Raw genomic sequence first — 61529 nt, 5'->3', positions numbered from 1 at the left:
TTCTGGAATCCTAAAACTTCACTGGAGTGAACAGCAAAGGATATAGCACCATGTAGGAAGTCTATGTCCCAATCTCTTTGAAGAGGAATGGAAGTGAACTCCATCTCAGCTGTCATTATCCAGACTTTACCATTTCTCTTTGTTGATATATGCTCATATGCTGAAGCCTTAGAAAATATCCTCAGGATGAGCATGGTTTCTATTTCACCATGAATGACTAATGCAATGACAGTGCTCTTCATAATGATTTCAGTCTTCTCAATTACATCTCCCACCATATCATTAATAGTACTGGAAAAAGACACTTTGAGAAGTCTTACTATGAAATCAAAGCAGATACCTTTCTGGGCAAACATGGGGATAATATTCTGTTCAAACCTCTGTCCATTGTCATTGTGCTGAGAAATTACCCCAATCCATGTCCACTTGAAATATAACAGTACGTAGAGAATTGTCTCATATTGAAGCTTCAAATTTGGGAACATTTGGAGATAGAAAGCAGCTTGGGTTTTCTTATCTATCACCACAGGAGAGCCATATATGATCTAATGGAAATTTAAAAAGTTGAGAAGTGAGGAGACCAGTAGTGGCCAGCAGGATAGGGCAAGTGTGCTCAGAGATTCCGTGATGTTCTGGAAAGGTGAGTAGGGGGGTGAAGCAGCAGTAAGATTTGTGCAGTGCAGCTACACTGATGAAGTCAATATGACACTCCCACCTGCCTCCCCACCTGAAACATTGCAATGACTCAAGTTCAGGGAGGTTAGGTGAGCACTCTGCTGATTGTTACTGGTTGTTACTTCAGCAGCCCACAGAGTGTGGACCTAGAGTTTAGCAAATACTTCAATATTTTCATTTTTTATATTATCACTTACCATCCAGCTAGTTAATATCTATTTTAATGTGTGCATGGCGGGTGAGTTCAGGTGGGAAGTGGAGCCAGGTCCCAATGAGAATTGAGAGTATCTTTGAATTGGAGTCTATGTCAGATGTAAAAACAGAAGTTGCAAATTTAAGCAGTGCCTTTTGCAAATGAGGGAAGAGTTTGCCCTGTGCTTTGTCCCTATCAGATGACAAAATTTCCCCCTATGCTCTCTTTGGGACATGGGTGGCACTGTGGTCTAAAGCACTGAGCCTAGGGCTGGCCGATCGGAAGGTCAGAGGTTCGAATCTCCGCAACTGGGTAAGCTCCTGTTGCTCAGTCCCAGGGCCTGCCAACCTAGCAGTTTGAAAGCAGGTCAAAGCAGCTTAGTCATGCTGGCCACATGACCTGGAAGAACTGTCTGCAGACAAATGTCAGCTCCCTCAGCCAGTAAAGCGAGATGAGCACCGCAACCCCAGAGTCGTTTGTGACTGGACTTAACTGTCAGGGGTCCTTTACCTTTTCTTTTTTAATGCTTTCTTTATGGAATTAGTTTTGCCATGATTTAAATCCTCTTCTATATTCTGAGCTCTTGAATGGTGCATATTAATGTACAACAAACTGTCTGAGGGAAAGAGTTTATTCTCCTTTGCTCTCCTCCTTAATTTAAATCTAGTACATCTAGCCTTTGGCTAAGCGGCTCTGACCCCTGTTTTTATAACTGATTTCATCCATTTAAATGGAATTGTTCATCTTCTTAAGGATTTATTTGTTCTTGCATACAAATGCATCAAACTTCATAACTATGAGTCTCCTATTCCTATAATCTTCCTATAATCTTATATGGAGAATTGAGGTAGGAACAATGTACACAAACTGGCCAAGAAGGGGCAGAAGCCTGAACACAGAGAGATCACTTCTGCAACAGTGATGGTGGAAGCAGTTAATGACAAAGAACAAAGTCCCCACGCCTCTTTATTTACAGAGTGGGAGAAAGCCTTTAATGCTGTTAAAAATCATCTACAAAAATAAGTCAGAAAACACACACAAAAAATAGAAATAACTCCAAATGAAGCTACAGAACTGAGTGTGGGGGAAAATCTAATCTTTCTAAAATGTAAGAGGAGAATTTAAATTTAGAAAAAGGAACACGTCAGGGCTGCCCTATCTCTCCATTATTATTTATTTCGGTCCTGGAGGTGCTGCTGAACATGATCAGAAGGGACCGGTCCATTAAAGGAATACAGGTCGGAGCTAAACAATATAAATTGAAAGCCTTTGCAGATGATTTAGTTTTGACTGTACAGGAGCCGGAATCTAGTATGAAAAGAGCTTTGGAATTGATCAAAGAATTTGGTCATGTGGCAGGATTTAGATTAAATAAGTCAAAAACTAAAGTATTAGAGAAGAATTTAACACCAATAGAGAAGGACAGGTTTCAGAATGAAACAGGTTTAACTGTTGTTAAGAAAGTGAAATACCTAGGGATTAATATGACTGCAAAAAATTTGAACTTATTTAAAGATAATTATGAAAAATGTTGGTCAGAAGTAAAAAAGGATTTAGAAATTTGGTCTAATTTGAAGCTTTCCTTGTTGGGTCGAATTGCAGCTATAAAGATGAATGTTTTGCCAAAAATGTTATTTTTGTTTCAATCTTTGCAAATTTTGGACAAGATGGATTGTTTCAAGAAGTGGCAGAGAGATATTTCTAAATTTGTCTGGCAGGGCAAGAAACCCAGAATTAAGTTTAAAATTTTAACTGATGTAAAAGAAAGAGGTGGATTTGCCCTGCCAGACCTTAAATTGTACTATGAATCAGCAGCATTTTGCTGGTTAAAAGACTGGCTGCTTCTTGAGAACACGGACATTCTGGATTTAGAAGGTTTTAATAATGTTTTTGGGTGGCATGCATATCTGTGGTACGACAAGGTTAAAGCACATAAGGCATTTAAAAACCATATTGTCAGGAAAGCTTTGTTTAATGTCTGGACAAGATATAAAGATCTGCTGGAAAGTAAAACCCCAAGGTGGTTGTCACCTATGGAAGCTAAGTCTTAGAAAAAACTTAATATGGAGGCCAAATGGCCAAAATATTGGGAAATTTTGGAGCAAGAAGGTGATAGACTGAAACTGCAGAGTTTTGAGAAATTAAAAGACAAAGTGCGAGATTGGCTTCATTATTATCAAATAAGAGAGGCCTACAATTTGGACAAGAAAATTGGTTTCCAGGTGGAAAAATCAAAATTGGAAACAGAACTGTTAGAACCAAAAACTAAGATTTTGTCAAAGATGTATAACTTGCTGTTAAAATGGAACACTCAGGATGAAACGGTTAAATCAGCGATGATTAAATGGGCGCAGGACATAGGTCATAACATTATGTTTGCTGACTGGGAGCAGTTGTGGACCACCGGTATGAAATTCACGGCATGTAATGCCTTAAGAGAGAATATTATGAAAATGATTTACAGGTGGTACATGACCCCAGTTAAGCTTGCAAAAATTTATCACCTGCCTGACAATAAGTGCTGGAAATGTAAAGAAGCTGAGGGAACATTCTTTCACCTTTGGTGGACATGCCCAAAGGTTAAGGCTTACTGGGAAATGATATATAATGAACTGAAGAAGGTATTTAAATTTACCTTTCCTAAGAAACCAGAGGCCTTCCTTTTGGGCATAGTTGGCCAACGGGTGCCAAAGAAAGACAGAACATTTTTTATGTATGCAACAACAGCAGCAAGAATACTTCTCGCCAAGTATTGGAAGACACAAGATTTACCCACCGTGGAAGAGTGGCAGATGCAAGTGATTGACTACATGGAGATGGCTGAAATGACTGGCAGAATTCGGGACCAGGGAGAAGAACTGATGGAACAGGACTGGAAAAAGTTTAAGGACTATTTACAAAAACATTGCAAAATGTCTGAGTGTTAACATGATGTGGGAAGTGAAGGTAACAGGGCATGTGGGATTTGGTTAAATGTGAATGAAAAGAAGAATTTTTTAAAAAAGGAGAAGGGGTTATGAACAGAATAAAATTATGTCTTTATAAGATGAGGAATGGGCTAAGACAACGAAAACTTGGGACATAATAATTAGAAAAATATAATTGTAAGTATGGTTTGAATAAGGGTTTGAACTTGCTGAATTAGATTGGAATAAAGAGGAACACAAAAAAGGGAGATGTGAGGAGGTCAGGACAGAGGGATATGGAATTCTATAAATTTAAAAGGTGGATTTTTCTTTTTTCTATTTTTCTTTTTTGCTATATATTTTTGTTTTCTGTTTTTTCTGTGGGCTTTATTTAATGGAATGATCTATGTGAAATGTTGAACTTTTTGATTTGTAAAACCTTAATAAACATTTATTTAAAAAAAAGAGGAGAATTTAAATTTAATATTCTGAGACACTACAGAAGATACAGCAGGAATTAATTTTTTTAAAAAAATAAATCTTACTAACATGATGGGCAAGAAAAATGCCAGAAGTCCTCATAACAGTCAGACATAGAGATTGTTCATTGCAAGCAAAAAATGCAGTATTTCCCCATCATATTTGTCAGGGAACTGACATCAGAGATCAACGGAGAGGGAAGACGCTCCGAGGATGCAGGGGAGGGAACCAGCAAGGAGAGAGGGAGAGCTTCCGCTGGGGAAGGAAACCAAGGTGACACCAGGAAGAAAGGGGAGGCTGAGAGTACTTCGGAGGGAAGGCTCCGAGACTCTTCCAGTGAGATCAGTGGGGAGAGCGCAGGACCTCCGCTTGGCACGCCTACTCTGCGCAGAAGACTTCCGCGCAGAGAAGCTAGGCGGAGACTGGCTGTCAAGGAATTTTTATGTTGGAAGAAGTTAAGGAAACGCCCACTGACGGATTCTGGCAGTGATTAAGACAGTCGTGTTGCAAGGCGCTGTCAAACCAGGGAAAGTTGGAGCTATATAACCTGCTTGGAGCAGTTTGGAGTTTTACGCATGAGCAACACCATTTCCCATTACAATATTATTATTTGCTGTGAGAAATTTCTCATTAAGGACAAATTCATGAAAACAGTGGCCAATAGGTAATCAAACAGGGATGCTGCTGCAAGAGAGAGAGAGAGAGGCAGGCCCTGAACTTTGCTACAGAGAAATTACAGACACCTCAAATACATTATTATTGGGGCAAATATTATTGGGGTTTCCCATGGCATCTCTGTGTAGGGGGAGGAGGAGGAGGAGGAGGAAGAAGAAGAAGAAGAAGAAGAAGAAGAAGAAGAAGCAGCAGCAGCAGCAGCAGCAGCAGCAGCAGCAACAAAAACTTGTGAAGTCACTCAGTGTTGTATGTTGGAAGTCACCCTCTTCTAAGAAATGTAAACCTCACATCTGGAAAGTGAGAGAAGAGCCCAGAAACATCGGTCCATTGCATTAAAATTCTTTTTCCTTATATCTCATCAATCTAAATATTAGCTTTCTTAAATTCCAAAACCAAAAAAGTAAATGCTCTTCCTCACTGCTCTTATTCAATTAGCAACTTTTGGTTGATAGGTTAGTTATAATAAAAAGTTATTTATATAATACAGTTAATTCCTCATGCAATCCATAGAAATAATATGATTTACTTCCAATATGCAGAGGAAGTGTAGTTCATAATTTTTCATATATTATTCACTTTCTCCTCTTCAAGTTAGTGTTATACCTTTGCTGGCTAAAACACAATTTAATTGTCGTGTTGCAGGATTCCAGGACTCTGCTTAAGGTCCTTTGCATATTGTTCATTGTTAATGTTCTCTTTTATTTTTTGCATGCTTGGAACCCTGACTGGGCACAACTTTACTGAAAGCAATATATCTGCTGATCATCTGGATAATCCTTTTTTACTATATGTTGGGATTTGCATGAAAGATCTCATTTTCAGTTATATATTTTATATGTCTGAGTTTTTCCAAGGTAATATCTTGAAATGTTAAAGGTTTTGGCAATCAAATTGAATACATCTTAACTGTGGGAGCTTATGTACAGTGATACCTCGGGTTACATATGCTTCAGGTTACATACACTGCAGGTTCAGACTCCGCTAACCCAGAAATAGTACCTCGGGTTAAGAACTTTGCTTCAGGATGAGATTAGCTAAAGTGGTGCTTCAGGTTAAGAACAGTTTCAGGTTAAGATCAGACCTCCAGAATGAATTAAGTTCCTAACCCGAGGTACCACTGTACAAGCATACAGCATCTCGAATTAGATACTGAATGCCAATTGCTGGGTATGGCAAATGTGGACAGTGATGTTACACTCATGTCCTGCTTGTGGACTTCCTCCAGGTATTTTGTTGGCCTCTTTGAAAAAAGAATTCAGGGCTAGGTAGGTTCCTGGCCTGATTCAGTAGGACTTTTCATATAGTCGTACTTCTGGACGCCTCACTTGCAAATACAACTGTTAAAAGGAAAACCTTTACAAGTAAACAGATGAGCAAATGGTTTGTTTATCTTTCCTACTGTCTGCATACCTGAGGAATTTTATAGATGCACAGGGTATCTGCCATGTAGAGACAGACTTCAGAGACAGGTCCCCCAATGACTGCTCCTGGATTGTTCTGACTATCACATTTGTAGTTGGGGGTGAATCTGTCCAGTGTAGAGAAAAGTTCCAATGATGCTTGATAGGTCCATCTTGTGTCAAAGTAGCTATTATAGATATGAAACCCCAAGGTGACGTTAGGTAAAATCTGGGGATTTTCATTGATCTCTTTTAAAGCAAATATCAAGGCCAGGCTATGCTGATAGATCTGGGTCATCATCCTGTAATTAGAGTTACTTGCACTGTGAGAGTGGATTTTTTTCAGAATGTGACATATGCTTCTCTTCAGTTAAATACATTATTACTGAATACATTATAGTATAATGGTTCTGATCTAGATAAGCATTATGAAATATTGTCACATGCATCTGTACTTTTATATTTTGTTTTCACCTGCACAATGCTGATACAGTATTCTGGGTCTGGATCTTTGAAATTTCCAGGTGTTGGAGGACTTTAATTACATAAACTGAAAAAAGTAACACAATTTTCTTGATTTCAATTGCTTTAGTTGACTATGACCCGTAGAGTTGCTGTTCAAAATGGGATCAGATAGAAATCAAATGAAATGAAATACAACTTAGGAAACCAAGAAGCTGACATATTGTCTACATTGGCTGTCTGTGGATCTCTGACATTTCTATTAAAGAAACTTTCCCTGCCCTATCTCAAGATGCCAGGCATTGAAAAAGTGACCTCCTGTGTACCATGATGCTCTACCTTTGAATGACAGCAATTTCCACTTATCAATACTTTCTCATAAAATATGACCATATTAAAGTAACAATCCAGAGAAAGCAGTAAACATAGTTGCTCAAAAATAAAAAGGACCAAAATTTAAAAATGAATCCTCAACCCCAGTCACAGCTCTCTCACAGTTCCTTCACTACAACCTGGAAATTCTTAAATACTTAGCGCTCCTAAGCAGAAAACAGTAGGGTCATCAAAATGCTGAAGGGTAATGTGGCATAGTTAGGACATTATAAAGGAACTTTTTTAAAAAGAAAAACAGCAAAGCCTTACACAGTGCCTTCAAAGATGTCATTAGAAGGCAGTTCTCTGAAATTGATTGGAATCGAAAATCTATATATCTGACAATGCTGGCAATGATGAAGTCTCCTTGTTGATAAAACTTGTGAAGAATAGGAAGAGAGTTGCTGACACTGCATTTGATGTCAGGTGTCTTATATGCCACCAGAGGCAAAAAGAACAGGACTGCCAGTGGCAGTAGCTTCTGTGAAAGAATTCCTTCTCTACACCCATTCTGTTGCCTCCACATTATACCTAACTGGGTTCTGTGCTGAGTCCCACAGCCTGATTTGAATGGCCCCATACAGGATGATGTGTGGCTCAGACTATGCCTTCTAAAATGTCCATGATCTGATTTACAAAGCCCTCAGACCAAACTGGATGGGGGATAGTTATTGAATCCTTGTATCTTGTAGTTTTCGTCTTGGTTACTACAGCTGCCTTGAGACCGGAAGAAGTAGTAGCATGTAATCACAATTAATTAGATAATTATAAGTGAGATAATCACCTATTCAGAATTACAAGATTAAGATTAAGGCTTTCTGGGAGATGATCTATAATGAAATGAAAAAGGTATTTAAAGATACCTTTCTGAAGAAGCCAGAGGCCTTTCTCCTGGGCATAGTCGGCCAATTGGTGCCAAAGAAGGATAGAACGTTTTTTATGTATGCAACAACAGCAGCAAGAATACTTATTGCAAAGTATTGGAAGACACAAGATCTACCCACCCTGGAAGAGTGGCAGATGAAAGTGATGGACTTTATGGAATTGGCGGAAATGACTGGCAGAATCCGAGACCTGGGAGAAGAGTTGGTGGAAGAAGAATGGAAGAAATTTAAAGATTATTTGCAGAAACACTGTAAAATTAATGAATGTGAAAATGATGCTGAATTGGAAATAAGTGGTATTAGCAACAAAGTTAATAAGAATATGCAAAAATGAATTGATAATGGATGAAAATACAGAGTTATAAAATGTTAAGATATAGAGCTAAGATAAATGAAAGAGGGTAAGGATTTGCTGATTTGATTATTCAAATGGGAATACAAGAAGGGGAGGTGTGAGGAGATCAAAGAAACAAGCAAATGAGTTTTAAGTTATGAAAAATGGAATTGTTTTTAATTTTTCTTATTTTTTTCTGTGCTTTTATCTTTATTTTTCTTTTTTCCTTTATTATATGTTTTTGTAAAACTTTAATAAATATTTCTTTAAAAAAAACAGAATTACAATTTCTGTGAGACATTGCAGACATTTTGTCTCCCCGGATAGCAAGAGATATTGAGGCATCTACTGATTCACATAAAAAAGGCCTTCTGTATAATGAGATATTCATAAGAAAAGAGTACCACAGAAAAAGTTTGCATTTGTCTTAAAAGTGGACATGTTATTCATTCATATATATATATATATATATATATATATATATATATATATATATAAAATTGCGTGGTTAAGTTCTCTTGGGTGGCAAGAGATACCAAGGTTCCTGCTGACTAACATCAAGAATGAAGGGTTTCTGTATAATAAGATATTCAGAAAAGAGCATCACAAGAGAAGTCTGCATTTGACAGACATTTTATGCATTCATGTCTGTTCATTCATTTATATTATTGTCTTTTTAGCTGTTTTCAGAAAGAACAGGCAACAGGTGTGCATCATAGATCAGAACAGAGGAAGAAAATCTGAAAGCCCTGCTTTGATTTGCTATGGAACAGACACGTAATATTTTACATGTTGTTGTTGTTGTTAACGTTAAGTTACTGATTCTCATGGCTTTACTGGGTTCACAGAAGGACAACTTGGATATCAAAGACACTGGGATAAGAAATCAACAAAATCCAACAATCCAACAAGCAGCCACCAAGTCATAGCAGGCAACTAGGGACATTTTTGGGGTGGGGGCCCTTCCACATAGTTGGTACATATAAGTACATGTGGTGGGACTGCTCAAAGAAGGCTGAATGTATTCACTGAGAGCTCTTTGACAACCAAACAATTACCCAATAATTTCACCTGGCACTTTTGTATCTATATGCGGTAACAGAATGAGATTTGAAAAATAAAGAACATACTTATCATCTCTTAACAGCAGTCCGGGGCTCTATTGCCAAATCCTGGAAGACCTTTAATCTTAATCATTTGGATTGTTGGTATTCAAGGATTTGTCAAGTTGCCCTTCTTGAACTAAAAGTATCTAAAAGGCAGAGTTTGACTTAATTTGTGTGTGTGTGTGTGGCATGATTATATTTTTATACAAATACTGAGGCACATGGTCACTCAGTGCCATTAGTATATGCAAATGGCTGGTTCATTTAAGGCAATATAGAACATTTAGTCTTAAAAATAATAGAATTCACAGCTGGAGAAATCTTTATTATTTGAAAAGGAAATCTTTGTATGAATTAATTCTTTATCATCCCCTTGAAGCAATGTTGTATCTTTGTACTTTTGTCCTTCCAGCCTGTGATGCATGATGGTTTAAATATTGGATTATTTGTTTATTTTTGTTTTTTTGCTATGTTGCACTTTTTAAGTAACTAATCAATACAATTTTTGAAAAACAAAAAATAGAATATGAGTTTTATCTCTTTGGGTGACTGGTTGGGTCTTCCACTTCATTTTCTTCTTTCAACATCTTCACACCACCAGTGTTCTCCAGTTCACCACCATTTTTTCATTCTCTCGAACAACTTCCTTGCTGCCTCTTTCATCTGATCATTCCTCAGGCAGTAGACCAGGGGATTAAGGAAAGGTGTAATGGCAGTGTAGAAGAGTGCTGCTGCCTTTCTGACTTGGCTTTCTGAGTGGCTTTCTCCACCTAGATCAGCTAAGTATACCCCTGCTACAGAACCATAGAAAATAGTCACCACTACTAGGTGAAATGATACTGTGGAGAAAGCCTTCCTACAACTGCCTTGGTTAGCAGTTTTCATCAGAGTGAAAATCACAATGCTATAGGACAGCACGATGCAGGATAAGTTGATGAAAACCACCGTTTTCACAAAAATCTGATGGATGAAAGGAACATTTCCTAGTGGCGGGCAGGCCAGAGACAGAAGTGGCCCAGGATCACACAACAAATGGTCAATGACATTTGGTCCACAGAAGGACAACTTGGAGATCAAACTCACTGGTATAATAAACCACAGAAAGCCAACAATCCAACAAGCAGCCACAAGGGTATTGCAGGCACTTTGGGACATAATTTGTGGGTAACGTAGTGGGTAGCATATTGCCAAGTACCGATCGAAAGCCATAGTTGAGAGAAAGAAACCTTCCATTCCACCAAGAGAGAAAAAGATGTAGAACTGGAGAAAACAAGCCTGGAAGGAAATTTTCCCATGACGGGTCACCAGATCAAAGAGCATGCGGGGTACAGTGGTGGATACGTAGCACATCTCCAGCCAGGAGAAGTTGCTCAGAAAGAAATACATGGGAATTCGTGACAAGTGGGTGTCTAGAACCACCAGTGTGATAATGATTATGTTCTCAGCCAAGGTGACCACATAAAGAACAGTCAAAAAAAGGAGCAACGACAAATGTTTCTTTTGCCCTCCTGCAAATCCCAGCAAAATGAATTCTGTGACATCAGTTCCATTGGCCAACTCCATCTGGAATTACAGAACAAAAGCACGTTTGCATTTCAAGAGCAGGTATCATTTGCCTTTTTGACTATAGGCTAAGCAGGTTTGCCCTTTAAGGGAGCGGTGTTAACGGAATAATTCATTTTCCTCCCCCAATGTGTGTTTTGGATCCTAGTGTTGGATTCAGACTTACAGTAAGTCAGGTTTATGCATGCAGAGTTGTGTTCATAGGAAACGTCTTCAATTCACTGGTTATACTCTAAACAGAACAGAACCTATATATTATTACTCTTCAGAAACAGCCCCTTTCTGGATTCTTTATTACACAATAGTTATGTGCTTTAAATATGCATTGGATGTGTTTTAAAAGTGTGGTCTGCACCTTTTCTAAATGTGCTTAGGAGTCCAACTATGCATGTTCCTCTGCATTAAGTGGTGCTTACTTTGGAGCTGCAACGCTCTTAGTGAGACCTACTGAGCTAAAGGGCTCATCCACACTTCTGCTGGTCCTGTGCCTAGAAAGCACAGGTCTGAGTGGTTTTGTGCTTGTCTCGTGCTTTTGGGGCATGAGTCCTAGCAGTTTTGCCTTTGCCCAGGTTCTTTCCCTTGGAAAACCCACTCTTTAGCACTAAATCAGAGCAAACATCAATCCATAGAAATCCTGATTGACATTTGATCCCATTCAGTGGTAAACTGCTGGTTTTCCTGGGGGGAAATGGTAGACCAAGCAGAAGTGTGCATGAGTCCTAGATAGGGCTTCCTTCTGAGTAGACCTTTCTAAGACTCCAACCTATTGGATTGGGTGCAGTTGGAGGAAAAAAATGAGTGGTAACCACTCTACACTCATTGTTTTGTTTTATTTCAGATTCCCGCTCTGCAAAAAAGCAAACCTTCAGTGATTGCTCCTGGTTGCTTTTGTAGATGTCAGAAAACTGCTTTTTTTCTCTCTCTCCTGCCCCTCCACTTGCCTCTAAACCCCTTTTTGCCCCAACTGCTGCAACACTTTCTCCCCACCAGCTTTACCATGTGAAAAGCTCATCCATACAGTCATTTAATGTGAAAAGAAGAGGAGGAGGAGGAGTTTGGATTTGATATCCCGCTTTATCACTACCCTAAGGAGTCTCAAAGTGACTAACAATCTCATTTCCCTTCCTCCCCCACAACAAACACCCTGTGAGGTGCGTGAGGCTGAGAGACTTCAGAGACGTGTAACTAGTCCAAGATCACCCAGCAGCTGCATGTGGAGGAGCAGGGAATCGAGCCCAGTTCACCAGATTACGAGTCCACTGCTCTTAACCACTACACCACACTGGCTCTCAATAGTACTCTTCCTGTACTTCCATTAATTTTCCATAGTCCATGTCACTCTATTCCAAATTGGTGCTTTCCCACACGCTTCCCCTCCCTCAAACCAGATTTTCTTATACCAGAATACTCCAAACATAAGAAGGTATGAGAAAATCTGGATTAAGGGAGGGGAAGGGTTTGGGAAGGCAGCAATGTAGATGAGGACATCATATGGACAATGGAGAATTAATGGACATTCTTACTATCCATATTAAACAGTATGGATGAGCCAAGAGACATTCCTGTTTCTCCATCATATGATATGAAAACAACTACAAAGCTTTCTAAACCAGAAGGAAGAAGCAGCAAATTCATGAAATATGAACAACTGTGAACTGGTATCAGAGGAAGATCCCTGGAACAGCGAGTGAAGATGTTTATTATAGCAAATCGGATTCTTACCTTCATGCGACCCCCGCCCACCAATTCTGACACTGCACCCATGCAGACCCACCTCTCTTTCATTCTTACCTCAGTCTCCTTTGACTGATTCTTTGCCTCCATCGCATTCAAAACATTGAACCATCACCCTGAAGACATCTCATAAATGTTGTGTTTGTGTGCTCACTGTCCTATGTGTCTTATAGTGGAACATGGAGGGAAGATAAAGTGGGCCTGTTCACATATCACAGCTTTGATGCATCTGACACATATCTAATTAGTTCATGGGAATGAGTACCTCAATAACAATGTCATTAGTATCCGCTGAAACACTGATTGCCTCCCTCTGGCATACTGAAGCACTGGGGAACCTCTGCACATAATTGCTGTTTTTCTGGGCTCAGCCTCCTAAGCATGGACGTGTTGAAGCAAACCAAATGGATACAGTGTGTTATGGGAGAGGTTCCATGGTCATCTGGAATTGTGACAGAAGGGGTATTCTGATCCCAATCACGTCCCATAGAAAGAAATTGTCACAAGGGACTGAGGGAAAGAGCCTCCCTTTCTGGAGTCTCATGTGGATATAGAACCCTTGGTTCAACATCTTTGCTTTCCTTTTTGGGCTGCTGGTGGTAGGGATAAATAAGCAATGGTTTTAGAAAGAGGGACAACACAGTGGTAGGAAGGCTAGTCTTTATCTTTTCTTTCCCCCCTCCCCTTTGAAACATCTACATGTAAGAATGAACAAATCTACTGGGTCAATGATTTCATTCATATATATATATATATATATATATATATATATATATATATATATATATCTGTTTTACAATTTCAAATAAACATTTTACAGACTTCCAAATGACTTCCCTTCTTCTCTTTCCATGGTTCATTTTACATATCTTACATCCCTGCACATTTTATTATAACCATTCAAATCAGTTTTCCACTACAGTGGTACCTCGGGTTACATACGCTTAAAGTTACATACGCTTCAGGTTACAGACTCTGCTAACGCAGAAATATTACCTCGGGTTAAGAACTTTGCTTCAGGATGAGAACAGAAATCATGCAGTGACGGCGCAGTGGCAGCAGGAGGCCCCATTAGCTAAAGTGGTGCTTCAGTTTAAGAACAGTTTCAGGTTAAGAACAGACCTCCAGAACGAATTAAGTTCTTAACCCAAGGTACCACTGTATTATATCCCTCAAGAATTATTTAGATATTATAAAGATTGAATTTCATGCTTCCAGCATTTTCAGCTATACACACTTATTTTCCATATACTCAATAAACTTTTTCCAATCTTCCTTAAACATATATTCTTCTTGCGCTTTTATTCCATATGTTAAGTCTGCCAGTTGTGCATATTCTGTCAACTTAGTTTGCCAATCCTCTTTAGTTGAAACACCACTCACTTTCCATTTTTGGGGCTAACAAGACATGAGCTGCAGATGTTGAATACATCAATAATATTCCTGATAACTAGGAATTTCAGTCTGGGTTATCCCCACCAGAAAGGACTCTGGGTTTAGGGGGAAGGTAATATTAAACATTTTTTTTAGTTCATTATAAATCATTTCCCAATATTCTTTTACCTTTTTACATGCCCACCACATGTGAAATAATGTTCCCTCCACACCTTGACACTTCCAACACTTATTAGATTCTGTCTTGTAAATCTTAGCCAACCTGCCTCGAGTTAAATAACATCTATGAATCATTTTCAAATAGTTCTCTTTCAAAGAATAACATGCTGTAATTTTCAAGTCACTTTTCCAAAGTTTCTCCCAGAGGTTAAGATCTATATTGTGTCCTTTATCTATTGCCCAGTGCGTCATTGAAGCTTTAACAAGCTAATTTTTGTTTCCCATTTTAATAAAAGATTGTGTATTTTAGACAAAAGTTTATCTTTGTTTTATAAAAGTTCTGTTTTGAATTTTGAATTGTGAGCTATGGTCCAAAAACAGTTCTTTCTGTCTAATTTAAACATATCATGTAACTGATGATATTGCAACCAGTCTGCAACTTGACTACTTAGGTTTTTAATTGGTTTCAGATTGGGTTACACCCCACCCACCCTCATCCCGGTAAAATCCAGCAATTCCCTGTAAGTCACTTATTGTCTATCCATATTAACTCTTTAATTGTAATTGCCTTGATAGGAGAAAGCCATAAAGGTGATTTTCTTTCCAGCAGTTTTTATATTTCTCCCAAACTCTATACAGATTCTTCCTAAGAATGTGGTTCATAAAACTCTTATAGGGGCTGGTAGTTTTGCTTTTAATCTGCTGCGTTTTCTAAATGTTGTTGACTGCCTTGAAGAGTCGAGTAAAAAATGGGATATAAAATAAAAAGCTATGGAAGCCTCTTCCCCTACCACCACTGAACTCTAAACATATTCAGTAAACATATTCTTTGATTTTTTTTTCCAGACATGGATGATTGTTTTCAATATCCAGAAGATCAGTACCCAAACATTGGCCAGGATATATGTCTTCCAAAAGATATTAGCTTCCTGTCTTATGATGAACCTCTGGGAATCAGTTTGGTCACTTTTGCTCTTTTATTGACTTTCATTACAGCTTTGATGCTTAGGATCTTCATCAAGCACAAAGAAACTCCCATAGTCAAAGCCAACAATCGGACCCTCACCTATGTTCTCCTCATAGCCCTCATTCTCTCCTTTCTTTGCCCTTTCCTATTCCTTGGCCAGCCCACAAAAATAACCTGCCTACTTCGACAAACTGCTTTTGGAGTGATCTTCTCAGTAGCAGTATCTTGCATCTTAGCAAAAACAACTATAGTGGTTCTAGCTTTCATGGCTACCAAGCCAGGCTCCAGAATGAGGAGATGGGTGGGGAAACATCTGGCCATCTCCATTGTTCTTTTCAGTTTCCTCATTCAAATGATGATGTGTAGTGCCTGGCTGATAGTTGCTCCCCCACTCCCTGATTTAGACAAGCACTCAGGGACTAAAGAAATTACTGTATTTTTTGCTCTATAAGACTCACTTTTTCCCTCCTAAAAAGTAAGGGGAAATGTGCTTCTTATGGAGTGAATGCAGGCTGCGCAGCTATCCCAGAAGCCAGAACAGCAAGAGGGGTTGCTGCTTTCGCTGCACAGTGATCCCTCTTGCTGTTCTGGCTTCTGGGATTCAGAATATTTTTTTTCTTGTTTTCCTCCTCCAAAAACTAGGTGAGTCTTATGGTCTGGTGCGCCTTATAGAGCGAAAAATATGGTATACTGGAATGTAACGAAGGATCAGTCACCATGTTCTACTGTGTCCTAGGCTTCATGGGAATGCTGGCCCTTGTCAGTTTCACTGTGGCTTTCCTAGCTAGGAAGTTACCAGTTTTAATGAAGCCAAGTTCATCACCTTCAGCAAGTTGGTGTTTTGCAGTGTGTGGCTGTCCTTTGTTCCAACCTACCTGAGTACCAAGGGAAAGTACATGATGGCTGTGGAGATCTTTTCTATATTGGCCTCTAGTTTTGGGTTACTGGGCTGCATCTTCTTCCCCAAATGTTACTATATCATTTTGGTGAGGCCAGAGTTAAACAGCAGAGGACAGCTTATTATAAGAAAGCATTAAAGAATGAACAAGTCTATTTGACAAAACTGTTCCCCAAAGCCAATACAGCAGCCCATGTAGCTGGTCTCACTGGACTTTCCCCTGACAAAGTACTGTGATACCATCAAGGAACACAGACAGCTATGTGGGCTTGAAACATAGCAGAGCCACTCTTCCAAGTTCATTCTTCTCTGAATTTGATGTTCTTTCCCCCTCATACTAAAGTTTAAAAAGGAACACTTTTGTACAAATATTTTAAATTTTGAATTAAAAGCTAAAGGTTGCATTTCAGAGTACTAAAGATATTGTTGTAAAATTCACCATATTTTACAAGTGATTTTAAAAATCATGGAAGCTTAGTCCCAAGTAACTACTATGTGTAGGGTTGCAGTCATGCCACATGGCTGGTGTGAATCCAGGTCTGCTCATCCTGACTACACCATACTACATTTTGGGATCTCCATTGGTTACAAGGTCTTCTATTATGAACTTCTAACTTCTAACTTCACCAATACACCACTGGCCCCTTATTATCTAATGAAAGGAAATTAAAAATAACAGTCCTGAAAATGTGGCAAAGACATTTCCTTCAGCAATTCCACAGGGAATCCCTAAAACTGAATACATACATTCCTCCTTGGTTATTAAAAGGCTATAATTAAATCTGCTGCTCCTCAAAGATCCCTCTGGATTTTCTTTGGCAACTGGCAACATAACACAAGGGATGCTGCAACTTAACCAGAATTACTTAAAAAGAGTCTGGGATACTCCCAGATTGCATCCTCTCAGGAAACTTAACTACCATTCAAATGAGACACTTTTTATCTTGGAGAAGCTGATTATACTATTGCCAGAGAAATCATGGTTTCTGCATAGAACAAACAGTTGCCCTTGTATGAATGGTGGTTTTAGTGGTCTTGCTGCTGAAACTGATTTCTTACAATGCATGTCAGGCTCGCATAGTAAAATGCAGGCTCCAAAGTCCACACCGTCCACTTCAAATGTATCATCAGCCAGGAGAGTTCCTCATTGGTGGCATTGTTTTCCATGGTGGCTTCATCTCCTCTCCAGCAACATTCACTGAGGAACCCCCACCAGCGCTGCCTGAAGAGCTTGTGTAAGAACTAAGCCACTCATTCATTACAGCAGAGGAATGATCAAACCTAGAGTTGCAGCCTCAGCATAATGGCTGAGGCTGCAAACTTCTACCCATTGACCTAGGGATAAGCACTTTTTATTTCAGTGGGACATATGCTGATGTAAAAATACATAGGAATGTCTTCTGAATTAAGAGAATACTCTAGAAGCTCCCATTTCTTGATAGGGAAATGAATATAAATGTATTGAAATGTATATATATTTATGTGTCTGAGATAGCCCCTTTGAACAGTTGGTTTTGATAGACTTTATCTGAACAGGAGTGTTAGTGAAAATGAATTTAAAAAACTTTACAGAAGCTGAATGCTCTTATTGTTTCATTTCCTGATCTTAGGCTAAAGCTTGTTTCACAATGATGCCATATAATTCTGTGAATTACAACCACCAACTCTGCCTCATGAATGAGGAAGGGGTCATTGCAGGAGAGAGCTCAGACACTTTGTAAATGTCAGGAAAAGACTTCAGATGTTTCAGGGAAAGACCCCAGGGGTTCCAATGTTCCTATGGGCACCACATTAGTAACCCCTGGTCTAGATACCATTGGCCTTAACAGGTCTTTACTGGGACAAAACTAACAAAATGAATTTCAGTAGGGACAAATGTCAGGCGCTGCACTTAGGCAGAAAAAACCAGCTGCACAAATATAAGATGGGGAACACCTGGCTTGCCAGTAGTACATCTGAAAAGTCTGCATCAACAGAAGCATAGTGCCCCAATAAAAACACACACACAGAACAGATCTCTTCTGCGCTGCGCAGAACACACCTGGTGTATTGTGTTCAGTTGCGTTCAGCACAATTTAAGGATACTGACAAGCTACAACATGTGCAGAAGAGGTTGACACATATGATCAAGGGTCTGGAAGCCAAGCCTTATGACAAAAGGTTGAGGGGTTTGGTATGTTTAACTATGAAAATAGGAGACTGAGGGGATATAGCATAGCCATTTTCAAATATCTCAAGGGCTGTCACCAGGAAGATGGAGCAAGCTTATTTTTTCTTGCTCCAGAGGGTAGGACCCGAAGCAATGGATTCCAGTTGCAAGAAAGGAGATTCTGTGTAAACGTGAGGAAGAACTTGCTGATTATAAGAACTGTTCAGCAGTGGAATGGACAGGAAGTACTATTGTTAATCATATCTGTTCCTTCTGATACTGTTTGCAAATCTCATTCTAGGGTGGTGCCTAAGCTTTACCAGCACATCTTGGCCTTGGCATTTGCAGTCAAGGAGATCAATGAAGACCCTCACATCCTACCCAATATTACCTTGGGCTTTAACTTATATGACAGCTATAACAATGCAAGGAGCACGTATCTCGCCACACTGCTGCTTTTATCCATGGTGGAGAAATTTGTCCCAAACTATATATGTGATGTTGAAAATAATCTGGTTGCTGTCATTGGGGGACTTGATTCTGAAATTTCCTTTTATGTGGCAACAGTTTTGGATATCTATAAGATTCCACAGGTAAGACACCCATGTACAATACCTCTCTTAGCTTGCATAGAGAATGAGGCTGAATTCACAGCACCAGTTCAGGGCGAGGATGAAATTGGGGGCAGAACCATGCACACCACCCTCACCAGCCATTTTTGGATTTGCAGCATTTCCTGCTTAACGAGAAGGGTATCTGTATTGAGTTGCAGGGGAAGCTGGGGAATTGCTTCTAGGATAAAAATTCACAAGTATTTCCAAGTACAATAATTATTTGCCTTCACCACACCACACCCAATATGTGAATGTTTAGGGGGAAAGGGCTTTGAAATTAAACACACTCTGGAGCTTTGGCAAATTGCAGATACTGCCCAGTTGTGCAGGAGAACAGCAATAGTATTGAGAAGCTGGTTCCAAAGTGAAATAAATGTTCATAGATGAAGTCTAAGAAGTCTTGAAAAAGAAAAGGCAGAAATGGCAGTTCTGCTGTGTGTTGGGGTATGTGCTTTGTGAAGACAAAAGACGCTCCAGAGAAGAAATGTGCATCTGACCCAAGTTGCAATTCTGATGTGGTTGCAGTAAATAATGTCTAACGCAGTGTTAGGCAATCCTTTGTTTAGGACATCGTGTGTCCCTATGTTCAGTTTAACCCTGCCAAATTGGGAAACTTTTTTTAAAAAAAAGAATATAGTAGGGAAAATGCCCCCTCTCTGCTTAACAGAACAAATGTTTAACAAGCAGGAATGGGAGATGACCTCAGTTTTCAGCCCATCTGCATGTGTGTCTTTTGTATAAATGAGAAAGGGCATGCAACCCCTTGTGGGTGGCAAAGGGCATGTCTGACTGACAGGATTCACCACATAATAATGTATATGAATACAGTGGTACCTCAGGTTAAGAACTTAATTCGTTCCGGAGGTCCATTCTTAACCTGAAACTGTTCTTAACCTGAGGTACCACTTTAGCATGTCTGACTAACAGGATTCACCACAAAATGTATATTAATATTTTGAAAGAACTATGCAAATATTACTTTGCCTCTTCTCTTCCTCCATTGCCTCTTTAGCTCATTTATGGCTCTGCTCCAGTGATGAATGATAAAAGCCCAGGGCTTCCCTTCTACCAGATGGCAGCCTCAGAAGCCCTTCAGTATGAGGGAATTCTCTCTTTGCTTCTGCATTTCAGGTGGACGTGGATTGGAGTCATTGCAATGGACAATGAAAATGGAGAAAGATTTGTGCAAACCATTTCCCAAATGTTTACCAAGAGTGGTGTCTGCTTTGCATTCATAGAAATAATCCCCAATTTTAGTTTTATATCTGAAATGTATGGCTTGCTACAACAAGCGGCCAATATACAAGATCAAATTTTTAGCAGCAAAGCTAACGTAGTGGTTGCCTCTGGAGAATCTTTTTCCATGGCAACTTTTAGATGGCTTTCATACCTATCAGAACATGATGACATGGCCAAGAATGTAAAAAGTAAAGTATGGATAACAACTGCCCAGGTTGAGTTCGCTTCATTTGTCTTTCAAAGGAGCTGGGATTCAAGAGTATTCAATGGTGCTATAGCCTTTGAAATTCACTTTAGAAACCCACCAGGATTTTATCAGTATGTTCTGCACAGAAACCCTTCCAGCACAGATGGGGACGGTTTTATCAGGAACTTCTGGCAACAGGCCTTTGAATGTGTATTCCCAGATATCACTTCAGACAAGGTGGAGGGGAATATTTGCACTGGAGAAGAGAAGCTGGAGAACCTTCCTGGGTCTCTTTTTGAAATGAGCATGACAGGCCACAGTTACAGCATCCATAGTGCTGTCTACGCCATGGCCCATGCCTTACATGCCATGTCCACATCCAGACTCAGGCACAGAGGAATTGCATATGGAGGGAGAGGGAAGAATCCGAATCAAGAGTTTTGGCAGGTAAAGGCTGAACATCCTCAACTGTGAAAGCCCTGTTACTTCTTGGCACTGTATGGGTTCCCAAAATGCTATCAGCTTGCTCTTTCCTCTCAGAGTTCAAACACTGTGTGTGGAAGAAGAACCCAGAACTGAATTTATAATTCTGCAAACAGAGTAAGAGGTACACTGATATGATGGTATCCTAGATGATTTCCCCATATATTGTTCTGCTTGCAAATAGCTGTAGAATCTATAGGGAAGGGAAATGATGGTTGTGTCCTTCTTTGGGCAGTTATTGCCCCATGTCTGAGGAGAAAGCATTTGTTATGATGGAAGCTTTGTAACCCAATGAGATCCCATGCCATTCATAGATAGGAAGCAGTGGTAATGGTTGAAAGAGATGTTCAGCACTTCCTCTATCCCATATCAACCATATCCTTTCTTAGAGCTGGTGGTCACAAACCACTGCCATGTCTTCTGAGATGCTCAGGGAGGGAGGGAGGGAGAGAGAGAGAAAGATAGAGATTGCTGCTTAAACATATTTAATTTGTGGACAATCAGAGAAAGAAGGATTGTAAGGAAGATTGAGAGAGATGCATGTGTGTGGGAAAAAATTGGTTGACTCTCTCCATGCTTGGGCCTGAATCCGCTGACAATTGACTAAATCACCCCCACCATTTGCTGTAGGTTCTTCCCAGAGAAAAAAAATGCTCCTCCCTGCATTAGACTGCAGTCTTTTCTAAACCCCTTTCTTTTCTGCTTTCAATCTAGCTCCATCACTTTCTGAGAAGCATGTCATTTAACAATACAGCAGGAGATGTGGTCTTCATCAACCAGAATGGAGAGGCAGCATTTGCTTGGATATTATCAATTGCATTATATTCGCCAACCAAAGTTTACATCGAGTGAGAGTTGGGAGGATAGATCCACAAGCTTCTCCAGACCAATCATTACTCCTTGATGAAGATGCCATCACATGGCACAGTTGGTTTAATCAGGTAGGGTTGCATTGTTTTCTAATTCAAAAGAGATTCAGTATTGAATAAGCAATCATTATTCACCTGCAGGTCTACTCACTGTTTTTTGAGCCACAAGTTGAGGAGTGGTGTATGACGAAAGCACTGAAGTATCAAATTAAGAGCCAAAAGCTTACTGCTAGAAGCCACACATGGATTAAAAGCAAATATTTTATTAAGGAGGCTACAAAACAGAAGGACCCTTTTACTACAAAATACAGTTAAGCAAGGCTAACAGTGTAAATATGCCTTAGGAGATCCTAGTTCAAATTAAAATAACAAAAACTAAATTATCTCACCCTAATCCCACCCATTCACAGACCCCACTACAAGTGCATCCATGCAAATGTGGTTTTTGCATCACACAATTCATCATCTGAATGTGGGTCATTAGGTCCACATCAAATACCAGTTTTTCTTTGGAAGGGCGTGGATATAGAAGGGCAGATTTTCTTCCAGTCAAATGGAGCCTCTGGGTATATTTCCCCAGCACAAGAGGGTATACATGCTCAGAGACCATGAAGCTACAAAGTGGATTTGGAACACTTCCCCAGGAAGCATCTGATGGAACCATGAACAGATGTACCTACTGGCACCAAAATCAGTTCTAGAGCTGTCTACCTAGTGGGCTACAAACTCAAATCAGCAATTATAACAAAATTAACAGGGTAACCTTATGGACAGAGCAATTTTTGCAGAACAGATGCACACCCCAGAGCAATATAGAGGGAACATCACATAATTTCAAACATTACTACTAATAATAAGAAAATAATAAACCATTACAGATTACTGAAAAGCTGTGTCAGCTTAGTAACACAGAGAAAGGACCGAGAACATAAAGGGTTCCAAGTTCATTAGTGTCTTGATGAACCTTCTGCTGTTTCATTTATGGATTAGATTCAGCCTCTTTCTGTCTGTACTGAGAGATGTCTTCCAGGATTCAGCAAGAAAGTGAAGGAGGGACAGCCCCCTTGCTGCTATGATTGCATCCCATGTGCTGAGGGGAAGATTGCAAACCAGGATGGTAAGAGAAATAAATAGATTAGTATTTAGCATTGAAAGGTGCTGTAAGGATGACTGAGTTTGTTTCAAAAGAGATGATCTACTATGTGAAGAAGATGTTGTTGTTGTTGTTTAGTTGTTTAGTCGTGTACGACTCTTCGTGACCCCATGGACCAGAGCACGCCAGGCACTTCTGTCTTCCACTGCCTCCCGCAGTTTGGTCAAACTCATGCTTGTAGCTTCGAGAACACTATCCAACCATCTCGCTCTCTGTCGTCCCCTTCTCCTTGTGCCCTCCATCTTTCCCAACATCAGGGTCTTTTCCAGGGAGTCTTCTTTTCTCATGAGGTAGTCAAAGTATTGGAGCCTCAGCTTCAGGATTTGTCCTTCCAGTGAGCACTCAGGGCTGATTTCCTTAAGAATGGATGGGTTTGTTCTTCTTGCAGTCCATGGAACTCTCAAGAGTCTCCTCCAGCACCATAATTCAAAAGCATCAATTCTTCAGCGATCAGCCTTCTTTATGGTCCAGCTCTCACTTCCATACAACACTACTGGGAAAACCATAGCTTTTACTATAAGAAGAAGATAGATAAACTTTATTCGCATTAGCCACCAGCTATAGTAACATAAAACAAGCAATATATACAAATAAAAAGACAACAATGGGTAAAAAGGGCAATCAAATGACCAAGATTATCGTTCAGCAACCTTTGCTGTTGTCTGATCATTTTGATCTGATAAAAGAAAGAACGATGTGGCCGCAGATGGGCGGCCTGGGATGGTAAGTAAGAGTGGGGTGATGATCTCATTCCTCAGATCTTTATAAAGGGGACAGGACAGGAGAACATGAGCCACTGTTTCCAGATTGCCATCTCCACACGAGCAGAGTCATGTCTCAGTTGTTTGTGTGATCCTGCCTCTTTGTGATCATTGCCCTTCAGATAGTCTAAATATGTTAATCTAATGAGAATGACTCTGCATTGAGAGTAGCAAGGTGGTATGTGGTTCAAATCATATCTAGAAGGGGCTTTTCATTCCTTTTGACTTACACAGGCTACACCCAGGCTAGTGTAATGATATGTTCCAAAATCGTGAGGAGGAATGGCCCAGGCTCTGCAATTTACAGACCAATAGCTCTGAACCAATTAAATGCAACAATACCACATTACAGAGCATCAGACAGTATTAAACGTGTTTTAATTTGAGCAGAGCTCTTTTCTTCTCATACAGAAAGTCAGCATTTCAGGAAGCTGATGTGATATGAACTAAAGGTCATTTCCTTATTTTTTCCCCAGATATGAATGACTGTAATAAATGCCCAGACAAAGAATATCCAAGCAAGAACCGCGATGGATGTCTATCCAAGGATATCAGCTTCTTGTCTTATGAAGAACCTTTGGGCATCAGTTTAGCCTGTTTCTCTCTTTCCCTTTCCTTGATCACAGCTCTGGTACTAGGTACATTTATAAAACACCATGACACACCCATTGTCATTGCAAACAACCGAAACCTCACCTATGCTCTCCTCATCTCTCTCCTGCTCTGCTTCCTTTGTGCATTGCTCTTCATTGGCCGACCTGAGAAGGTGACGTGCCTCCTCCGACAAACAGCTTTTGGCATCATCTTCTCAACTGCTGTTTCATGCGTCCTGGCAAAAACCTGCATGGTGGTTTTGGCCTTCATGGCTACAAAACCAGAATCCAGGATGAGGAAATGGGTGGGGAAAGGACTTGGCCACTCCATTCTTCTTTCCTGCTCCATAGTCCAAGCAGGCATATGTACTGTGTGGCTGGCAACCTCTCCCCCCTACCCAGATGTGGACATGCACTCTGTGATAGAAGAAATTATACTAGAATGTAATGAGGGGAGTGTGGCCATGTTTTACTGTGTCCTCATCTACATGAGCTGCCTGGCAACTGTTAGTTTTGCTGTGGCTTTCCTTGCCAGGAAGTTACCAGACAGTTTCAACGAAGCCAAGTTTATCACTTTTAGCATGTTGGTCTTCTGCAGTGTTTGGCTGTCTTTTATTCCTTCCTACCTGAGCACCAAGGGCAAATATATGGTGGCTGTGGAGATCTTCTCCATCTTAGCCTCCGGTGGTGGGCTGCTGGGCTGCATCTTTTCCCCCAAATGTTACATAATCATTCTGAGGCCTGAGCTGAACAATAGAGAACAGCTAATAAGGAAGAGAAAGTAAACAAACAATAACCTGTACTTTGCTGTATCTTGTGCTTTTTTCTTTGTGTCCAGTTGAATATTTGCAAACACTTGTTCAGCAGCTGCCTTACATAATTTTTCCTAGATTTTTTCCTAGATGTTTTTTCCTAGATTTTTTTCCTAGATGTTTTTTCTAGATTTTCCTTGTGGTGATTGATGTTAGGCAATCATAGATATTGACTATTGAATTCACTCTGGAGACAAGCGTGAACAGGGGAACTACCCCTGATGCTCTGAAAAATGCCATTTTCTCTGTTGGGGAACCAGGAAGCTGTCAGCTCCCAGGAATCCTGACAGAGTTAAGAGAAAGTTAAGAGTAGAAGAACCATCATCCTGCCTCATTTTGGGATATATTGAATAATTCCTCAATGTTCAAAAAGTCACATTGTTTCCTGATTTTGAAGTGGATGTTAAAATGCTGAAGACAAATGTACAGAATTCAAGTGACACTGTCATTATTTCTGTTTTGTCTCTTCCTTTCTTAATGTGGGTGAAGGATTCCAGTTATAGGGAAGTACACCACATAAATACGATGTACACTCAAGAATTCATATTATTTCCATATGACAGTATCAATCCATTCCTTCACTGCAGAGAAATAATTATGAAATAAATGCTCCACAACTTGTGTTTGGGTTGTATAAAAACTACTTTATCACTTACTAACAGATATATCCCATTTCCATATGTAATGATCACTGCAGTTCAGGTTATAGAAGAGCTAAAAAAGAAGGGAAGGCATTTTGCTGCTATGGTTGCTTTCCATGTCCAGAAGTAAAGATTTCAAACCAAAAAGGTGAGGAATGTCATATGTAGATGTGTTCTATTTGACAGTTGCCACCTATTTAATAAATGGGTGTATTCTATTTTATAAATAGATTGACTACAATCTACCTGGCTCCCATCAGTGTTTTAAATGCTTAAACTAATATGTGAATTGCTCTAACATTCACATATGTAAAGGGTTAATGGAAAGAACAGTAGAACTCTGGGATGTCATACACTCTGTGGCAGTTATGGCAGTTAGTTGAACAGTCTTAACAGTTAGAGCAGCAAGTTTGTTGTGTTGTGCTGCAGTCTGCCTGAGAGTTAGTCAGTCTGTAACAGTTTAATCTATGTAAAACGTATTAGCAATTTAACTATCACCTACCTGCATTGAACATAATATTCTGCAACTGCAAATATACTAAGTCAAAGTTATTTGTTCTTTAAACTTTAATAATAATAATAATAATAATAATAATAATAATAATAATAATAATAATAATATTTATACCCCACCCTCCCCAGCCAAGACCAGGCTCAGAGTTGCTAACAACCAATAATAAAAACAAGTTGATTAAAATACTATTTAAAAGATTAAAATACAACATTAAAATATTAGGGTTCAATCTCTTCATAGGAGCAGAAAGGAAAAAGAAAGAGGGGGAGGAAATCAAACTGATTCCAAGCCAAAGGCCAGGTGGAACAACTCTGTCTTACAGGCCCTGCAGAAAGAAATCAGATTCCGTAGTGCCCTGGTCTCATGAGACAGAGCATTCCACCAGGCTGGAGCCAGTGTTGAGAAGGCCCTGGCTCTGGTTGAGGCTAATCTAATTTCCTTAGGGCCCGGGACCTCTAGGGTGTTGCTATATATGGACCTTAAGGTCCTCTGTGGGGCATATTTTTTAAATATTAATAGTACACTAAAAAGAAAAAGAAGAAGGGATCTAGCATATATCTCTCCCACTTAAGAAAAGGCTTTGGCTGAGATAGGATGAACATGTTTTCTTTCAAATATTTCACAGAAACTGTCATTCAAAGCAAGTGATTACCTCTCCTGTAATTATTCAGAATCACATCTTCTCCCCTTCCCTCTTCTGTGCCCACATGCAAATAATGAAACTAAGAATGGAGGGTCTTATTAATAACTATGAACTATACATGGTTGTGTCTATAGATATACAGAGACTCATGAGTCTGGCTTTGAATCAGCTGTGTGAGTGACCATTCAAGTTAGTCTCTACAGCTCACAGTCACTTGAATGACAGTAACAGAAGAGGTGAACTTGTGCCTACATGAATAATCCCTTGCAAGATGGTAGTGTTTAGGTTGCTGGTGCTCTTACTGCCACTGCAGGGGATGTGCAAGTTTCTTCCTCTTCCTCAGTGTTCCATCAGAGAACCTGTCCCTATTCTTCACAAATATTATCAGTCAGGAGATCTCATCATTGCTGGCATTATTTCACAGATCTATATATTTTCAGATACCCTATCCTTTGAAAAACACCCATCTCAGGAATTTTCAGATGACCATATGTAAGTAGGTGAATTTTCCCCCCTGGGAGGGGAACGGTAGTATTCTGTAAATAAATTTACAGCCATCCCAGCCAGTGTGTTTGAATAAAAGAAGGGGCCTAGCATCTATCTCTCCCACTTAAGAAAAGGCTTTGGCTGAGATGTGATGAACATATTTTTGTTGAATCATTACAGAGAATTTGTAACTCAAAGCAAGTGATTACTTCTGTAATTACAAGATTATTCAAAATTACATCTTCTTCCCTTCCCTAGGGACCTCCTCTGTCCGCCTGCAGAATGATAAAAATGAGACTGGGGTGTCTAATGAATAACTTATATACAGAGTTCAGTCTATAGACATACATATACTCATCAGTCTGGCTTTGAATCAGCTGAGTGAGTGACCATACGAGTTTTGCTGCTCAGGATCACTGGAACGGCAGTAACAGATGAGATGAACTTGTGCCTAAATGAATAATCCCTTTCAAGATGGTAGTGTTTCGGTTGCTGGTGCTCTTACTGTTGGTGCAGGGGATGTGCACGTTTCTGCATATTTCTCAGTGTTCCATCAGAGAACCTGTCCCTATTCTTCACAAATATTATCAATCAGGAGATCTCATCATTGCTGGCATTATTTCTCAGATCTACATATTTTCAGATACCCTATCCTTTGAAAAACACCCATCTCGGGAATTTTCAGATGACCATATGTAAGTAGCTGAATTTTGAAAACAAACAAATATAATATACCCAAAAGAAATTTATAACATACCCAGGCTGCCTGTTGGACTTCACTTGGATTTAGCTCCAGTGGTCTGACAATTAATTAGACCCTCATTTCCTTACATCCACCGCATTTGATCTTCCATTTAAACAGGCAGGAATCTGATATCTAAACCCATCCTCTGGAAGTTATGTAAACTCAATATGGCAATAAGCAGTGTATTAGGCAAGATAATATTTGTGTTCTCTCTCCATTTCACTTTGGGAGATTTGACAGAAATCCTGGAACTGATTTAAATTGGGGTATTGTAAACAGATCGTTAAGTTTTCCTACTCAATTTGGTAGGAAAAAGTGGAGGTATAATGCATCTTGAAAAATTTAATGTATTTCCTAGTACAGAGCAGCTAACACATAAGCCAAGTTCAACTATTATTTTCTTAGCCCTCCCCCTTCACTAAAGCCTAAGTAGTTGTAGCAGTGGATAAAAAGGCACATTCACTGTTGGGTACAGTAATCCTTTGAAGAATAGAGAAGGAGTCATTTTTCTGCTTATAGGAATTCTTGCTTGTACACATACTAACCTGATCAAGTCAGTGGAAATGTGGGGAGAAGGTCTGTGCACATCTGCTTGTGTGTGTATGGTGTGTATGGTTTGTGTGTGTGTGTGTGTGTGTGTGTGTGTGTGTGTGTGTTTATGCATATCAAAGAGAAAAATAACTACCAAACTTTTAGAAGACATCTGAAGGCAGCCCTGTTTAGGGAAGCTTTTAATGTTTAATAGGTTATTGTATTTTAGTGTTTTGTTGGAAGCCACCCAGTGTGGCTGGGGAAACCCAGCCAGATGGGCAGGGTATAAATAATAAATTATTATTATTATTATTATTATTATTATTATTATTATTATTATTATTATTATTAGATGACCACATATACTACTGATTCAGATACTGTTTCATAATCTATTATTTTACACACCTGGGAAATATGAGATTATAAACTATTTTTGAATTGGATACTGCACTGAAAAGAAGTCAGTGTTGTGATCTGAAGCAGATGAACTGTAATGTGGCATGTAACTCTCAATACAGGGTGCTGACTCACCTCTACCAGCACATCCTGGCCTTGGCATTTGCTGTAAAGGAGATCAATGAAACTCCCCAGATCTTGCCCAACGTCACCCTGGGCTTCCACATTTATAACAGCCATTTCAGTGCAAGCTGGACCTATGAAGCCTCAATGGAGCTTCTCTCAAGAAGGGCCAAGGTCATCCCTAACTATAAATGTGATGCTGAGAGCACTCCAATAGCAGTCATTGGGGGACCTAACTCTAATGTCTGTCTTCATATGGCACCCATCCTGTGTACCTACAAAATACCACAAGTAAGATGCAAATTCATTCACACCTGAATTTCACCGAATTCTCGCTTTCAGAAGCAATACACGAAATGAAATGCAGCCATTCTCCAAAATTCACGCTTCCTCGAATTGTGCAAAGAATGTATCCTGTCAAACAATGTGTCAAAAATGCATAGAGGAAGCTAAACTGTGCATAAAAATGCACGTTAGTAAAAATAACATTAAAATGCAATGTATTGGTGAAATTGCTTTGCAAAAATGTGCATGTAATGCAAAAATAGTATATAAGATTTGTATTTATGAATTTTCTTGAGGCTTTTTTTAAAAAGCTAATTGATGTGGTTGTGTGGAGAATTAAACATAAGATTTTAAAATACAAAACTGGGATTAAATATTGACAGATCTATCCATCGCTGACACATGAATACACAGAGAGAGCAGTAAAGGAAGAGTTGTAAGGATGGTGCATCAGATTCAGCCAAAGCCCAATTCCTGAACTTAATTTGGCCAATTTGAATGGAACGAAATGAGTTAGGTAGAGACAGTCCCAGACTCAGTCTGGCCCCCAGGAGTGCTCTCACGCCGTCGGGGGCAGGGTCTTGGTTAGGAAGATTTGTTAGTGCGTGACTGTACCAAGCAGTGGACTGAAACACACGGTCAGATGGAGCAGTAGAATCCCCTAGGCAGAGCATCTGGTGAGCTGAGGTTTCAATCCTGCTGCTTGCAAGGGTCTGCTTCCTCGGCGTGTTCTTTGCAGGGAATGCACAGGGAAAGTAGACCCCAGCAGGGAAGCAGAGAATTCAATCTTGCAATCTGTAGGATCTGCCTCACCAGTATAGTCCCTGCCAAAAATGAACAGTAGAAGGTGACCCTGGCAGGATTGTATCCTCCACTCATCATTGGAGAATTCACTCATGCAGTAGCTATTTCTGATTTTTTTTTAATCACTGTGAGTTTGCATTGTTATACCGATTGTAATATTTTTTTAAAAAATAATCATAATAATGCTGTCACTATTGTGAGCAGCTTCAAGATAAAATCTGTTGTTTGAACACAAAATGTAAAATGAGCTGCTCTCTGCAGTCTCATAGTAGTGGGTCATACATACCTTTGTGTGGCATTGCCTCCCACTGATAGAAGCAATTGGCTCTCATTCACATTAATCCCCCTTATATAAACATTGAAGGATGGATTGGGTTTCCATTGATGTTTGAATATAATCACCACAATATGGCAAGCCTCTCACTAAAAATTCACACACACAACGCAAATGCACAAAAGCAACTTTTTAAAATTGAAAATCACTTTCCCCCCTTACTTCTTTTTTTAAATCCTTAGCTTATATATGGTTCTTCCCCAGTCATGAATAAACAATCTCAAGGAGTTTTCTTCCACCAGATGTTTCCAAATGGAGACCATCAATATAGAGGAATGATCAAGATATTGCTGCATTTCCAGTGGACATGGATTGGAGTGGTTTCTCAAGATGGGGAAAATACAGAAGGGTTTATAGAGAATGTACTCCCAATGTTTTCCCAGAGTGGCATCTGCTTTGACTTCATAGAAAAATTCCCCAAACAAACAACATCAAGTGGTATCACTGACATGGTGGGGGAGGGCTTTCACAGTGTCAGTGTTATTATGGGAAGCACTGCGAATGTTGTGGTTGTACATGGAGAAATTCAGACCATGATGGCATTGAAAATGGTGCCCCAAGTTGTACAATTTGAACATATACCAATGAGGACCAAGGGCAAAGTCTGGTTCATGACAGCCCAGGTGGATATCACATCATTTCCATTTCAAAGATATTGGGACATAAGTTTCCTTCATGGTTCTCTTTCCCTTGCCATTCACTCAGTGAATCTCTTAGCTTTCCAGAAGTTCCTTCAGACCAAAAACCCAAGCACAGAAAAAGAAGATGGTTTTATCAAGGACTTCTGGGAAGAGTCATTTAACTGTTCATTCCCCAGTTCAGTGGCAGATAATATAGGTGGGCAAATCTGCACTGGGGAGGAGAAGATGGAGGCACTTCCCATGTCTGTTTTTGAAATTAAAATGACTGCTCATACCTATACCATTTACAATGCAGTCTATGCGGTGGCACATGCTTTGCACACCATGCATTCATCCCAATTCAAGCTCAGGGGAATGGCAGAGGGAGTAAGACGGGAGCTTCCAAATTCACAACCGTGGCAGGTAATGTCCTGAAGATGCCTCCATATATTTTGGTGGGGGGAAATGGGCAACCTTTTTCAAGCTTCCATGAGATTAACAAGAAAATTATTCTCAGAGAAAAACTTTACAATACATCTAGCCTATGGTTTTCTCCCAATTCAAGCTCAGGGGAATGGCTGATGGAGTAAGATGGGAACTTCCAAATCAACAACTGTGGTAGGTAATGTCCTGATCAGATGAAAGCTGAAGATACTTATGTATCTTTTGGTGAAACAATGATGGTCGAGCTTTATCAACCTTCCATGAGATTAACAAGAAAGTCAATCTCATACAAAACCTTTACCATACTTCAAGCCTTTTATTTTGCCTCTGCAGCGGAGATTAACAGAACTCCTCTTAGTTTGTAAAAGAATTTCTTTCCATCCCTTCACAATCAAGGTAGCAGGTTCAGCTGTGCATCTTTTTTGTGGAGGGAGTTCCAAATCATTGTGCTGCTCTGATATTTTGTCCAGTATGTAATTCAACCATTCCTTGCGGAGGATCGGAGAAGATGGTGGGATCATTTATTTGATTAAAACTTTGGTTAGTTTTAAGTTCATCTGTTCTTTGGTGGAGATGAACATGCCTGACATATTGGATCCATGTGACCTCTGTCGTTGATGTTTCGTTTAGGTTTGATTATGTATTGAACTTCACTCTAGGATTTCTAAGTGTAGAGTAGGCTTGAAATATGTTTTTACTATGTTGGAGCTAGGGTATCAAATATTTCTTTAGAGTGGCTACAATTGCATAGAAAGCTGCTTTCTACCAAGTGGAGACCACTGGTCCATGTAGATCAGTATTGTCTACACTGCCAGCAACGCCCAAGTTTTTGATGGAGATACCAGGGATTGAACCTGGAACCTTCTGCATTTAAAGCATGAGTCACCAGTGAGCCAAAGCCGTTCCCCAGCTGCCTTACTGGAGAAGCAGAAGAGGGTATCACTGCCCCTTTCCTTGCAGTTTTGAAAATACCAGAAGCAGCAACAGGGCTGCCAACCATATCGTTGGCAGTCGCAATATCTCACTCCACAATAGATACATCCATACCACAGACTTAAACCATGGGGATTGTGGTCTTTTAAAGATAGAAGAGGTCTCTTTATGGAAAAATCTTAACCTCTCTTGATAAGCCTACAATGAGGAAAGTTCTTTAGTGTAACACAAAACAGTGGAAGTTAAAGTAGTGGTGCAGATGTGGCCAATATTCCATGGTTTGGGATTTTAAGTGACCTTTTGCTGTTTCTAACATTAGCTTGCACAAAGATTTCATGGGATCATAATCCTGAGCCTTGGATGTATTTTCACTGTGTTGTATGATAATATAATAAGAGCATTTATATATTCTTTCTTATTTTTATTATTTAGCTCCATCACATTCTCAGAAGTATTTCGTTTAACAACAGTGCAGGAGAAAAGGTGCACTTTGACGAAAATGGCAAATTAATTGCTTACTTTGACATTATAAACTGGCTCATGTTTCCAAATCAGTCCTTTCTTAGAGTCAAAGCTGGGAAGGTAGACTCTCTGGGTGCCCAGGAAAAATCGTTCACCATTCATGAGGATGCCATTGTATGGCCCAAACAATTTAACCAGGTGGGTTGTCTGCACTTTTCAGGGTTCGTTCCATCACTTGCCCCATAGTCAGGAAGAAGATAATTACTCAAATGGTTGTTTCTCAGTATTCTGTAAATATAGTGAGCCTTGTTCAATCTGAACATTCATGTGCCACTTAATGTTCCTTCTCCACTTACAAGGAATCATTCATTCAGAGTGGTAGCAACAACACTCTAGAACACACTCCTGATTAATATTAGGGAGAATATTAATATCTTTCACTGTATTTTTTTATTTTTATTTTTGCTAAAACCCCTTTTCATTCATTAAGCATGTGATGGCAGGATAGGTAAGTACCAACATCTCTCCACATTGAACACTACTGCCAGCTGATTGAAGTGGGTGGTGCTGTGGGCTAAACCACTGAGCCTCTTGGGTGTGCAAATCAAAAGGTCAGCGGTTCAAATCTGTGCAACGGGGTGAGCTCCTGTTGTTCTGTCCCAGCTTCTGCCAACCTAGCAGTTCAAAAGCATTCCAGTGCAAGTAGATAAATAGCTACCACTGTGGCTGAAAGGTAAATGGTGTTTCCATGCGCTCTGGCTTCTATCACGGTGTTCTGTTGCGCCAGATGCAGTTTAGTCATGTGGTCAAAGCTGTCTGTGGATAAACACCGACACTTTTGGCCTGAAGCGAGATGAGCATTGCACCCCATAGTCCCCTTGACTGGACTTAACCATCCAGGAGTCATTTACCTTTACCTTTTTACCTGCACACACACACACACAGAGAGAGAGAGGGAGGGAGGGAGGGAGGGAGGGAGGGAGGGAGGGGGAGAGAGGAGAGAGAGAGATAGAACTCACTACTTACACACATCACACATTTAACTTGTGAGTATTCAGCTTTATGTGCCTGGCAAAAATAATAAATAAATAAATAAATAAATAAATAAATAAATAAATAAAGGGGGGTGGAAGTCGGGTGGGGGGGAGAGACTTTGGCCATCACACCCACCATTGAATCCAATGTGTCCTGATTATATGCAACTTTAGCTTTACAAACTATCCCTGGAATTTAAACCCCTAATAAGCTGAGTGTTGGCTGTAGAAGTATAAATGGAACAGGTGACGGCACACTTCTTACAATGGACATTTACTTTTGTTTTGAATTTGATTAAAATAATTGTTTTAAGTGTTTGTGTTGCGCAGTTGCTGTTTTGTATTGTTTACCATTTTTTGACCTTTTACTGAAAGGTGGTAAATAAATTTATCAATAAAGAAATTATTATTATTATTATTATTATTATTATTATTATTATTATTATTATTATTATTATTTATATCCCGCCCTCCCCAGCCAAAGCTAGGCTCAGGGCGGCTAACAACAATCAAAATAATCCAACATTCTAAAAACATTCATTATAAAATTAATTAAAATCAAATTAAAATCAAATTGATGGCAACCATTAAGCAAAATTCTGTGCAGATTGCCAGAGGAGGGGGTCAGGCTGCGCCCTGACCAAAGGCCTGGTGGAACAGCTCTGTCTTGCAGGCCCTGTGGAAAGATGTCAGGTCCCACAGGGCCCTAGTCTCTTGTGACAGAGCGTTCCACCAGATTGGAGCCGCGGCCGAGAAAGCCCTGGCTCTAGTTGAGGCCAGCCTAACCTCTCTGTGGCCTGGGATCTTCAGGATGTTTTTATTTGCAGACCATAAATTTCTCTGTGGGACATACCAGGAGAGGCGGTCCCATAGGTACAAGGGTCCTAGGCCGTATAGGGCTTTAAAGGTTAAAACCAGCACCTTAAACCTGATCCTGTACTCCACCGGGAGCCAGTGCAGCTGGTATAGTACCGGATGAATATGATTTCGCAGCGAAGACCCCATAAAGAGTCTCGCCGCGGCATTCTGCACCCGCTGGAGTTTCTGGGTCAGTCTCAAGGGCAGCCCCACGTAGAGCGAGTTACAATAATCCAGTCTGGAGGTGACCGTCGCATGGATCACAGTGGCTAGGTCAGGGCGAGAGAGATAAGGAGCCAACTGCTTAGCTTGGCGGAGATGAAAAAATGCCGCCTTTGTTAAAGCTGTAATCTGCGCCTCCATAGAGAGGGAGGTATCGAAGATTACACCCAAACTCTTAACGGACAGTGCTGGCACTAATTGCACCCCCGCAAGAGATGGGAGTTGCCCCCTCAATCCCATATCGCTCCGTCCCAGCCAGAGGATCTCTGTCTTCGAAGGATTTAACTTCAACCGGCTCCCACGTAACCATCCAGCCACAGCTTCCAGACATCTGGTCAGTGTGTCTGGGGCCGAGTCAGGATGGCCATCCATCAACAGATAGAGTTGGGTGTCTTCGGCATACTGATGGCAACCCAGCCCAAAACTCCGGACAAGCTGGGCGAGGGGGCGCATAAAGATGTAAAAAAGCATCGGGGAGAGAATCGCACCCTGAGGCACTCCACACACCAAGGAGTGGCGCGATGACAATTCCCCCCCAAGCGCCACCCTCTGTCCCCGACCAGAGAGAAACGAGCGCAGCCATTGAAGGACTGTGCCCTGGATCCCCACGTCGGCAAGACGGTGGTCCAGGAGTTCGTGATCGACCATGTCGAAGGCTGCTGACAGGTCTAGAAGAATCAGCAGCCCCGACCCGCCTCGATCCAGCTGCCTGCGGAGATCATCTGTTAGGGCGTCCAGAGCCATCTCGGTCCCATGACCAGCGCGGAAGCCGGACTGGAATGGATCGAGAGCCGATGTTTCATCCAGAAACCTACCAAGCTGTTCAGCAACCACTCTCTCAATCACCTTACCCAGGAATGGAAGATTCGAAACCGGGCGGTAATTGGATAGATCTAAGGGATCTAATGATGTTTTCTTTAAGAGCGGACGCACCACTGCCTCCTTCAGTTCCCCTGGGAATATCCCGGTGCCAAGGGACAAATTGATGATATCACCCAGGGGGGCCCGCACCTCGTCTGGACACGCTCTAATCAGCCAAGACAGGCACGGGTCAAGAAAACATGTGGTGGGCTTTCCAGCTTGGAGGAGTCTGTCCACATCGGCTGGGGATATCCGGTCAAAGTGGTCCAATACTGGACCCGAGGACAGTCGAGGGGCCTCCAGTTCCTTTATTGTATCCAAATTGGCAGGGAGGTCATGGCGGAGCAACAGGACCTTCTCCGCAAAAAAGCTCACAAATGCCTCACAGCTGTGTGTCATATTGTTATTTAAATTTGGCTTTCCTTCAAGGGACGTTAAAGACCTAATTATACTAAATAATTGCGCCGGGCGAGAGCTAGCGGAGGCAATGGGGGCCGAGAAGTAGGACTTCTTAGCGGCCTTCACTGCCATCTCGTAGGTTTTCATAAAAACCCTATAAGATGTTCTTGAGGCTCCATCACGGGCACCCCGCCATACTCGCTCTAGCCGTCTGAGGTCCCGCTTCATTTTCCGAAGCTCCTCGGTAAACCAGGGAGCCCAGTTTCTGCGGGGTCGCAGAGGGCGCCTAGGTGCGATCTCATCAATGGCTGCTAGGAGCTGGATATTCCAGCCCTCAACAAGCTCAGTCAATGAGTCGCCAGGGGGAGCAAGATCCCGCAAGGCCTGACGGAATCTATAATTTATGTCGGGCCTCAATAATCTAATAAATAAAAAAATAATGTATTTATTTATGAGGTTATTGAGGCCCTACATATCTGAAGGCCTGTCTCTTTCCATAAGTACTCTTTTGGGTATAAAGATAAGCAAAAGGTCCCTCTTGGTACTTCTGCCACCCTAAGAAACCTGGGGGATGGCACTCTGGGAATTGATGCTCTCTGTGACAGCTCCCAAAATATGTCCTCTTCCCCACAGGGGCATGTCAAACATCCTCATTTTATAGTTACTATTGATTGGTGAAGATGCAATTGATGACAATTAATACCACCACTTTTGTTTGATGTACATTCCTTTGGTTTGTTTTAAAATGTGTTATAGATTTTAATGACTATTTATTATTTGATTTAATGACATATATATGGCTGTATTTATGTTGCTCACTGGTTTGGTGGCCTTTGATCTAAAAAGTGTTTTATAAATAAACCATACCATAATGTGAGCCAAGGACTCAAGTCATGATGGAGGTTCTAAAAGTCCACTGCATTCACAATACTCTCTAATGTTCATGATATTACCTAAAACATTATGTTCTAATATTTATGGACAGACCTCGCCCATTTCTATATGTAATGATCATTGCGGATCAGGTTATAGTAGGACCAAGAAGGAAGGGAAACCATTTTGTTGCTATGATTGCATTCCATGTCCAGAAGGAAAGATCTCTAACCAGAAAGGTAAGAAAAGTTTTAAAATGTTATATAGAGATGTATGTATGCTACCTATTTCAAAAATTATTTTAACCCTCCCTAGGGTATACAAGCGTTCAAGAAGGTCACTCTGGGCTGCTAATGAGTCTTGTATTTTCTTTAATCTGTATATGCTCTCAGCTCAGCTAAAGCCTTACCAAACACTGGTCTGCTTAAACCATGAGCCAGTACTTTCTTGTCAAAAACTTTCCTCTATTCACCTTCATCATGCACAGAGATTCACCCTTAAAATAAGCTGCAGTTCAGAAAGGGTAGAACCACCAATTTTAGTCTCATACCCTCCAACATTTCTCTAATCAAAATAGGGATGTCCTATTCCATAATAGTAATAACAATAACTTTACTATTTATACCCCATCCATCTGACTCGGTTGCCACTCTGTGCAGCTTCCAATATATATAAAACATAATAAAATATTAGACATTAAAAAAAATCTTCCCTATTTAGGGCTGCCTTCAGAAGGCTCGGGTGTCGGATAACTCCATACCCTTCAACATTACTCTGAAGTAAAAAGGGACATCCCACCATACCCTCCAACATTTTTCCTATGAAAATAGGGACATCCTAAGGAAAAGTGGGACATTCAGAGATCAAATCAGAAACTGATACAGCTTCTGTAAAGTGGGGAAATCCCTGGAAAATACATACACTTGGAGGGTCAGTAGTCTGCTGAGATTTAATTGCATTCCACCAAAATATTGAAGTAGTTTATGAAGTGTGCAGCTATCTGCATTATTTCCACAAATATGACACTGAATGAGAGATTTGAGGGGGAAATGTGGACTAGTCTACATGAGCCAACAGATACTTGCCTTGTGCGAAGGAATAACAGAGCAAAAGAGACAAGCAAAGACCACATCAGGGCCTGGTTCAGTTGGCTAAAGACAGGGCTAACTGAAGAAAGAAATATCTGATGCCTGCTGCTGTTTCAAGGGGCTGGTAGTTTTGCTTTGTGATCTGCTGTGTTTTCTAAATGTTGTTGACTGCTTTGAAGAGTCGAGTAAAGAAGTGGGATATAAAACAAAGAAGCCTTTCCCCTTACCACCACTAGACTCTAAACATATTCAGTAAACATGTTTTTGTTTTATTTTCAGACATGGATGACTGTTTTCAGTGTCCGGAAGATCAGTACCCAAACATTGGCCAGGATATATGTCTTCCAAAAGATATTAGCTTCCTGTCTTATGATGAACCTCTGGGAATCAGTTTGGTCACTTTTGCTCTTTTATTGACTTTCATTACAGGTTTTGTGCTTAGGATCTTCATCAAGCACAAAGACACTCCCATAGTCAAAGCCAACAATCGGACCCTCACCTATGTTCTCCTCCTAGCCCTCATTCTCTCCTTCCTTTGTCCTTTGCTATTCATTGGCCAGCCCTCAAAAATAACCTGTCTCCTTCGACAAACTGCTTTTGCAGTGATCTTCTCAGTAGCAGTGTCTTGCATCTTAGCAAAAACAACTATAGTGGTTCTAGCTTTCATGGCTACCAAGCCAGGCTCCAGAATGAGGAGATGGATGGGGGGAAATCTGGCCATCTCCATTGTTCTTTTCAGTTTCCTCATTCAAATGATGATTTGTAGTGCCTGGCTGATAGTTGCTCCCCCACTCCCTGATTTAGACAAGCACTCAGTGACTAAAGAAATTGTACTGGAATGTAACGAAGGATCAGTCACCATGTTCTACTGTGTCCTAGGCTTCATGGGAATGCTGGCCATGGTCAGTTTCACTGTGGCTTTCCTAGCTAGGAAGTTACCAGACAGATTTAATGAAGCCAAGTTTATCACTTTCAGCATGTTGGTCTTTTGCAGTGTGTGGCTGTCCTTTGTTCCTACCTACCTGAGTACCAAGGGAAAGTACATGGTGGCTGTGGAGATCTTTTCTATTTTGGCCTCTAGTTTTGGATTACTGGGCTGCATCTTCTTCCCCAAATGTTATATTGTTTTGGTGAGGCCCGAGTTAAACAGCAGGGGAAAGCTTATTATAAGAAAGAATTAAAGCATGAACAAGTCGATTTCACAAAACTGTTCCCCAAAGCCAACAGCCCATGTAGCTGTTCTCCCTGGACTTTCCCCTGACAAAGTACTCTGATTAAGGGAAGCAGTGGTTCATGTATCCTAGACTCATAGAGCTGGAAGGGACCCTAATTCCAGGATGCTGACTACACATTTTGGAAACAACATTGATTACAAGGTCTTCTTTAATGAGGTTCTAACTTCTAACTTCATCAATACACCACTGATCCCTTATTAACTAATGAAAGGGAAATTAAAATTACATTTCTGAATATGTGACAAAAACATTTTTTTCAGCAATTCCAGCGGGATTCCTTAGCATTGAATGATTAACTACATATGATGATTAACAGGGCTATAATTTGAGCTTCTGTTTCTCAAAAACCCCTGTGGACTTACAGGTACAGTGGCCACTGGCAAACCTAATGCAACGTATACTAAAATTAATTAGAATTAAACAGACTTGTGATCCACAAGTCACATTTTAGATACTCCCAGATTGTGTCTTCTCAAGAAAATAAACTACATTTAAATGAGACCATATTTATCTTGGAGAAGATAAAACGTTTTTTCTGCGTAGAACAAACAGTTGCCTTTGTATTGAGAATGGCGGTTTTAGTGGTCTTGCTGCTGGAACTGTTTTCTTACAAAGTATGTCAGGCTCACCTAGCAAAATGCAGGCTCCAAGGTCCACACCGTCCACTTCACACGTATCATCAGCCAGGAGAGTTCCTCATTGGTGGCATTGTTTACCATGGTGGCATCATGTCCTCTCCAGCAACATTCACTGAGGAACCCCCACCAGCGCTGCCTGAAAAGCTTGTGTAAGAACTAAGCCACTCATTTATTACAGCACAGGAATGATCAAACCTAGAGTTGCAGTCTCAGAATAATGACTGAGGCTGCAAACCTCTACCCATTGACCTAGGGATAACCACTTTTGATTTCAGTGGGACATATGCTGATGTAAAAATACATAGGAATGTCTTCTGAATTAAGAGAATAGTCTAGAAGCTCCCATTTCTCGATAGGGAAATGGATACAACTGTATTGAAATGTATATATATTTGTATGTTTGGGATATCCCTTTTGAACAGCCTTGGTTTTGATAGACTTGGTTTGAACACACGTGTTAGTAAGAATGAATTTAAAAAAGCAGCAACACCTGTACGGAACCTGAATGCTCATATCGTTTCATTTTCTGACTCAGGCTAAAGTTTGTTTCACATTGAAGGTATATATTATGAAGAATAGAATTCTGTGAATTACAACCACCGTCACTTCCTCATGAATAAGAAAGGGGTCTAACAGGAGAGAGCTCAGGGGAAAGTCCTAGATGTGTCAGAGAAAGAGCTCAGGGGTTCTACGTTTCCTATGGGCACCACATTAGCAACCCCTGGTCTAGATATCATTGGCCTTAAGATTGGAGAACTGGGACAAAATGAGCAAAATGAATTTCAATAGGGACAAATGTCCGTTTCTGCACTTAGGCAGGAAATACCAGCTGCACAAATCTAAAATGGGGAACACCTGGCATGCCAGTATAACATGTGAAAAGGATCAAGGATAACATGTGAAAAGCATCAAGGAGTATGCATCAACAGAAGTATAGTGCCCCAGTCAAAAGAAATCATAGAGCAGCTCTCTTTTGCCTTGCTCAGACCTCACCTGGCGGATTGTGTTCAGTTGTGATAGCCATTTTCAAGTATCTCAAGGGCTGTCACCAAGAAGGTAGAGCAAGCTTGTTTTCTCTTGCTCCAGAGGGTAGAACCCAACCCAATGTATTCAAGTTGCAAGAAAAGAGATTCTGTGCAAACATCAAGAAAAACTAGCTTGTTATAAGAACTGTTCAGCAATACACTGGACTGGGAGTTAACTCCACTGAACTTGATATGATTAACTACTGTGTTGATATGTAAAAGGATATATCAGTTCCTTATGATACTGTTTGCAACTCTCATTCTAGGGTGGTGCCTAAGGTTTACCAGCACATCGTGTCCTTGGCATTTGCAGTCAAGGAGATCAACGAAGACCCTCACATCCTACCCAATATCACCTTGGGCTTTCACTTATATGACAGCTATTCCAATGCAAGGAGCACATATCTTGCCACACTGGTACTTTTATCCATGGAAAAGAAATTTGTTCCTAATTATATATGTGATGTTGAAAATAATCTGGCAGGGGTCATTGGGGGACTTGATTCTGAAATCTCCTTTTATGTGGCAACAGTTTTGGATATCTATAAGATTCCACAGGTAGGACACCTATGTACAATACCTCTATCAGCTTACATAAAGAAAGAGGCTGAATTCACAGCAACATTTCAGGGTGAGGAGAAAATGGGGAGCAGAACCATGTACACCAGCTTCAGATCATTGAAAAATAAAGGAGATACAGAGTTAAAATAAAATAAAGTAACCTAAATAAGAATGGCTGCAATACCAGAAAAAAATATGCCACACCCCCAATCTCTAACACACACCTCAAGGACATCCCAAAGGCCAATGATGGGAGAATGGGTTTCTTCATCACCAGCCATAACACCATATGTTAATGTTTAGGGGGAAAGGGCTTTCAAATTAAACATACTCTGGAGGTATGAAAATTGCAGATATAATCCAGTTATGCAGGAGAATAGTAATAGTACTGAGCAGCTGGCTCCAATGTGAAATAAATGTTCATATGATGTCTAAGAAGTTTAAAAAGAGGAGGCAGAAATGGCAGTTCTGCTTTGTGCTGGGATATGTGCATTGTGAAGATGACAGAAGCTACACAAAAGAAATGTTGCAATTCCGACCCAAGTTGCAATTCTGACGTGGCTGCAATAAATAATATCTAAAGCAGTGCTAGGCAATCCTCTCTTTAGGGCATGGTGTGTCCCTTCAATCAGTTTTATCCTTCGTAAAGCATGAATAAGCTTTATAAAAATAAAGATATAATAGGAGCATTGTTCCTTTCTGCTCAACAGAACAAATGCTTAACAAGCAGGAATTGGAGAAGATTCCAATTTTCACCCAATCTGCACCTGTGTCATTTGTATAAATGAGAGAGGGCATGCAACCCCTGGTGAGTGACAAAGGGCATGTCTGACTAACAGGATTCACCACAAAATGTATATTAATAGTTTGAAGGAAAAATGCAAATATTACAGTGTCTTATCTCTTCCTCCATTCCCTCTTTAGCTCATTTATGGCTCTGCTCCGGTGATGAATGATAAAAGCCCAGGGCTTCCCTTCTACCAGATGGCAGCCTCAGAAGCCCTTCAGTATGAGGGAATTCTCTCTTTGCTTCTGCATTTCAGGTGGACGTGGATTGGAGTCATTGCAACAGACAATGACAATGGAGAAAGATTTGTGCAAACCATTTCCCCAATGTTTACCAAGAGTGGTGTCTGCTTTGCATTCCTAGGAAGGATCCCCAATTTTAGTTTTATTTCTGAAGTTGATGACATGCTACGTCAGGGGGCAATAATAAGCCAGAAAATTTTTAGTAGCAAAGCTAATGTAGTGGTTGCCTCTGGAGAATCTTATTCCATGGCAACTTTTAGATGGCTTCCATACATTTCAGAACATGATGACATAAAAAATAATGTAAAAAGTAAAGTATGGATAATAACAGCCCAGGTTGAGTTCGCTTCATTTGTCTTTCAAAGGTACTGGGATTCGGGAATATTCAGTGGCGCTATAGCCTTTGAAATTCACTTTAGAAACCCACCAGGATTTTATCAGTATGTTCTGCACAGAAACCCTTCCAGCACAGATGGGGACGGTTTTATCAGGGACTTCTGGCAACAGACCTTTGAATGTGTATTCCCAGATATCACTGCAGACAAGGTGGAGGGGAATATTTGCACCGGAGAAGAGAAGCTGGAGAGCCTTCCTGGATCCCTTTTTGAAATGAGCATGACAGGCCACAGTTATAGCATCCATAGTGCTGTCTACGCCATGGCCCATGCCTTACATGCCATGTCCACATCCAGACTCAGGCACAGAGGAATGGTGTACAGAGGGAGAGGGAAGAATCCAAATCCACAGTTTTGGCAGGTAAAGGCTGAACATCCTCAACTGGCAAAACCCAAAATTTATAATTCTGCAGACAGAGTTGGTGATATTGTGCTGCTTGCAATTGGCAGTAGACCCTATAGGGAAGTGAAATGATGGTTGTGTCCTTCTTTGAGCAGGTACTGCCCTGTGTTTGAGCATAAAGCATTTGTATGAGAGAAGCTTTGCAGCTTAATGAAATCCCATGCCATTCATAGATAGGAAGCTGTGGTAACGGTTGAGAGAGATTTTCATCATCCCCTCTATCCCATATCAAACAAATCCTTCATTAGAGCTGGTGGTAGCACACCACTGCAGTGTCTTATGTGATGTTCAGGGAGAGGGATGGAGGGAGAGGGGGGGAACCTCGCTACCTACACCTATTTAACTTGTGGACACTCTGAGGATTGTAAGGAAGACTGAGAGAGATGCATGTGTGTGAAAGAAAATTGGTTGACTCTCTCCATGCTTGGACCTGAATCTACTGACAGTTGACAGAATCACCCCCACCATTTCCTGTAGGTTCTTCCAACAGGAAAAAAAATTTCTCCGCCCTGCATTAGACTGCAGTCTTTTCCAAACAATTGCCTTTTCTGCTTTCAATCTAGCTCCATCACTTTCTGAGAAGTAAATCGTTTAACAATACAGCAGGAGATGTGGTCTTCATCAACCAGAATGGAGAGGCAGCATCTAGCTTGGATATTGTCAATTGGATTATATTCGCCAACCAAAGTTTGCACAGAATGAGAGTTGGGAGGATAGATCCACAGGCTCCTCCAGACCAATCATTACTCCTTGATGAAGATGCCATCACATGGCACAGTTGGTTTAACCAGGTAGAGTTGCATTGTTTGCTAATTCAAAAGAGAGTCAGTTTTGAATAAGCAATCATTATCCACCAGCATGTTTTCTCACTCTTTTCTGAGCTGCTGTTGAGGAGTGGTGTATGACCAAAGCATCAAGGTACCAGATTAAGAGCCGAAAGCTTACTGCTAGAAGCCACACAAGGAATAAAGGCAAATATTTTATTAAGGGGGTTACAAAACAGAAGAACCATTTTACTACAAAATACAGTTAAGCAAGTCTAACAGTGTGAACAGACTTTAGGAGGATCCTAGTTCAGATGAAAATAAGAAAAGCTAGGTTTTCTCACCGTAATCCCAAGCATTCACAGACCCCACTGCAAGCGACATCCAAGCAAATGTGGTTTTTGCATCACACAATTCATCATCTGAATGTGGGTCATTAGGTCCAGGTCAAATTTTTCTATGAAAAGGCCTGGAGACAGGAGGGAAGGTTTTCTATCAGTCAAATAGAGCCTCTGGGTTCATTTCCTCATCACAAGTGGGTATACATGCTCAGATACCATGAAGCTATCATCTTCACGATAATTTTCACCTTCAAGCAACTTTACATCAAAAAGTGCACACAAGTGGTAAGTTGGACTCATTAAATGGATTATCCCCCCCCCCCCCCACTGCAGGACTTCAACCAGAATCCTAAGTATAAAATAAAACTACTGTAAAATAAACCAAAGAAATTGGGATTGCTTTACACTTATTAAATACTGATTTCTGACTGAGTGAAAAATGATGTATGAATTTATAATCCCCAGGACATTGTCTTTCCTGCTAGAAAGTTGGGGAAAGTATGCATAATAATACCAGAGGAAGAAACTGAGAACAGATAGCAGCAGGTGCAGGAGAACACACATCTTCTCAGGGTGCCAGTGGAAGAGGTGGAAGGAGGAGAAGTGGTGGAGAATGAGAGAGTGAGGGAGCGACATGAGAGCAAAAGTTGTGAAGAGCAAGAAGATAGAGCATTAGAAAGGGATCGGCCTTTTAAAAAGAGTTATCTCAAAATATGTATTCAAAAGCATTTTTTCTTTTCTTAACATGCTCAGAATTGTGTTGCAGCATACCAAGGAGTGCCTTAGGGCTTTGATAGCTTCCTTCCAATTCATGTATTAGTCCAGAATATTTTTGTATTGGAATTCACGAAGATTGTGTTCCTCAAAAATTAAAAACAACACCAACTATAATACCACCCCCAATCTTAGTGGGGTTTTCCAGCCACTCTGGGTAGCATTTTCGGAACTCTTCTCCAGGCAGCATCTGATGGGTCCAAGAATAGATGTACTCACCGGCACCAAAATCAGTTCTAGAGCTGTCTACCAAGTGGCCAAGATACTCAAAAGTAACAATTATAACAAAATTAACAGGGAAACTAGAATAACTTCAAAGTGTACCTTAATGGACAAAGCAATCTTTGCAGAACAGATGGGGCACCGCACATCCTAGAGCAATATAGAGGGAATATAACATAATTTCAAACATTACTACTAATAATAAGAAAAAAAGCAATGGCTCTTCGTATAGGCATTACACATTACTGAAAGGCTGCGTCAGTTTAGTAGCATAGGGAAAGGTCCAAGAACATAAAAGGTTCCAAACTCATTAGTCTCTTGATGAACCTTCTGCTCATTCATTTATGGATTAGATTCAGCCTCTTTCTGTCTGTACTGAGAGATGTCTACCAGGATCCAGCAAGAAAGTGAAGGAGGGACAGCCACCTTGCTGCTACGATTGCATCCCATGTGCTGAGGGGAAGATTGCAAACCAGGATGGTAAGAGAAATAAATAGTTAAATAGATCCAGGCTCAGTACTAAGCATTGAAAGCTGCTGTAAGGACGGCTGATTTAATTTTCAAAACAAGAGATGATCTACTGTGTGTGAGATCCTGCATCTTTGTGATCATTGCCCTTCAGATAGTCTAAATATGCTAATCAAATGAGAATGACAATGCATTGAAAGTAGTTGGATGGTATGTGGTTCAAATCAAATCTAGAAGGGGCTTTTCATTCCTTTTGACTTACACAGGCTACACCCAGGCTAGTGTAATGATACATTCCAAAATCATGAGGAGGAATGGCCCTGGCTCTGCAATTTACAGACCAATATCTCTGAACCGATTAAATGCAACAATACCACATTACAGAGCATCAGGCAGTATTAAATGTGTTTTAATTTGAGCAGAGCTCTTTTCTTCTCAGACAGAAAGTCAACATTTCAGGAAGCTGACGTGATATGAACTAAAGGTCATTTCCTTATTTTTTTCCAGATATGAATGACTGTTATAAATGCCCAGAAAAAGAATATCCAAGCAAGAACCGTGATGGATGTCTATCCAAGGATATCAGCTTTTTGTCTTATGAAGAACCTTTGGGCATCAGTTTAGCCTGTTTCTCTCTTTCCCTTTCCTTGATCACTGCTCTAGTACTAGGTACATTTATAAAACACCACGACACACCCATTGTCATTGCAAACAACCGAAACCTCACCTACGCTCTCCTCATCTCTCTCCTGCTCTGCTTCCTGTGTGCATTGCTCTTCATTGGCCGACCTGAGAAGGTCACGTGCCTCCTCCGACAAACAGCTTTTGGCATCATCTTCTCAACTGCTGTTTCATGCGTCCTGGCAAAAACCTTCACGGTGGTTTTGGCCTTCATGTCTACAAAACCAGAATCCAGGATGAGGAAATGGGTGGGGAAAGCACTAGGCCACTCCATTCTCCTTTCCTGCTCCATTGTTCAAGCAGGCATATGTACTGTGTGGCTGGCAACCTCTCCCCCATACCCAGATGTGGACATGCACTCTGTGATGGAAGAAATTATACTAGAATGTAATGAGGGGAGTGTGGCCATGTTTTATTGTGTCCTCATCTACATGAGCTGCCTGGCAACTGTGAGTTTTGTTATGGCTTTCCTTGCCAGGAAATTACCAGACAGTTTCAATGAAGCCAAGTTTATCACTTTCAGCATGTTGGTCTTCTGCAGTGTTTGGCTGTCCTTTATCCCTTCCTATCTGAGCACCAAGGGAAAATATATGGTGGCTGTGGAGATCTTCTCCATCTTAGCCTCTGGTGTTGGGTTGCTGGGCTTCATCTTTTCCCCAAAATGTTACATAATAATTCTTAGGCCTGAGCTGAACAATAGAGAACAGCTAATAAGGAAGAAAAAGTAAATAAATAATAACCTGTCCTTTGCTGTATCTTGTGCTTTTTTCTTTGTGTGCAGTAGAATATTTGCAAACATGTGTTCAGCTGCTGCCTTACATAATTTTTTCTAGATGTTTTTTCTAGATTTTCCTTGTGGTGATTGATGTTAGGCAATCATAGATATTGACTATTGAATTCACTATGGAAAAAAGAGTGAACAGCGGATTAACCCCTGATGCTCTGAAAAAGCAATTTTCTGAGTTGGGGAACCAGGAAGCTGTCAGCTCCCGGGAATCCTGACAAAGTTAAGAGACTTATGAGTAGAAGAACCATCATCCTGCCTCATTTTGGGATATATTGAATAATTCCTCAATGTTCAAAAAGTCACATTGTCTCCTGATTTTGAAGTGGATGTTAGAATGCTGAAGACAAACGTACAGAATTCAAGGGACACTGTCATAATGTCTATTTTGTCTCTTCCTTTCTTAATGTGGGTGAAGGATTCCAGTTATAGGGATGTTCACCACATAAATATGATGTACACTCAAGAATTCATATTATTTCCATATGACAGTATCAACCCATTCCTTCACTGCAGAGAAATAATTATGAAATAAAAGCTCCACAACTTATGTTTGGATTGTATAAAATCTGCTTTAACACTTACTAACATATATATCCCATTTCCATATGTAATGATCACTGCAGTTCAGGTTATAGCTCCCGTTGCTCTGTCCCAGCTTCTGCCAACCTAGCAGTTCAAAAGCATTCCAGTGCAAGTAGATAAATAGCTACCACTGTGGCTGGAAGTTTTGGATTACTTCTAGTTTTGGATTACTGGGCTGCATTCCCCCCCCCCCCAAATGTTATATCATTTCGCTGAGGCCAGAGTTAAACAGCAGGGGGCAGCTTATCATAAGAAAGAATTAAAGCATGAACAAGTCTGTTTGACAAAACTGTTCCCCAAATCCAATAGAGCAGCCCATGTAGCTGGTCTCACTGGACTTTCCCCTGACAAAGTACTGTGATACCATCAAGGAACACAGACAGCTATGTGGGCATGAACCATAGCAGAGCCATCCTTCCAAGTTCATTCTTCTCTGAATTTGATGTTCTTTCCCCCTCATACTAAAGTTTAAAAAGGAACACTTTTGTACAAATATTTTAAATTTTGAATTAAAAGCTAAAGGTTGCATTTCAGACTACTAAAGATATTGTTGTAAAATTCATCATATTTTACAAGTGATTTAAAAACAATGGAAGCATAGTTCCAAGTAACTACTATGTGTAGGGTTGCAGTCATGCCACATGGCTGGTGTGAATCCAGGTCTGCTCATCCTGACTACACCATACTACATTTTGGGATCTCCATTGGTTCCAAGGTCTTCTGTGATGAACTTCTAACTTCTAACTTTACCAATACACCACTGGCCCCTTATTATCTAATGAAAGGAGATTAAAAATAACAGTCCTGAATATGTGACAAACACATTTCCTTCAGCAGTTCCACAGGGAATCCCTAGCTCTGAATACCTACATTCCTCCTTGGTTATTAACAAAGCTATAATTAAATCTGCTGCTCCTCAAAAAAAAACCGCGCTGGATTTTCACTGGCAACTGGCAACATAACACAAAGGATACAGCAACTTAACCAGAATTACTTAAATAGTGTCTGGGATACACCCAGATTGCATCCTCTTAGGAAACATAACTACCATTCAAATGAGACATTTTTTATCTTGGAGAAGCTGATTATACTATTGCCAGAGAAATCATGGTTTCTGTGTAGAAGAAACAGTTGCCCTTGCATGGATGGTGGTTTTAGTGGTCTTGCTGCTGAAACTGATTTCTTACAATGCATGTCAGGCTCACATAGGAAAATGCAGGCTTCAAAGTCCACACCGTCCACTTCAAATGTACCATCAGCCAGGAGAGTTCCTCATTGGTGGTATTGTTTACCATGGTGGCTTCCTCTCCTCTGCAGCAACATTGACTGAGGAACCCCCACCAGCGCTGCCTGAAGAGCTTGTGTAAGAACTAAGCCACTCATTCATTACAGCAGATGAATGATCAAACCTAGAGTTGCAGCCTCAGCATAATGGCTGAGGCTGCAAACTTCTACCCATTGACCTAGGGATAAGCACTTTTTATTTCAGTGGGACATATGCTGATGTAAAAATACATAGGAATGTCTTCTGAATTAAGAGAATACTCTAGAAGCTCCCATTTCTTGATAGGGAAATGAATATAAATGTATTGAAATGTATACATATTTATGTGTCTGAGATAGCCCCTTTGAACAGTTGGTTTTGATAGACTTTATCTGAACAGGAGTGTTAGTGAAAATGAATTTAAAAAACTTTACAGAAGCTGAATGCTCTTATTGTTTCATTTCCTGATCTTAGGCTAAAGTTTGTTTCACAATGACGGCATATACAGTGGTACCTTGGGTTAAGTACTTAATTTGTTCTGGAGGTCCATTCTTAACCTGAAACTGTTCTTAACCTGAAGCACCACTTTAGCTAATGGGGCCTCCTGCTGCTGCCGTGCCGCCGGAGCACGATTACTGTTCTCATCCTGAAGCAAAATTCTTAACCCGAGGTACTATTTCTGGGTTAGCGGAGTCTGTAACCTGAAGCGTATGTTTCCTGATGCTTATGTTACCTGAAGTACCACTGTACTATGAAGTAGAGAATTGTGTGAATTACAGCCACCATCTCTGCATCATGAATAAGGAATGGTCATTGCAGGAGAGAGCTCAGACACTTTGTAAATGTCAGGAAAAGACTTCAGATGTTTCAGGGAAAGACCCCAGGGGTTCCAGTGTTCCTATGGGCATCACATTAGCAACCCCTGGTCTAGATACCATTGGCCTTAACAGGTCTTTACTGGGACAAAACTAACAAAATGAATTTCAGTAGGGACAAATGTCAGGTTCTGCACTTAGGCAGGAAATACCAGCTGTACAAATATAAGATGGGGAACACCTGGTTTGCCAGTGCTATGTGTGAAAAGTCTGCATCAACAGAAGCATAGTACCCCAAGATCTCTTCTGTGCTGCGCAGAACACACCTGATATATTGTGTTCAGTTATGTTCAGCACAATTTAAGAAGGATACTGACAAGCTACAACATGTGCAGAAGAGGTTGACACATATGATCAAGGGTCTGGAAGCCAAACCTTATGAGGAAAAGTTGAGGGGGTTTGGTATGTTTAGCTATGAAAATAGGAGACTGAGGGGATATAGCATAGCCATTTTCAAATATCTCAAGGGCTGTCACCAGGAAGATGGAGCAAGCTTGTTTTCTCTTGCTCCAGAGGGTAGTACGCAAACCAATGGATTCAAGTTGCAAGAAAGGAGATTCTGTGTAAACATGAGGAAGAACTTGCTGATTATAAGACCTGCTCAGCAGTGGAATGGACAGGGAGACAACTCCACTGAACTCAATAGGATTAACTATTGTAATTCAAATCTGTTCCTTCTGATACTGTTTGCAAATCTCATCCTAGGGTGTTGCCTAAGCTTTACCAGCACATCGTGGCCTTGGCATTTGCAGTCAAGGAGATCAATGAAGACCCTCACATCCTACCCAATATCACCTTGGGCTTTCACTTATATGACAGCTATAACAATGCAAGGAGCACATATCTCGCCACACTGCTGCTTTTATCCAGGGTGGAGAAATTTGTCCCAAACTATATATGTGATGTTGAAAATAATCTGGCAGGGGTCATTGGGGGACTTGATTCTGTAATCTCCTTTTATGTGGCAACAGTTTTGGATATCTATAAGATTCCACAGGTAAGACACTCATGTACGATACCTCTCTAAGCTTGCATTGAGAATGAGGCTGAATTCACAGAACCAGTTCAGAGTGTATCACCAGTTCAGGGCGAGGATGAAATTGGGGCAGAACCATGCACACCACCCTCACCAGACATTTTTGGATTTGCAGCATTTCCTGCTTAACGAGAAGGGTATCTGAATTGAGTTGCAGGAGAAGCGGGGGAATTGGTAATAGGATGAAAATTCACAAGTATTTCAGAGTACAGTAATTATTTGCCTTCACGACACCACACCCAATATGTCAATATTTAGGGGGAAAGAGCTTTCAAATTAAACACACTCTGGAGTTATGGCAAATTGCAGATACAGTCCAGATCTGCATGAGAACAGCAATAGTATTCAGCAGCTGGTTCCAAAGTGAAATAAATGTTCATAGATGAAGTCTGAGAAGTCTTGAAGGAGAAAAAGCAGAAATGTGCATCTGACCCAAGTGGCAGTTCTGAAGTGGCTGCAGTAAATAATGTCTAACGCAGTGTTAGGCAATCCTTTGTTTAGGACATCGTGTGTCCCTCCATTCATTTTAACCCTGACAGATTGGGAATTTTTTTTTTTTTAAAGAAAAGAAGAATATAATAGGGGAAATGCCCCTCTCTGGTCAACAGAACAAATGTTTAACAAACAGGAATGAGAGATGACCTCAATTTTGAGCCCATCTGCATGTGTGTCTTTTGTATAAATGAGAAAGGGCATGCAACCCCTGGTGGGTGGCAAAGGGCATGTCTGACTGACAGGATTCACCACATAATAATGTATATGAATACAGTGGTACCTCAGGTTAAGAACTTAATTAGTTCCAGAGGTCCATTCTTAACCTGAAACTGTTCTTAACCTGAACCACCACTTTAGCTAATGGGGCCTCCGGCTGCTGCCGCACAATTTCTGTTCTCATCCTGAAGCAGAGTTCTTAACCTGAGGTACTATTTCTGGGTTAGCACAGTCTATAACCTGAAGCGTCTCTAACCTGAAGCGTCTGTAACCCGAGGTACCACTGTAGTTTGAAAGAACTCTGTAAATATTACTTTGTCTCTTCTCTTCCTCCATTTACTTTTTAGCTCATTTATGGCTCTGCTCCAGTGATGAATGATAAAAGCCCAGGGCTTCCCTTCTACCAGATGGCAGCCTCAGAAGCCCTTCAGTATGAGGGAATTCTCTCTTTGCTTCTGCATTTCAGGTGGACGTGGATTGGAGTCATTGCAATAGACAATAACGATGGAGAAAGATTTGTGCAAACCATTTCCCCAATGTTTACCAAGAGTGGTGTCTGCTTTGAATTCATAGAAAGAATCCCCAATTTTAGTTTTCTTTCTGAAATTACTGACATGCTAAAACAGGGTGCAACAATAAGTGAGAAAATTTTATCAGCAAAGCTAACGTAGTGGTTGCCTCTGGGGAATCTTACTCCATGGCAACTTTTATGGTGCTTTCATACATATCAAAACATGATGACAAGACAAAGAATGTAAAAAGTAAAGTATGGATAACAACAGCCCAGGTTGAGTTTGCTACATTCGTCTTTCAAAGGTACTGGGATGCAGGAATATTCAGTGGCGCTATAGCCTTTGAAGTTCACTTTAGAAACCCACCAGGATTTCATCAGTATGCTGTGCACAGAAACCCTTCCAGCACATATGAGGACGGTTTTATCAGGGAATTCTGGCAACAGGCCTTTGAATGTGTATTCCCAGAAAACACTGCAGACAAGGCAGAGGGGAATATTTGCACTGGAGAAGAGAAGCTGGAGAACCTTCCCGGATCCCTTTTTGAAATGAGCATGACAGGCCACAGTTACAGCATCCACAGTGCTGTCTATGCCATGGCCCATGCTTTACATGCCATGTCCACATCCAGACTCAGACACAGAGGAACTGCATATGGAGGGAGAGGGAAGAATCCGAATCAACCATTTTGGCAGGTAAAGGCTGAACTTCCACAACTGGCAAAGCCCTGCTACTTCCTGTCACTTTTTGGGTACCCAAAATTCTATCAGCTTGCTCTTTCCTCTCAGAGTTCAAGCATTTGCACTAGTGTATGTGGAAGAAGAACCCAGAATGGACATTATAATTCTGCAGACAGAGTAGGAGGTGGCACTGATATGATGGTATCCTAGATGATTTCCCCATATATTTTTCTGCTTGCAAATGGCTGTAGAATCTATAGGGAAGGGAAATGACGGTTGTGCCCCATGCTTGAGTTATTGCCCCATGCTTGAGGAGAAAGCATTTGTTATGATGGAAGCTTTGCAACCCAATGAGATCCCATGCCATTCATAGACTGGAAGCAGTGGTAATGGTTGAGAGAGATGTTCAGCACTCCCTCTATCCGATATCAACCAAATCCTTCCTTAGAACTGGTGGTCACAAACCACTGCCGTGTCTTCTGAGATGCTCAGGGAGGGAGGGAGGGAGAGAGAGAGAAAGATAGAGATCGCTGCTTAAACATATTTAATTTGTGGACAATCAGAGAAAGAAGGATTGTAAGGAAGATTGAGAGAGATGCATGTGTGTGAAAGAAAATTGGTTGACTCTCTCCATGCTTGGGCCTGAATCCGCTGACAATTGACTAAATCACCGCCACCATTTGCTGTAGGTTCTTCCCATAGAAACAAAATGCTCCTCCCTGCATAGACTGCAGTCTTTTCTAAACCCCTTTCTTTTCTGCTTTCAATCTAGCTCCATCACTTTCTGAGAAGCATCTCATTTAACAATACAGCAGGAGATGTGGTCTTCATCAACCAGAATGGGGAGGCAGTATCAAGCTTGGATATTGTGAATTGGATCATATTCACCAACCAAAGTTTGCACCGAGTGAGAGTTGGGAGGATAGATCCACAAGCTCCTCCAGACCAATCATTACTCCTTGATGAAGATGCCATAACATGGCACAGCTGGTTTAACCAGGTAGGGTTGCATTGTTTGCTAATTCAAAAGAGATTCAGTATTGAATAAGCAATCATTATCCACCTGCAGGTGTACTCACTGTTTTTTGAGCCACAAGTTGAGGAGTGGTTTATGACCAAAGCAATGAGGTACCAGATTAAGAGCCAAAATCTTACAGCTAGAAGACACACATGGATCAAAGGCAAATATTTTATTAAGGAGGTTACAAAACAGAATAACCCTTTTACTACAAAATACAGTTAAGCAGGACGCGGGTGGCGCTGTGGGTAAAAGCCTCAGCGCCTAGGGCTTGCCGATCGAAAGGTCGGGGGTTCGAATCCCCGTGGCGGGGTGCGCTCCCGCTGCTCGGTCCCAGCGCCTGCCAACCTAGCAGTTCGAAAGCACCCCCGGGTGCAAGTAGATAAATAGGGACCACATACTGGCGGGAAGGTAAACGGCATTTCCATGTGCTGCGCTGGCTCGCCAGATGCAGCTTTGTCACGCTGGCCACGTGACCCGGAAGTGTCTCCGGACAGCGCTGGCCCCCGGCCTCTTGAGTGAGATGGGCGCACAACCCCAGAGTCTGTCAAGACTGGCCCGTACGGGCAGGGGTACCTTTACCTTTACCTTACAGTTAAGCAAGGCTAACAGGGTAAATATGCCTTAGGGGATCCTAATTCAAATTGAAATACAGTGGTACCTTGGGTTACAGACGCTTCAGGTTACAGACTTTGCTAACCCAGAAATAGTACCTTAGGTTAAGAACTTTGCTTCAGAATGAGAACAGAAATCTCGCAGCAGCGGCGCGACAGCAGTGGGAGGCCCCATTAGCTAAAGTGGTGCTTCAGGTTAAGAACAGTTTTGGGTTAAGAACAGACCTCCAGGACGAATTAAGTTCTTAACCCGAGGTACCACTGTAACAAAAAATAGATTAGCTCACCCTAATCCCAACCATTCACAGACCCAACTACAAGAGCATCCATGCAAATGTGGTTTTTGCATCACACAATTCATCATCTGAATGTGGGTCATTAGGTTAAATACCAGTTTTTCTTTGAAAGGGCGTGGATATAGAAGGGCAGGTTTTCTTCCAGTCAAATGAAGACTCTGTGTACATTTCCCCAGCACAAGAGGGTATACATGCTCAGAGACCATGAAGCTACAACGTGGATTTGGAACACACCCAGGAATCAGATGGGTCCAAGAATAAATGTACCCACTGGCACCAAAATCAGTTCTAGAGCTGTCTACCAAGTGGACAAAATACTTAAAAGCAACAATTATAACAAAATAAACAGGGAAACTAGAGTAACTTCAAAGTGTACTTTAATGGACAGAAAAATATTTGCTTAACAGATGGGGCACTGCACATCCTAGAGCAATATAGAGGGAACATCACATAATTTCAAACATTAATATTAATTATACGAAAGGACGAAATGGCTCTTTGTATAGTCATTACATATTACTGAAATGCTGTGTCAGCTTAGTAACATAGAGAAAGGACCAAGAACCTAAAGGGTTCCAAATTCATTAGTTTCTTGATGAACCTTCTGCTGTTTCATTTATGGAATAGACTCAGCCTCCTTCTGTCTGTACTGAGAGATGTCTACCAGGATCCAGCAAGAAAGTGAAGGAGGGACAGCCACCTTGCTGCTACGATTGCATCCCATGTGCTGAGGGGAAGATTGCAAACCAGGATGGTAAGAGAAATAAATAGTTAAATAGATGCACACTCGGTACTTAGCATTGAAAGCTGCTGTAAGGACGGCTGATTTAATTTTCAAAACAAGAGATGATCTACTGTGTGTGAGATCCTGCTTCTTTGTGATCATTGCCCTTCAGATAGCCTTAATATGTTAATATAATGAGAATGACTATGCATTGAGAGTAGTTGGATGGTATGTGGTTCAAATCAAATCTAGAAGGGGCTTTTCATTCCTTTTGACTTACACAGGCTACACCCAGGCTAGTGTAATGATATGTTCCAAAATCATGAGGAGGAATGGCCCTGGCTCTGCAATTTACAGACCAATATCTCTGAACCGATTAAATGCAACAATACCATGTTACAGAGTATCAGACAGTATTAAACTTGTGTTTGAATGTGAACAGAGCTCTTTTGTTCTCAGACAGAAAGTCAACATTTCAGGAAGCTGACTTGATATGAACTAAAGGTCATTTCCTTATTTTTTTCCAGATATGAATGACTGTAATAAATGCCCAGACAAAGAATATCCAAGCAAGAACCGTGATGGATGTCTACCCAAGGATATCAGCTTCTTGTCTTATGAAGAACCTTTGGGCATCAGTTTAGCCTGTTTATCTCTTTCCCTTTCCTTGATCACTGCTCTGGTACTAGGTACATTTATAAAACACCACGACACACCCATTGTCATTGCAAACAACCGAAACCTCACCTATGCTCTCCTCATCTCTCTCCTGCTCTGCTTCCTTTGTGCATTGCTCTTCATTGGCCGACCTGAGAAGGTGACGTGCCTCCTCCGACAAACAGCTTTTGGCATCATCTTCTCAACTGCTGTCTCTTGTGTCCTGGCAAAAACCTTCACGGTGGTTTTGGCCTTCATGGCTACAAAACCAGAATCCAGGATGAGGAAATGGGTGGGGAAAGGACTAGGCCACTCCATTCTCCTTTCCTGCTCCACAGTCCAAGTAGGCATATGTACTGTGTGGCTGGCAACCTCTCCCCCATACCCAGATGTGGACATGCACTCAATGACAGAAGAAATCATACTAGAATGTAATGAGGGGAGTGTGGCAATGTTTTACTGTGTCCTCATCTATATGAGCTGCCTGGCAACTGTGAGTTTTGTTGTGGCTTTCCTCGCCAGGAAATTACCGGACAGTTTCAACGAAGCCAAGTTTATCACTTTTAGCATGTTGGTCTTCTGCAGTGTTTGGCTGTCCTTTATTCCCTCCTACCTGAGCACCAAGGGAAAATATATGGTAGCTGTGGAGATCTTCTCCATCTTAGCCTCTGGTGGTGGGCTGCTGGGCTGCATCTTTTCCCCCAAATGTTATATAATCATTCTGATGCCTGAGCTGAACAATAGGGAACAGCTAATAAGGAAGAAAAATTAAGGAAATAATAACTGTCCTTTGCTGTATCTTGTGATTTTTTTCTTTGTGAGCAGTAGAATATTTGCAAACACATGTTCAGCAGCTGCCTTATATGGTTTTTTCTAGACGTGTTGATTGTTGATAGCCATTCATAAATATAGAATATTGCATTCACGCCGGAGAAAAGTGTGAGCTGGGGATTAACCTCTGATGCTCTGAAAAAGCTGCCTTAATGCTGTATTGTTTTTAACACTTGATTGGAAGCAGCCCAGAGTGGCTAGGGAAACTCAGCCAGAAGGGTGGGGTTTAAATAATAAATTATTATTATTATTATTATTATTAGGAGACCAAGAAGCTGTCAGGTCCCAGGAATCCTGACAAAGTTAAGTGACATGACTGGAAGAATCAACTTCTCACCCCCAAAACACATAAAAACCCCGAGGGTATGGGGTTTGCCAAAGCCTTCCTTTTGTAATTATCTCTGAGGTGGCTATAATTTATGACTGAGATAAGTTTTTATCTTTGCTGGTGGAAATTTACATTCTGTGATTGAGCTGCTTTCTGGCTTTTAATAGAAGGGAAGAGAAGTCGATCATGAATGGGCTGAAGTCAGAATAAAATGTATGCGCTAATTAAAAATGTTTTAAACAGGCTTCCGGTTCCAGCTGCCTTGATGGAGCCAGCTCCCACGATAATGGGAGATCATTGGCAAAGATGAAACAAGGATGATTGAGAGTAATTAATCTTGCAAACTCTCTCCCAGGATGGGGGAAATGGGCTGCACTTGCAGATCATCTCGGTACCTGGCTCCCGCTCCAGCATGGAATGCAGGAGGCAGGGAGGCACTGAGTGCAAAAGGTATCCCTTTCTTGTTGGTATCCCTCCTATGACACCATTAAGGAGCAGAGGTTCTTCTGTTCATTAGAGATTATTTTGTTACATAAATGACTCAGCAAACCCACCAAGAATACCAAAAACTTTTTTATGTAGCAAGTGAAGATGAGGGGAAACGGGAATACAGATATGGATTACAATTCCAAAGGGAACTAAATAAAATGGAATGATTTTTAAAGGGCTTGGAATTCATAACAACTGGGTGGAGTTAACTTTCACTTTATCTCTGGCTGAACGGAGAAAAATTGGAGCTTAAGGACTTGTGAAGGCTTTGCCAGGTTGCCAGATCACTCTTCTGTGAGTAATAATAGCTAGGGGTTTTTTTGCTGGACGGAGAAGGGAGAACCTGGAGATGTGCCAGGGCTTTGGCGGGGAGGCTACTCCTTTTCCTAGACTGAAAAGAAATGGCGAAGAGTAGTGACAGAGCTTTGCTACTACATCCAGAGGTGTTGAAAAAAGAAGAGATTTCTTTAGAACGACATCGAGACAACAATGCCACAAGGCATGATGGGGATCAGGAATAACCAAGATAGACATAATATTTGGCAAGGACAAAGGGGAATAATTTGGTTAAAATAAATACCACACACAGGAAGAATAAAGGAGAGCTTCACTTGCAGATTCATAAATTATTAAATGTGTCAACACAAATTGAAGTTAAAAAGATTGTAGCTTTTGTATAAGGGATTATTATTAAGATTGGATGGTAAGTGGACTGAATAACAGTTTGGAAGCAGAATTAAATGGAATTATTAAACCTTGAAATTTAGCACATGGGGGGCCACCTAAATTGTGTAACTGGCTATCTGGCTGATTGGTATTTGAATTGGTATTGTAATTTGGTATTGATATAATAAAGCTTACATTGGATTTTTGTAACTGAAAAATAATAAAAAATATTGCAAAAAAGGAGAGGGAATGTTTTAAACAAAGGAGTTCTGTATGCTAAGAAATTTTATTTTCTTCTTTTTATCAGTTAAAGTGTAGCCAAGAAATTGAAAGTAACTTTACCACTTCATGTTTCCTCTGTGGGAAATAAAGGTGTTTAATTTTATAAGAGTTAACTCTGTGAAAATCTCAAGGTGGAGATGGGAGGTTTAATGAATTTTTATTCACCATTTTATGCATCTCAGCTCTGAGCTCCTTCACTTGCTCATCCAATAAGTGCTGCATGATGCCAACACTCAGTGGGGATGTTCAACTGTATATTTGCCACCCTAGCAGTCTCTGCCTTGAACACTTGTGTCTCTCTCCTTATCAGAGGAGCACATTCCTTCCCACAGTTTCCCACAGATTTCAGTTTCACTTTGAAGCCAGCACTTTCACAAAAGGGATGAAGCGCTAAAAATAATACAAAATGAAAACTTAACAATCAGAACACCTTTCCCTATTAATAATCTTTCTTAGTTGGAAATAATAATAAAATGCTGTTTGTTTTGTTTTCAGCCTATTAAAAATGACCTCTTCTTAAGCTAGCTGTCACCTCACATACCAAGCGAAATTTCCAATTAGCAGACTGGTCACATATCATAATTTATCACCATCCTTAACCACCACATAGTTCTATCTAACAATGGAGTGTCAACAGTAGATGACTAGCCAACCATCTTTGCTCCCAGAAGTCTTCACTCTCTTGGTCTCCCGTTCAGAATGACTCTGAGAAGACTTTGGCTGAAAAGCAATAAACATGTTTTCTTTAGTAATATTGCAAAGAATCTAGAACACAAGTCAAGCGATTACCTCACCTGTAATTATCCCATTTTTCATAATAGCATTCTTCCCATACCCTCAGGACTGGCCATATGCAAAGGAAGGTCTCGTTAATAACTATTCAGAGCTGGTTATATAGACACACAGAGACTCATCAGTGTGGTGACCCCTTTTTATATATTGTACTATTCTGGCTTTGCATCATCTGAGGGAGTGACCATTTAAGTCAGGCTTTGCTACTCAGGATCCTTTGAATAGCAATGGCAGAATAGTTAATTTTTTGCCAGAAATAAAAAATCCCTTGCAAGATGGTAGTATTTTTATTGCAGGTGGTATTACTGCCGCTACAGGGTTTGTGCTACAGGAAGTTTCTTCCTCTTCCTCTGTGTTCTGTCACAGAGCCGGTCCGTATTCTTCACAAATATTACCAGGCAGGTGACCTCATCGTTGCTGGTATTATTTCTCAGATCTATATCTTTTCAGACACCATGACCTTTGAAAAATACCCAGCTCAGGAACTTTCAGATGACCATATGTAAGTAGTTGAATTTTTAAAAGCCATGTTCTAAAATGATGCTATTCACAGCCAACCTTGTCCTTTGAGTTGGACTTCCACTGGGTATACCCAGTGGGCTGGCTAATTATTGGAGTTTCAGTGGTTCTACCAATTCATTTAATCTACCCCCATTTGATCTTGTGTTTACGCATGTAGTTCTAATATTTGTCTGCACATGGCCATCCTGTTTTGCTATGAGACACCATGCGTAAGTAATGAATTCATGCAGCATGGTAGTTTAACAAGCCATTTTTATTTCTCTTCCATTTTTGATGTTGCTGGCAGATTTAAAGTGGTTTGACTGCAATATGAAGTCACATTTTGAATGGCATATTTAAAAAAGAAATCTTACGATTCACTTGGGGTTCTGAAATTAAAAAAAAAAATTCCTATATTGATTAAGCCTGTAAACAAAGATATAAGAAATCAGAACAAAATAGGTATTTTTTCCAAGACATCTTAACATAAAGTGTGATTTTAATTCAAAGGGCACTGCATACATCCAGTACATGAAGCCATATGGATGTTCCTTGTTCATCCCCCTCTAGTCTGCAGGATTATCCTTGAAGTTTCACTCTAGTATTCTGCCTGACAAGATGGCTTTTCTAAAAATATGTCTATCACTGCTGAATTTTCATGATGATTTTTTAGGATAAATGCAACATGATGTGATCATGCAGAAAATTAAATTAGGAAAAAAGAAATGACAGATTGCTTCATCTCTAACACACAAATACACACAAAGAGAAACCATGAAGGAGTTGCTAGGGCTGTGCAGCAGAGTCAGACAATGTTTGAATCTTGAAATGAATCAGGCAAATTTGGGTGGACCTGGACTTTGACTGAGTTAGGTGGAAGCAGCCCCAGATTAGCCCAGGTTGGGTCTGGCCTCTAGGAAGCCTCTGGGACAGTCAGCGTCAAGGTGTCAGGTGTCTTGCCCAACAAACCCTATCATAGAATATGA

General features: G+C 40.7%; 5 protein-coding genes across 5 annotated transcripts; 4 read left to right on the top strand and 1 right to left on the bottom strand.

Moving 5' to 3' along the window:
* Positions 1 to 10099: 10099 nt before the first annotated feature.
* On the bottom strand, positions 10100 to 11050 carry LOC128398936 (olfactory receptor 11G2-like). The gene has a single exon (XM_053360201.1). The coding sequence runs from the start codon at positions 11048 to 11050 to the stop codon at positions 10100 to 10102; it is 951 nt and encodes a 316-aa protein (XP_053216176.1).
* Positions 11051 to 17220: 6170 nt separating this feature from the next.
* LOC128398935 (vomeronasal type-2 receptor 26-like) lies at positions 17221 to 25092 on the top strand. Its single transcript, XM_053360200.1, has 5 exons — positions 17221 to 17438; positions 18654 to 18945; positions 19979 to 20839; positions 22735 to 22861; positions 24135 to 25092. The coding sequence occupies exons 1-5, from the start codon at positions 17221 to 17223 to the stop codon at positions 25034 to 25036; spliced, it is 2400 nt and encodes a 799-aa protein (XP_053216175.1). The 3' UTR covers positions 25037 to 25092.
* A 16396-nt stretch (positions 25093 to 41488) lies between these two features.
* On the top strand, positions 41489 to 43720 carry LOC128398934 (vomeronasal type-2 receptor 26-like). The gene is made up of 2 exons (XM_053360199.1): positions 41489 to 41677; positions 42746 to 43720. The coding sequence occupies exon 2, from the start codon at positions 42770 to 42772 to the stop codon at positions 43718 to 43720; it is 951 nt and encodes a 316-aa protein (XP_053216174.1). The 5' UTR covers positions 41489 to 41677; positions 42746 to 42769.
* A 3006-nt stretch (positions 43721 to 46726) lies between these two features.
* On the top strand, positions 46727 to 47726 carry LOC128398932 (vomeronasal type-2 receptor 26-like). The gene has a single exon (XM_053360198.1). The coding sequence runs from the start codon at positions 46727 to 46729 to the stop codon at positions 47624 to 47626; it is 900 nt and encodes a 299-aa protein (XP_053216173.1). The 3' UTR covers positions 47627 to 47726.
* Positions 47727 to 55301: 7575 nt separating this feature from the next.
* LOC128399486 (vomeronasal type-2 receptor 26-like) lies at positions 55302 to 57442 on the top strand. The gene is made up of 2 exons (XM_053360992.1): positions 55302 to 56027; positions 56525 to 57442. The coding sequence occupies exon 2, from the start codon at positions 56527 to 56529 to the stop codon at positions 57424 to 57426; it is 900 nt and encodes a 299-aa protein (XP_053216967.1). The 5' UTR covers positions 55302 to 56027; positions 56525 to 56526; the 3' UTR covers positions 57427 to 57442.
* Positions 57443 to 61529: the final 4087 nt, after the last annotated feature.

This window comes from Podarcis raffonei, chromosome 13 (genome assembly GCF_027172205.1).
Source record: "Podarcis raffonei isolate rPodRaf1 chromosome 13, rPodRaf1.pri, whole genome shotgun sequence".
In the NCBI taxonomy this organism is placed as follows: Eukaryota; Metazoa; Chordata; class Lepidosauria; order Squamata; family Lacertidae; genus Podarcis; species Podarcis raffonei.
This window is presented reverse-complemented; position numbering and strand designations above follow the sequence as displayed.

Coding starts and splice junctions, on each gene's coding strand:
- LOC128398936 (XM_053360201.1), bottom strand. CDS start 11,050: ATGGAGTTGGCCAATGGAACTGATGTCACAGAATTCATTTTGCTGGGA.
- LOC128398932 (XM_053360198.1), top strand. CDS start 46,727: ATGAATGACTGTTATAAATGCCCAGAAAAAGAATATCCAAGCAAGAAC.
- LOC128399486 (XM_053360992.1), top strand. CDS start 56,527: ATGAATGACTGTAATAAATGCCCAGACAAAGAATATCCAAGCAAGAAC.
- LOC128398935 (XM_053360200.1), top strand. CDS start 17,221: ATGGTGGTTTTAGTGGTCTTGCTGCTGAAACTGATTTCTTACAATGCA. Junction 17,439..18,653: donor GCGCTGCCTGAAGAGCTTGT/GTAAGAACTAAG, acceptor ATCTCATTCTAG/GGTGGTGCCTAAGCTTTACC. Junction 18,946..19,978: donor ATATCTATAAGATTCCACAG/GTAAGACACCCA, acceptor TTGCCTCTTTAG/CTCATTTATGGCTCTGCTCC.
- LOC128398934 (XM_053360199.1), top strand. CDS start 42,770: ATGAATGATAAAAGCCCAGGGCTTCCCTTCTACCAGATGGCAGCCTCA.